Below are 70,022 nucleotides of genomic sequence, written 5' to 3'. Positions count from 1 at the left end.
GCGGATCTGGCTGTGTCCACTACCCACGGGAGATGTGCAGGGAGGGCGCAGTGTGGATCTGGCTGTGTCCACTCACCCACGGGAGATGGGCAGTGAGGGCGCAGTGTGGATCTGGCTGTGTACACTCACCCACAGGAGACGGGCAGAGAGTGTGCTGTGTGGATCTGGCTATGTCCACTGACCCACGGCAGACGGGCAGGCAGGGCGCAGTGCGGATCTGGCTGTGTCCACTCACCCACGGGAGACGGGCAGGCAGGGCGCAATGCGGATCTGGCTGTGTCCACTCACCCACGGCAGACGGGCAGGCTGGGCGAAGTGCAGTTCTGGCTGTGTCCACTACCAATGGGAGACGGGCAGTCAGGGCGCAGTGCAGATCTGGCTGTGTCCACTCACCCACGGCAGACACGCAGGCTGGGCGCAGTGCCGATCTGGCTGTGTCCACTCACCCATGGGAGACGGGAAGGCAAGGCGCAGTGTGGATCTGGCTGTGTCCACTCACCCACGGGAGACGGGCAGAGAGGGTGCTGTGTGGATCTGGCTATGTACACTCACCCACGGCAGACGGGCAGGCAGGGCGCAGTGCGGATCTGGCTGTGTCCACTACCCACGGGAGACGGGCAGGCAGGGCGCAGTGTGGATCTGGCTGTGTCCACTCACCCACGGGAGACGGGCAGTGAGTGTGCTGTGTGGATCTGGCTATGTCCACTGACCCACGGCAGATGGGCAGGAAGGGCGCAGTGCGGATCTGGCAATGTCCACTCACCCACGGCAGACGGGCAGGCAGGGCGCAGTGTGGATCTGTCTGTGTCCACTCACCCACAGGAGACGGTCAGAGAGGGTGCTGTGAATCTGGCTATGTCCACTGACCCACGGAAGACGTGCAGGCAGGGCACAGTGTGGATCTGGCTGTGTCCACACACCCACGGGAGACGGGCAATGAGGGCGCAGTGTGGATCTGTCTATGTCCACTCACCCACGGGAGACGGGCAGTGAGGGCTCAGTGTGGATCTGGCTGTGTCCACTCACTCACAGGAGACGAGCAGTGAGAGCTCAGTGTGGATCTGGCTGTGTCCACTCACCCACGGGAGATGGGCAGAGAGGGCGCTGTGTGGATCTGGCTGTGTCCACTCACGCACGGGAGACGGGCAGTGAGGGTGCTGTGTGGATTCGGCTGTGTCCACACACCCACGGGAGATGGGCAGGCAGGGAGCACTGTGGATCTGGCTGTGTCCACTCAACTCGGGAGATGGGCAGTGAGAGCCCAGTGTGGTTCTGGCTGTGTCCACTCACCCACGGGTGACAGGCAGTGAGGGTGCTCTGTGGATCTAGCTGTGTCCACTCACCCACGGGAGACGGGCCGGCAAGGTCCAGTGTGGATATGGCTGTGTCCACTCACCAACGGGAGGCATGCAGACAGGGCGTAGTGCGGATCTGGCTGTATCCACTCACCCACGGGAGACGAGCAGGCAGGGCGCAGTGTGGATTTGGATGTGTCCACTCACCCACGGGAGACGGGCAGGCAGGGCCTGTGTGGATGTGGCTGTGTCCACTACCCACGGGACACGGGCAGGCAGGGCGCAGTGCGAATCTGGCTTTGTCCACTCACCCACGGCAGACGGGCAGGCAGGGCCTGTGTGGATGTGGCTGTGTCCACTACCCACGGGACACGGGCAGGCAGGGCGCAGTGTGGATCTGGCTGTGTCCACTCACCCACGGGAGACGGGCAGTGAGGGTGCTGTGTGGATCTGGCTATGTCCACTGACCCACGGCAGACGGGCAGGAAGGGAGCAGTGCGGATCTGGCAGTGTCCACTCACCCACAGCAGACGGGCAGGCAGGGTGCAGTGTGGTTCTGGCTGTGTGCACTCACCCACGGGAGACGGGCAGGCAAGGCGCAGTGTGGATCTTGCTGTGTCCACTCACCCACGGGAGACGGGCACAGAGGGTGCTGTGTGGATCTGGCTGTGTCCACTGGCCCGACGGCAGATGGGTAGGCAGGGCGCAGTGCGGATCTGGCTGTGTCCACCCAACCACGGGAGACGGGCAGGCAGGGCACAGTGTGGATCTGGCTGTGTCCACTCACCCACGGGAGACGGGCACAGAGGGTGCTGTGTGGATCTGGCTGTGTCCACTGGCCCGACGGCAGATGGGTAGGCAGGGCGCAGTGCGGATCTGGCTGTGTCCACTCACCAACGGGAGACGGGCAGTGAGGGCGCAGTGTGGATCTGGCTGTTTCCACTCACCCACGGGAGACGGGCAGAGAGGGTGCTGTGTGGATCTGGCTATGTCCACTGACCCACGGCAGACGGGCTGGCAGGGCACAGTGCGGATCTGGCTGTGTCCACTCACCCACGGCAGATGGTCAGGCAGGGCGCAGTGCGGTCCTGGCTGTGTCCACTCACCCACGGCATACGGGCAGGCAGGGCGCAGTGTGGATCTGGCTGTGTCCACTCACTCACGGGAGACGAGAAGTGAGAGCTCAGTGTGGATCTGGCTGTGTCCACTCACTCACGGGAGACGGGCAGTGACGGCTCAGTGTGGATCTGGCTGTGTCCACTCACTCACGGGAGACGGACAGTGAGTGCACAGTGTGGATCTGGCTGTGTCCACTCATCCACGGTTGACGGGCAGGCAGGGCACAGTGTGGAATTGGCTGTGTTCACACTCCCACGGGAGACGGGCAGTGAGTGCGCAGTGTGGATCTGGCTATGTCCACTCACCCAAGGGAGACGGGCAGAGAGGGTGCTGTGTGGATATAGCTGTGTCCACTGAACCATGGCAGACGGATAAGCAGGGCGCAGTGCGGATCTGGCTGTGTCCACTCACCCACGGAGGATGGGCAGGCAGGGCGCAGTGCGGATCTGGCTGTGTCCACTCACACACGGGAGACGGGCAGGCAAGGCGCAGTGTGGATCTGGCTGTGTCCACTCACCCACGGGAGACGGGCAGAGACGGTGCTGTGTGGATCTGGCTATGTCCACTGAGCCACGGCAGACGGGCAGGCAGGGCGCAGTGCGGATCTGGCTGTGTCCACTCACCCACGGCAGAGGGGTAGGAAGGGCGCAGTGCGGATCTGGCTGTGTCCACTCACACACGGGAGACGGGCAGAGAGTGTGCTGTGTGGATCTGGCTATGTCCACTGACCCACGGCACACGGGCAGGCAGGGCGCAGTGCGGATCTGGCTGTGTCCACTCACCCACGGGAGACGGGCAGGCAGGGCGCAATGCGGATCTGGCTGTGTCCACTCACCCACGGCAGACGGGCAGGCTGGGTGAAGTGCAGATCTGGCTGTGTCCACTACCAACGGGAGACGGGCAGGCAGGGCGCAGTGCCGATCTGGCTGTGTCCACTCACCCATGGGAGACGGGAAGGCAAGGCGCAGTGTGGATCTGGCTGTGTCCACTCACCCACGGGAGACGGGCAGAGAGGGTGCTGTGTGGATCTGGCTATGTACACTCACCCATGGCAGACGGGCAGGCAGGGCGCAGTGCGGATCTGACTGTGTCCACTCACCCACGGCAGACGGGCAGGCAGGCCCTGTTCGGATCTGGCTGTGTCCACTACCCACGGGAGACGGGCAGGCAGGGCGCAGTGTGGATCTGGCTGTGTCCACTCACCCACGGGAGATGGGCAGTGAGGGTGCTGTGTGGATCTGGCTATGTCCACTGACCCACGGCAGATGGGCAGGAAGGGCGCAGTGCGGATCTGGCAGTGTCCACTCACCCACGGCAGACGGGCAGGCAGGGCGCAGTGTGGATCTGTCTGTGTCCACTCACCCACAGGAGACGGTCAGAGAGGGTGCTGTGAATCTGGCTATGTCCACTGACCCACGGAAGACGTGCAGGCAGGGCACAGTGTGGATCTGGCTGTGTCCACACACCCACGGGAGACGGGCAATGAGGGCGCAGTGTGGATCTGTCTGTGTCCACTCACCCACGGGAGACGGGCAATGAGGGCTCAGTGTGGATCTGGCTGTGTCCACTCACCCACGGGAGACGGGCAGTGAGGGCTCAGTGTGGATCTGGCTGTGTCCACTCACTCACGGGAGACGAGCAGTGAGAGCTCAGTGTGGATCTGGCTGTGTCCACTCACTCACGGGAGACGGGCAGTGAGGGCTCAGTGTGGATCTGGTTGTGTCCACTCACTCACGGGAGACGGGCAGGCAAGGCACAGTGTGGATCTCGCTGTGTCCACTCACCCACGGAGACGGGCAGAGAGGGTGCTGTTTGGATCTTGCTATGTCCACTGACCCACGGCAGACGGGCAGGCAGGGCGCAGTGTGGATCTGTTTGTGTCCACTCACCCACGGCAGACGTGCAGGCAGGGCGCAGTGCGGAACTGGCTGTGTCCACTCACCAATGGGAGACGGGCAGGCAGGGCGCAGTGTGGATCTGGCTGTGTCCACTCATCCACAGGAGACAGGCAGAGAGTGTGCTGTGTGGATCTGGCTATGTCCACTGACCCACGGCAGACGGGCAGGCAGGGCGCAGTGCGGATCTGGCTGTGTCCACTCACCCACGGCACACGGGCTGGCAGGGCGCAGTGCAGATCTGGCTGTGTCCACTCACCCACGGAAGATGGGCAGGCAAGGCGCAGTGTGGATCTGGCTGTGTCCACTCATCCACGGGAGACGGGCAGGCAAGGCGCAATGTGCGTCTGGCTGTGTCCACTCACCCACGGGATACGAGCAGAGAGGGCGCTGTGTGGATCTGGCTCTGTCCACTGACCCACCGCAGACTGGCAAGCAAGGCACAGTGCGGATCTGGCTTTGTCCACTCACCCACGGCATACGGGTAGGCAGGGCGCATTGTGGATCTGGCTGTGTCCACTCACCGACGGGAGACGGGCAGGCAGGGCGCAGTGTGGATCTGGCTGTGTCCACTAACCCATGGGAGACGGGCAGGCAGGGCGCAGTGCGGAACTGGCTGTGTCCACTCACCAACGGGAGACGGGCAGGCAGGGCGCAGTGTGGATCTGGCTGTGTCCACTCATCCACAGGAGACAGGCAGAGAGTGTGCTGTGTGGATCTGGCTATGTCCACTGACCCACGGCAGACGGGCAGGCAGGGCGCAGTGCGGATCTGGCTGTATCCACTCACCCACGGCAGACGGGCAGGCAGGGCGCAGTGCGGATCTGTCTGTGTCCACTAAACCAAGGAGACGGGTAGTGAGGGCGCAGTGTGGATCTGGTTGTGTCCACTGACTCACGGGAAACGGACATTGAGTGCGCAGTGTGGATCTCGCTGTGTACACTCACGCACGGGAGACGGGCAGAGAGGGTGCTGTTTGGATCTGGCTATGTCCACTGACCCACGGCAGATGGGCAGGCAGGGCGCAGTGCGGATATGGCTGTGTCCACTCACCCACGGGAGATGGGCAGAGAGGGCGCGGTGCGGATCTGGCTGTGTCCACCCAACCACGGGAGACGGGCAGGCAGGGCACAGTGTGGATCTGGCTGTGTCCACTCACCCACGGGAGACGGGCACAGAGGGTGCTGTGTGGATCTGGCTGTGTCCACTGGCCCGACGGCAGATGGGTAGGCAGGGCGCAGTGCGGATCTGGCTGTGTCCACTCACCAACGGGAGACGGGCAGTGAGGGCGCAGTGTGGATCTGGCTGTTTCCACTCACCCACGGGAGACGGGCAGAGAGGGTGCTGTGTGGATCTGGCTATGTCCACTGACCCACGGCAGACGGGCTGGCAGGGCACAGTGCGGATCTGGCTGTGTCCACTCACCCACGGCAGATGGTCAGGCAGGGCGCAGTGCGGTCCTGGCTGTGTCCACTCACCCACGGCATACGGGCAGGCAGGGCGCAGTGTGGATCTGGCTGTGTCCACTCACTCACGGGAGACGAGAAGTGAGAGCTCAGTGTGGATCTGGCTGTGTCCACTCACTCACGGGAGACGGGCAGTGACGGCTCAGTGTGGATCTGGCTGTGTCCACTCACTCACGGGAGACGGACAGTGAGTGCACAGTGTGGATCTGGCTGTGTCCACTCATCCACGGTTGACGGGCAGGCAGGGCACAGTGTGGAATTGGCTGTGTTCACACTCCCACGGGAGACGGGCAGTGAGTGCGCAGTGTGGATCTGGCTATGTCCACTCACCCAAGGGAGACGGGCAGAGAGGGTGCTGTGTGGATATAGCTGTGTCCACTGAACCATGGCAGACGGATAAGCAGGGCGCAGTGCGGATCTGGCTGTGTCCACTCACCCACGGAGGATGGGCAGGCAGGGCGCAGTGCGGATCTGGCTGTGTCCACTCACACACGGGAGACGGGCAGGCAAGGCGCAGTGTGGATCTGGCTGTGTCCACTCACCCACGGGAGACGGGCAGAGACGGTGCTGTGTGGATCTGGCTATGTCCACTGACCCACGGCAGACGGGCAGGCAGGGCGCAGTGCGGATCTGGCTGTGTCCACTCACCCACGGCAGAGGGGTAGGAAGGGCGCAGTGCGGATCTGGCTGTGTCCACTCACACACGGGAGACGGGCAGAGAGGGTGCTGTGTGGATCTGGCTATGTCCACTGACCCACGGCAGACGGGCAGGCAGGGCGCAATGTGGTTCTGGCTGTGTGCACTCACCCACGGGAGACGGGCAGGCAAGGCGCAGTGTGGATCTTGCTGTGTCCACTCACCCACAGGAGACGGGCAGAGAGGGTGCTGTGTGGATCTGGCTATGTCCACTCACCCACGGCAGACAGGAGGCTGGGCGCAGTGCGGATCTGGCTGTGTCCACTACCCACGGGAGATGTGCAGGGAGGGCGCAGTGTGGATCTGGCTGTGTCCACTCACCCACGGGAGATGGGCAGTGAGGGCGCAGTGTGGATCTGGCTGTGTACACTCACCCACAGGAGACGGGCAGAGAGTGTGCTGTGTGGATCTGGCTATGTCCACTGACCCACGGCAGACGGGCAGGCAGGGCGCAGTGCGGATCTGGCTGTGTCCACTCACCCACGGGAGACGGGCAGGCAGGGCGCAATGCGGATCTGGCTGTGTCCACTCACCCACGGCAGACGGGCAGGCTGGGCGAAGTGCAGTTCTGGCTGTGTCCACTACCAATGGGAGACGGGCAGTCAGGGCGCAGTGCAGATCTGGCTGTGTCCACTCACCCACGGCAGACACGCAGGCTGGGCGCAGTGCCGATCTGGCTGTGTCCACTCACCCATGGGAGACGGGAAGGCAAGGCGCAGTGTGGATCTGGCTGTGTCCACTCACCCACGGGAGACGGGCAGAGAGGGTGCTGTGTGGATCTGGCTATGTACACTCACCCACGGCAGACGGGCAGGCAGGGCGCAGTGCAGATCTGGCTGTGTCCACTACCCACGGGAGACGGGCAGGCAGGGCGCAGTGTGGATCTGGCTGTGTCCACTCACCCACGGGAGACGGGCAGTGAGTGTGCTGTGTGGATCTGGCTATGTCCACTGACCCACGGCAGATGGGCAGGAAGGGCGCAGTGCGGATCTGGCAATGTCCACTCACCCACGGCAGACGGGCAGGCAGGGCGCAGTGTGGATCTGTCTGTGTCCACTCACCCACAGGAGACGGTCAGAGAGGGTGCTGTGAATCTGGCTATGTCCACTGACCCACGGAAGACGTGCAGGCAGGGCACAGTGTGGATCTGGCTGTGTCCACACACCCACGGGAGACGGGCAATGAGGGCGCAGTGTGGATCTGTCTATGTCCACTCACCCACGGGAGACGGGCAGTGAGGGCTCAGTGTGGATCTGGCTGTGTCCACTCACTCACGGGAGACGAGCAGTGAGAGCTCAGTGTGGATCTGGCTGTGTCCACTCACCCACGGGAGATGGGCAGAGAGGGCGCTGTGTGGATCTGGCTGTGTCCACTCACGCACGGGAGACGGGCAGTGAGGGTGCTGTGTGGATTCGGCTGTGTCCACACACCCACGGGAGATGGGCAGGCAGGGAGCACTGTGGATCTGGCTGTGTCCACTCAACTCGGGAGATGGGCAGTGAGAGCCCAGTGTGGTTCTGGCTGTGTCCACTCACCCACGGGTGACAGGCAGTGAGGGTGCTCTGTGGATCTAGCTGTGTCCACTCACCCACGGGAGACGGGCCGGCAAGGTCCAGTGTGGATATGGCTGTGTCCACTCACCAACGGGAGGCATGCAGACAGGGCGTAGTGCGGATCTGGCTGTATCCACTCACCCACGGGAGACGAGCAGGCAGGGCGCAGTGTGGATTTGGATGTGTCCACTCACCCACGGGAGACGGGCAGGCAGGGCGCAGTGCGAATCTGGCTTTGTCCACTCACCCACGGGAGACGGGCAGGCAGGGCCTGTGTGGATGTGGCTGTGTCCACTACCCACGGGACACGGGCAGGCAGGGCGCAGTGTGGATCTGGCTGTGTCCACTCACCCACGGGAGACGGGCAGTGAGGGTGCTGTGTGGATCTGGCTATGTCCACTGACCCACGGCAGACGGGCAGGAAGGGAGCAGTGCGGATCTGGCAGTGTCCACTCACCCACAGCAGACGGGCAGGCAGGGCGCAGTGTGGTTCTGGCTGTGTGCACTCACCCACGGGAGACGGGCAGGCAAGGCGCAGTGTGGATCTTGCTGTGTCCACTCACCCACAGGAGACGGGCAGAGAGGGTGCTGTGTGGATCTGGCTATGTCCACTCACCCACGGCAGACAGGAGGCTGGGCGCAGTGCGGACCTGGCTGTGTCCACTACCCACGGGAGACGGGCAGGGAGGGTGCAGTGTGGATCTGGCTGTGTCCACTCACCCACGGGAGATGGGCAGTGAGGGCGCAGTGTGGATCTGGCTGTGTACACTCACCCACGGGAGACGGGCAGAGAGTGTGCTGTGTGGATCTCGCTATGTCCACTGATCCACGGCACACGGGCAGGCAGGGCGCAGTGCGGATCTGGCTGCGTCCACTCACCCATGGCAGACAGGCAGGCTGGGCGCAGTGCGGATCTGGCTGTGTCCACTACCCACGGGAGACGGGCAGTAAGGGCGCAGTGTGGATCTGGCTGTGTCCACTCACCCACGGGAGATGGGCAGTGAGGACCCAGTGTGGATCTGGCTGTGTACACTCACCCACGGGAGACGGGCAGAGAGTGTGCTGTGTGGATCTGGCTATGTCCACTGATCCACGGCACACGGGCAGGCAGGGCGCAGTGCGGATCTGGCTGTGTCCACTCACCTAAGGCAGACGGGCAGGCAGGGCGCAGTGCGGAATTGGCTGTGTCCACTCATCCACGGGAGACGGGCAGGCAAGGCGCAGTGTGGATCTGGCTGTGTCCACTCACCCCCGGGAGACGGGCAGAGAGGGTGCTGTGTGGATCTGGCTATGTCCACTGACACTCGGCAGTCGGGCAGGCTGGGCGCAGTGCGGATCTGGCTGTGTCCACTCACCCACGGCAGACGGGCAGACTGGGCGAAGTGCGGATCTGGCTGTGTCCACTACCCACGGGAGACGGGCAGGCAGGGCGCAGTGCGGATCTGGCTGTGTCCACTCACCTACGGCAGACAGGCAGGCTGGGCGCAGTGCGGATCTGACTGTGTCCACTACCCACAGGATACGGGCAGGGAGGGTGCAGTGTGGATCTGGCTGTGTCCACTCACCCACGGGAGACGGGCAGAGAGAGTGCTGTGTGGATCTGGCTATGTCCACTGACCCACGGCACACGGGCAGGCAGGGCGCAGTGCGGATCTGGCTGTGTCCACTCACCCACGGGAGACGGGCAGGCAGGGCGCAATGCGGATCTGGCTGTGTCCACTCACCCACGGCAGACGGGCAGGCTGGGTGAAGTGCAGATCTGGCTGTGTCCACTACCAACGGGAGACGGGCAGGCAGGGCGCAGTGCCGATCTGGCTGTGTCCACTCACCCATGGGAGACGGGAAGGCAAGGCGCAGTGTGGATCTGGCTGTGTCCACTCACCCACGGGAGACGGGCAGAGAGGGTGCTGTGTGGATCTGGCTATGTACACTCACCCATGGCAGACGGGCAGGCAGGGCGCAGTGCGGATCTGACTGTGTCCACTCACCCACGGCAGACGGGCAGGCAGGCCCTGTTCGGATCTGGCTGTGTCCACTACCCACGGGAGACGGGCAGGCAGGGCGCAGTGTGGATCTGGCTGTGTCCACTCACCCACGGGAGATGGGCAGTGAGGGTGCTGTGTGGATCTGGCTATGTCCACTGACCCACGGCAGATGGGCAGGAAGGGCGCAGTGCGGATCTGGCAGTGTCCACTCACCCACGGCAGACGGGCAGGCAGGGCGCAGTGTGGATCTGTCTGTGTCCACTCACCCACAGGAGACGGTCAGAGAGGGTGCTGTGAATCTGGCTATGTCCACTGACCCACGGAAGACGTGCAGGCAGGGCACAGTGTGGATCTGGCTGTGTCCACACACCCACGGGAGACGGGCAATGAGGGCGCAGTGTGGATCTGTCTGTGTCCACTCACCCACGGGAGACGGGCAATGAGGGCTCAGTGTGGATCTGGCTGTGTCCACTCACCCACGGGAGACGGGCAGTGAGGGCTCAGTGTGGATCTGGCTGTGTCCACTCACTCACGGGAGACGAGCAGTGAGAGCTCAGTGTGGATCTGGCTGTGTCCACTCACTCACGGGAGACGGGCAGTGAGGGCTCAGTGTGGATCTGGTTGTGTCCACTCACTCACGGGAGACGGGCAGGCAAGGCACAGTGTGGATCTCGCTGTGTCCACTCACCCACGGAGACGGGCAGAGAGGGTGCTGTTTGGATCTTGCTATGTCCACTGACCCACGGCAGACGGGCAGGCAGGGCGCAGTGTGGATCTGTTTGTGTCCACTCACCCACGGCAGACGTGCAGGCAGGGCGCAGTGCGGAACTGGCTGTGTCCACTCACCAATGGGAGACGGGCAGGCAGGGCGCAGTGTGGATCTGGCTGTGTCCACTCATCCACAGGAGACAGGCAGAGAGTGTGCTGTGTGGATCTGGCTATGTCCACTGACCCACGGCAGACGGGCAGGCAGGGCGCAGTGCGGATCTGGCTGTGTCCACTCACCCACGGCACACGGGCTGGCAGGGCGCAGTGCAGATCTGGCTGTGTCCACTCACCCACGGAAGATGGGCAGGCAAGGCGCAGTGTGGATCTGGCTGTGTCCACTCATCCACGGGAGACGGGCAGGCAAGGCGCAATGTGCGTCTGGCTGTGTCCACTCACCCACGGGATACGAGCAGAGAGGGCGCTGTGTGGATCTGGCTCTGTCCACTGACCCACCGCAGACTGGCAAGCAAGGCACAGTGCGGATCTGGCTGTGTCCACTCACCCACGGCATACGGGTAGGCAGGGCGCATTGTGGATCTGGCTGTGTCCACTCACCGACGGGAGACGGGCAGGCAGGGCGCAGTGTGGATCTGGCTGTGTCCACTAACCCATGGGAGACGGGCAGGCAGGGCGCAGTGCGGAACTGGCTGTGTCCACTCACCAACGGGAGACGGGCAGGCAGGGCGCAGTGTGGATCTGGCTGTGTCCACTCATCCACAGGAGACAGGCAGAGAGTGTGCTGTGTGGATCTGGCTATGTCCACTGACCCACGGCAGACGGGCAGGCAGGGCGCAGTGCGGATCTGGCTGTATCCACTCACCCACGGCAGACGGGCAGGCAGGGCGCAGTGCGGATCTGTCTGTGTCCACTAAACCAAGGAGACGGGTAGTGAGGGCGCAGTGTGGATCTGGTTGTGTCCACTGACTCACGGGAAACGGACATTGAGTGCGCAGTGTGGATCTCGCTGTGTACACTCACGCACGGGAGACGGGCAGAGAGGGTGCTGTTTGGATCTGGCTATGTCCACTGACCCACGGCAGATGGGCAGGCAGGGCGCAGTGCGGATATGGCTGTGTCCACTCACCCACGGGAGATGGGCAGAGAGGGCGCAGTGCGGATCTGGCTGTGTCCACCCAACCACGGGAGACGGGCAGGCAGGGCACAGTGTGGATCTGGCTGTGTCCACTCACCCACGGGAGACGGGCACAAAGGGTGCTGTGTGGATCTGGCTGTGTCCACTGGCCCGACGGCAGATGGGTAGGCAGGGCGCAGTGCGGATCTGGCTGTGTCCACTCACCAACGGGAGACGGGCAGTGAGGGCGCAGTGTGGATCTGGCTGTTTCCACTCACCCACGGGAGACGGGCAGAGAGGGTGCTGTGTGGATCTGGCTATGTCCACTGACCCACGGCAGACGGGCTGGCAGGGCACAGTGCGGATCTGGCTGTGTCCACTCACCCACGGCAGATGGTCAGGCAGGGCGCAGTGCGGTCCTGGCTGTGTCCACTCACCCACGGCATACGGGCAGGCAGGGCGCAGTGTGGATCTGGCTGTGTCCACTCACTCACGGGAGACGAGAAGTGAGAGCTCAGTGTGGATCTGGCTGTGTCCACTCACTCACGGGAGACGGGCAGTGACGGCTCAGTGTGGATCTGGCTGTGTCCACTCACTCACGGGAGACGGACAGTGAGTGCACAGTGTGGATCTGGCTGTGTCCACTCATCCACGGTTGACGGGCAGGCAGGGCACAGTGTGGAATTGGCTGTGTTCACACTCCCACGGGAGACGGGCAGTGAGTGCGCAGTGTGGATCTGGCTATGTCCACTCACCCAAGGGAGACGGGCAGAGAGGGTGCTGTGTGGATATAGCTGTGTCCACTGAACCATGGCAGACGGATAAGCAGGGCGCAGTGCGGATCTGGCTGTGTCCACTCACCCACGGAGGATGGGCAGGCAGGGCGCAGTGCGGATCTGGCTGTGTCCACTCACACACGGGAGACGGGCAGGCAAGGCGCAGTGTGGATCTGGCTGTGTCCACTCACCCACGGGAGACGGGCAGAGACGGTGCTGTGTGGATCTGGCTATGTCCACTGACCCACGGCAGACGGGCAGGCAGGGCGCAGTGCGGATCTGGCTGTGTCCACTCACCCACGGCAGACGGGCAGGCAGGGCGCAGTGTGGATCTGGCTGTGTCCACTCATCCACGGGAGACGGGCAGAGAGGGTGCTATGTGGATCTGGCTATGTCCACTGACCCACGGCAGACGGGCAGGCAGGGCGCAGTGCAGATCTGGTTGTATCCACTCACCCACCGGAGACGGGCAGTGAGGGCGCAGTGTGGATCTGGTTGTGTCCACTGACTCACGGGAAACGGACATTGAGTGCGCAATGTGGATCTCGCTGTGTACACTCACACACGGGAGACGGGCAGAGAGGGTGCTGTTTGGATCTGGCTATGTCCACTGACCCACGGCAGATGGGCAGGCAGGGCGCAGTGCGGATATGGCTGTGTCCACTCACCCACGGGAGATGGGCAGAGAGGGCGCAGTGCGGTCCTGGCTGTGTCCACTCACCCACGGCATATGGGCAGGCAGGGCGCAGTGTGGATCTGGCTGTGTCCACTCACTCACGGGAGACGAGAAGTGAGAGCTCAGTGTGGATCTGGCTGTGTCCACTCACTCACGGGAGACGGGCAGTGACGGCTCAGTGTGGATCTGGCTGTGTCCACTCACTCACGGGAGACGGACAGTGAGTGCACAGTGTGGATCTGGCTGTGTCCACTCATCCACGGTTGACGGGCAGGCAGGGCACAGTGTGGAATTGGCTGTGTTCACACTCCCACGGGAGACGGGCAGTGAGTGCGCAGTGTGGATCTGGCTATGTCCACTCACCCAAGGGAGACGGGCAGAGAGGGTGCTGTGTGGATATAGCTGTGTCCACTGAACCATGGCAGACGGATAAGCAGGGCGCAGTGCGGATCTGGCTGTGTCCACTCACCCACGGAAGATGGGCAGGCAGGGCGCAGTGTGGATCTGGCTGTGTCCACTCACACACGGGAGACGGGCAGGCAAGGCGCAGTGTAGATCTGGCTGTGTCCATTCACCCACGGGAGACGGGCAGAGACGGTGCTGTGTGGATCTGGCTATGTCCACTGACCCACGGCAGACGGGCAGGCAGGGCGCAGTGCGGATCTGGCTGTGTCCACTCACCCACGGCAGACGGGCAGGCAGGGCGCAGTGCAGATCTGGCTGTGTCCACTCACACACGGGAGACGGGCAGGCAAGGCGCAGTGCGGATCTGGCTGTGTCCACTCACCCACGGCAGACGGGCAGGCAGGGCGCAGTGCAGATCTGGCTGTGTCCACTCACACACGGGAGACGGGCAGGCAAGGCGCAGTGTGGATCTGGCTGTGTCCACTCACCCACGGGAGATGGGCAGAGAGGGCGCTGTGTGGATCTGGCTGTGTCCACTCACGCACGGGAGACGGGCAGTGAGGGTGCTGTGTGGATCCGGCTGTGTCCACACACCCACGGGAGATGGGCAGGCAGGGAGCACTGTGGATCTGGCTGTGTCCACTCAACTCGGGAGATGGGCAGTGAGAGCCCAGTGTGGTTCTGGCTGTGTCCACTCACCCACGGGTGACGGGCAGTGAGGGTGCTCTGTGTATTTAGCTGTGTCCACTCACCCACGGGAGACGGGCCGGCAAGGTCCAGTGTGGATATGGCTGTGTCCACTCACCAACGGGAGGCATGCAGGCAGGGCGCAGTGCGGATCTGGCTGTATCCACTCACCCACGGGAGACGAGCAGGCAGGGCGCAGTGTGGATTTGGATGTGTCCACTCACCCACGGGAGACGGGCAGGCAGGGCGTAGTGCGAATCTGGCTTTGTCCACTCACCCACGGCAGATGGGCAGGCAGGGCCTGTGTGGATCTGGCTGTGTCCACTACCCACGGGACACGGGCAGGCAGGGCGCAGTGTGGATCTGGCTGTGTCCACACTCCCACGGGAGACGGGCAGTGAGGGCGCAGTGTGGATCTGGCTGTGTCCACTCACCCACGGCAGACGGGCAGTCAGGGCGCTGAGGGGATCTGGCTGTGTCCACTCACCCACGAGAGACGGGCAGGCAAGGCGCAGTGTGGATTTGGCTGTGTCCATTCACCCACGGGAGATGGGCAGGCAGGGCATAGTGTGGATCTGGCTGTGTCCACTCACACACTGGAGACGGGCAGGCAAGGCGCAGTGTGGATCTGGCTGTGTCCACTCACCCTCGGGAGATGGGCAGAGAGGGTGCTGTGTGGATCCGGCTGTGTCCACACACCCACGGGAGATGGGCAGGCAGGGAACACTGTGGATGTGGCTGTGTCCACTCACCTCGGGAGATGGCAGTGAGAACCCAGTGGGGATCTGGCTGTGTCCACTCACCCACGGGTGACGGGCAGTGAGGGTGCTGTGTTTATATGGCTTTGTCCACTCACCTACGGGAGACGGGCCGGCAAGGTCCAGTGTGGATCTGGCTGTGTCCACTCACCCACGAGAGACGAGCAGGCAAGGAGCAGTGTGGATCTGGCTGTGTCCACTCACCCACGGGAGACGGGCAGGCAGGGCGCAGTGCGGATCTGGCTGTGTCCACTCACCCATGGAAGATGGGCAGGCAAGGCGCAGTGTGGATCTGGCTGTGTCCACTCACCCACGGGATACGAGCAGAGAGGGCGCTGTGTGGATCTGGCTATGTCCACTGACCCACGACAGACGGGGAGGCAGGGCGCAGTGCGGATGTGGCTGTGTCCACTCACCCACGGCACACGGGCAGGCAGGGCGCAGTGCGGATCTGGCTGTGTCCACTCACCCACGGAAGATGGGCAGGCAAGGCGCAGTGTGGATCTGGCTGTGTCCACTCATCCAAGGGAGACGGGCAGGCAAGGCGCAATGTGGGTCTGGCTGTGTCCACACACCCACGGGATACGAGCAGAGAGGGCGCTGTGTGGATCTGGCTCTGTCCACTGACCCACCGCAGACTGGCAAGCAAGGCACAGTGCGGATCTGGCTGTGTCCACTCACCCACGGCAGACGGGCAAGCAGGGCGCATTGTGGATCTGGCTGTGTCCACTCACCGACGGGAGACGGGCAGTGAGGGCGCAATGCGGATGTGGCTGTGTCCACTCACCCACGGGAGACGGGCAGGCAGGGCGCAGTGCGGAACTGGCTGTGTCCACTGACCCGCGGCAGACGGGCAGGCAGGGCGCAGTGCGGATCTGGCTTTGTCCACTCACCCACGGGAGACGGGCAGTGAGGGCGCAGTGGGGATCTGGCTGTGTCCACTCACCCAAGGGAGACGGGCAGTGAGGGCGCATTGTGGATCTGGCTGTGTCCACTCACCCACGGGATACGGGCAGAGAGGGCGCTGTGTGGATCTGGCTGTGTCCACTGACCCACCGCAGACGGGCAAGCCGGGCGCAGTGCGGATCTGGCTGTGTCCACTCACCCACGGCAGACGGGCAGGCAGGGCGCAGTGCGGATCTGGCTGTGTCCACTCACCCACGGCAGACGGGCAGGCAGGGCGCAGTGCGGATCTGGCTGTGTCCACTCACCAACGGGAGACCCGCAGGGAAGGCGCAGTTTGGATCTGGCTGTGTCCACTCACCCACGGGAGACGGGCAGAGAGGGTGCTGTGAGGATCTGGCTATGTCCACTCACCCACGGGAGACAGGCAGGCAGGGCACATGGTGGATCTGGCTGTGTCCACACTCCCACGGGAGACGGGCAGTGAGGGCGCAGTGTGGATCTGGCTGTGTCCACTCACCCACGGCAGACGGGCAATCAGGGCGCTGAGGGGATCTGGCTGTGTTTACTCACCCACGGGAGACGGGCAGGCAAGGCGCAGTGTGGATCTGGCTGTGTCCATTCTCCCACGGGAGATGGGCAGGCAGGGCATAGTGTGGATCTGGCTGTGTCCACTCACCCACGGGAGACGGGCAGGCAGGGCACAGTTTGGATCTGGCTGTGTCCACTCACCCACGGGAGTCGGGCAGGCAAGGCGCAGTGTGGATCTGGCTATGTCCACTGACCCACCGCAGACGGGCAGGCAGGGCCCACTGCGGATCTGGCTGTGTCCACTCACCCATGGCAGACGGGCAGGCAGGGCGCAGTGCGGATCTGGCTGTGTCCACTCACCCACGGGAGACGGGGAGGCAGGGCGCAGTGTGGATGTGGCTGTGTCCACTCACCCATGGGAGACGGGCAGAGAGGGTGCTGTGTGGATCTGGCTATGTCCACTGACCCACGGCAGACGGGCAGGCAGGACGCTGTGCGGATCTGGCTGTGTCCACTCACCCATGGCAGACGGGCAGGCAGGGCCTGTGTGCATCTGGCTGTGTCCACTCACACACGGGCGACGGGCAAGCAAGGCGCAGTGTGGATCTGTCTGTGTCCACTCACCCACGGGAGACGGGCAGAGAGGGTGCTGTGTGGATCTGGCTATATCCACTGACCCACGGCAGATGGGCAGGCAGAGTGCAGTGTGGTTCTGGCTGTGTCCACTCACTCACAGGACACGGGCAGGCACGGCGCAGTGCGGATCTGGCTATGTCCACTCACCCACGGCAGACGGGCAGGCAGGGAGCATTGCGGATCTGGCTGTGTCTACTAACCCACGGGAGACGGGCAGGCAAGGCGCAGTGTGGATCTGGCTATGTCCACTCACCCACGAAAGACGGGCAGGCAGGTCAGAGTACAGATCTGGCTGTGTCCACTCACCCACGGAAGACGGACAGGCAGGGCGCAGTGCGGATCTGGCTGTGTCCACTCAACCACCGGAGACGGGCAGGCAAGGCGCAGTCTGGATATGGCTGTGTCCACTCACCCACGGGAGACGGGCAGAGAGGGTGCTCTCTGGATCTGGCTATGTCCACTGACCCACGGCAGACGGGCAGGCAGGGCGCTGTGCGGATCTGGCTGTGTCCAATAACTCACGGCAGACGGGCAGGCAGGGCCTGAGCAGATCTGGCTGTGTCCACTAGCCACGGGAGACGGGCAGGCAGGGCGCAGTGTGGATCTGGCTGTGTCCACTCACCAATGGGAGACGGGCAGTGAGGGCGCAGTGTGGATCTGGCTGTGTCCACTCACCCACGGGAGGCGGGCAGAGAGGGCGCTGTGTGCATCTGGCTGTGTCCACTGACCCACCGCAGACGGGCAAGCAGGGCGCAGTGCGGATCTGGCTGTGTCCACTCACCAACGGGAGACGGGCAGTGAGGGCGCAGTGCGGATGTGGCTGTGTCCACTCACCCACGGGAGACAGGCAGGCAGGGTGCAGTGCGGAACTGTCTGTGTCCAGTCACCCCCGGCAGACAGGCAGGCAGGGCGCAGTGCAGATCTGGCTGTGTCCACTCACCCACGGGAGACGGGCAGAGAGGGTGCTGTGTGGATCTGGCTATGTCCACTGACCCACGGCAGACGGGCAGGCAGGACGCAGTGCGGATCTGGCTGTGTCCACTCACCCATGGCAGACGGGCAGGCTGGGCCTGTATCATCTGGCTGTGTCCACTCACACACGGGAGTCGGGCAGGCAAGGCGCACTGTGGATCTGGCTGTGTCCACTCACCCACGGGAGACGGGCAGAGAGGGTGCTGTGTGAATCTGGCTATATCCACTGACCCAGGTCAGATGGGCAGGCAGGGTGCAGTGTGGTTCTGGCTGTGTCCACTCACTCACGGGAGACAGGCAGGCACGGCGCAGTGCGGATCTGGCTATGTCCACTCACCCACAGCAGATGGGCAGACAGGGAGCATTGCGGATCTGGCTGTGTCTACTCACCCACGGGAGACGGGCAGGCAAGGCGCAGTGTGGATCTGGCTGTGTCCACTGACCCACGAAAGACGGGCAGGCAGGGCGCAGTGCGGATCCGGCTGTGTCCACTCACCCACGGGAGACGGGCAGGCAAGGCGCAGTCTGGATATGGCTGTGTCCACTCACCCACGGGAGACGAGCAGAGAAAGTGCTGTGTGGATCTGGCTATGTCCACTGACCCACGGCAGACGGGCAGGCAGGACGCTGTGTGGATCTGGCTGTGTCCACTCACCCACGGCAGACGGGCAGGCAGGCCTGTGCAGATCTGGCGGTGTCCACTAGCCACGGGAGACAAGCAGACAGGGCCCAGTGTGGATCTGGGTGTGTCGACTCACCCATGGGAGACGGACAGAGAGGGTGCTGTGTGGATCTGGCTATGTCCACTGAGCCACGGCAGACGGGCAGGCAGGGCGCAGTGCGGATCTGGCTGTGTCCACTCACCCACGGCAGAGGGGTAGGAAGGGCGCAGTGCGGATCTGGCTGTGTCCACTCACACACGGGAGACGGGCAGAGAGGGTGCTGTGTGGATCTGGCTATGTCCACTGACCCACGGCAGACGGGCAGGCAGGGCGCAGTGTGGTTCTGGCTGTGTGCACTCACCCACGGGAGACGGGCAGGCAAGGCGCAGTGTGGATCTTGCTGTGTCCACTCACCCACAGGAGACGGGCAGAGAGGGTGCTGTGTGGATCTGGCTATGTCCACTCACCCACGGCAGACAGGAGGCTGGGCGCAGTGCGGATCTGGCTGTGTCCACTACCCACGGGAGATGTGCAGGGAGGGCGCAGTGTGGATCTGGCTGTGTCCACTCACCCACGGGAGATGGGCAGTGAGGGCGCAGTGTGGATCTGGCTGTGTACACTCACCCACAGGAGACGGGCAGAGAGTGTGCTGTGTGGATCTGGCTATGTCCACTGACCCACGGCAGACGGGCAGGCAGGGCGCAGTGCGGATCTGGCTGTGTCCACTCACCCACGGGAGACGGGCAGGCAGGGCGCAATGCGGATCTGGCTGTGTCCACTCACCCACGGCAGACGGGCAGGCTGGGCGAAGTGCAGTTCTGGCTGTGTCCACTACCAATGGGAGACGGGCAGTCAGGGCGCAGTGCAGATCTGGCTGTGTCCACTCACCCACGGCAGACACGCAGGCTGGGCGCAGTGCCGATCTGGCTGTGTCCACTCACCCATGGGAGACGGGAAGGCAAGGCGCAGTGTGGATCTGGCTGTGTCCACTCACCCACGGGAGACGGGCAGAGAGGGTGCTGTGTGGATCTGGCTATGTACACTCACCCACGGCAGACGGGCAGGCAGGGCGCAGTGCGGATCTGGCTGTGTCCACTACCCACGGGAGACGGGCAGGCAGGGCGCAGTGTGGATCTGGCTGTGTCCACTCACCCACGGGAGACGGGCAGTGAGTGTGCTGTGTGGATCTGGCTATGTCCACTGACCCACGGCAGATGGGCAGGAAGGGCGCAGTGCGGATCTGGCAATGTCCACTCACCCACGGCAGACGGGCAGGCAGGGCGCAGTGTGGATCTGTCTGTGTCCACTCACCCACAGGAGACGGTCAGAGAGGGTGCTGTGAATCTGGCTATGTCCACTGACCCACGGAAGACGTGCAGGCAGGGCACAGTGTGGATCTGGCTGTGTCCACACACCCACGGGAGACGGGCAATGAGGGCGCAGTGTGGATCTGTCTATGTCCACTCACCCACGGGAGACGGGCAGTGAGGGCTCAGTGTGGATCTGGCTGTGTCCACTCACTCACAGGAGACGAGCAGTGAGAGCTCAGTGTGGATCTGGCTGTGTCCACTCACCCACGGGAGATGGGCAGAGAGGGCGCTGTGTGGATCTGGCTGTGTCCACTCACGCACGGGAGACGGGCAGTGAGGGTGCTGTGTGGATTCGGCTGTGTCCACACACCCACGGGAGATGGGCAGGCAGGGAGCACTGTGGATCTGGCTGTGTCCACTCAACTCGGGAGATGGGCAGTGAGAGCCCAGTGTGGTTCTGGCTGTGTCCACTCACCCACGGGTGACAGGCAGTGAGGGTGCTCTGTGGATCTAGCTGTGTCCACTCACCCACGGGAGACGGGCCGGCAAGGTCCAGTGTGGATATGGCTGTGTCCACTCACCAACGGGAGGCATGCAGACAGGGCGTAGTGCGGATCTGGCTGTATCCACTCACCCACGGGAGACGAGCAGGCAGGGCGCAGTGTGGATTTGGATGTGTCCACTCACCCACGGGAGACGGGCAGGCAGGGCCTGTGTGGATGTGGCTGTGTCCACTACCCACGGGACACGGGCAGGCAGGGCGCAGTGCGAATCTGGCTTTGTCCACTCACCCACGGCAGACGGGCAGGCAGGGCCTGTGTGGATGTGGCTGTGTCCACTACCCACGGGACACGGGCAGGCAGGGCGCAGTGTGGATCTGGCTGTGTCCACTCACCCACGGGAGACGGGCAGTGAGGGTGCTGTGTGGATCTGGCTATGTCCACTGACCCACGGCAGACGGGCAGGAAGGGAGCAGTGCGGATCTGGCAGTGTCCACTCACCCACAGCAGACGGGCAGGCAGGGCGCAGTGTGGTTCTGGCTGTGTGCACTCACCCACGGGAGACGGGCAGGCAAGGCGCAGTGTGGATCTTGCTGTGTCCACTCACCCACAGGAGACGGGCAGAGAGGGTGCTGTGTGGATCTGGCTATGTCCACTCACCCACGGCAGACAGGAGGCTGGGCGCAGTGCGGACCTGGCTGTGTCCACTACCCACGGGAGACGGGCAGGGAGGGTGCAGTGTGGATCTGGCTGTGTCCACTCACCCACGGGAGATGGGCAGTGAGGGCGCAGTGTGGATCTGGCTGTGTACACTCACCCACGGGAGACGGGCAGAGAGTGTGCTGTGTGGATCTCGCTATGTCCACTGATCCACGGCACACGGGCAGGCAGGGCGCAGTGCGGATCTGGCTGCGTCCACTCACCCATGGCAGACAGGCAGGCTGGGCGCAGTGCGGATCTGGCTGTGTCCACTACCCACGGGAGACGGGCAGTAAGGGCGCAGTGTGGATCTGGCTGTGTCCACTCACCCACGGGAGATGGGCAGTGAGGACCCAGTGTGGATCTGGCTGTGTACACTCACCCACGGGAGACGGGCAGAGAGTGTGCTGTGTGGATCTGGCTATGTCCACTGATCCACGGCACACGGGCAGGCAGGGCGCAGTGCGGATCTGGCTGTGTCCACTCACCTAAGGCAGACGGGCAGGCAGGGCGCAGTGCGGAATTGGCTGTGTCCACTCATCCACGGGAGACGGGCAGGCAAGGCGCAGTGTGGATCTGGCTGTGTCCACTCACCCCCGGGAGACGGGCAGAGAGGGTGCTGTGTGGATCTGGCTATGTCCACTGACACTCGGCAGTCGGGCAGGCTGGGCGCAGTGCGGATCTGGCTGTGTCCACTCACCCACGGCAGACGGGCAGACTGGGCGAAGTGCGGATCTGGCTGTGTCCACTACCCACGGGAGACGGGCAGGCAGGGCGCAGTGCGGATCTGGCTGTGTCCACTCACCTACGGCAGACAGGCAGGCTGGGCGCAGTGCGGATCTGACTGTGTCCACTACCCACAGGATACGGGCAGGGAGGGTGCAGTGTGGATCTGGCTGTGTCCACTCACCCACGGGAGACGGGCAGAGAGAGTGCTGTGTGGATCTGGCTATGTCCACTGACCCACGGCACACGGGCAGGCAGGGCGCAGTGCGGATCTGGCTGTGTCCACTCACCCACGGGAGACGGGCAGGCAGGGCGCAATGCGGATCTGGCTGTGTCCACTCACCCACGGCAGACGGGCAGGCTGGGTGAAGTGCAGATCTGGCTGTGTCCACTACCAACGGGAGACGGGCAGGCAGGGCGCAGTGCCGATCTGGCTGTGTCCACTCACCCATGGGAGACGGGAAGGCAAGGCGCAGTGTGGATCTGGCTGTGTCCACTCACCCACGGGAGACGGGCAGAGAGGGTGCTGTGTGGATCTGGCTATGTACACTCACCCATGGCAGACGGGCAGGCAGGGCGCAGTGCGGATCTGACTGTGTCCACTCACCCACGGCAGACGGGCAGGCAGGCCCTGTTCGGATCTGGCTGTGTCCACTACCCACGGGAGACGGGCAGGCAGGGCGCAGTGTGGATCTGGCTGTGTCCACTCACCCACGGGAGATGGGCAGTGAGGGTGCTGTGTGGATCTGGCTATGTCCACTGACCCACGGCAGATGGGCAGGAAGGGCGCAGTGCGGATCTGGCAGTGTCCACTCACCCACGGCAGACGGGCAGGCAGGGCGCAGTGTGGATCTGTCTGTGTCCACTCACCCACAGGAGACGGTCAGAGAGGGTGCTGTGAATCTGGCTATGTCCACTGACCCACGGAAGACGTGCAGGCAGGGCACAGTGTGGATCTGGCTGTGTCCACACACCCACGGGAGACGGGCAATGAGGGCGCAGTGTGGATCTGTCTGTGTCCACTCACCCACGGGAGACGGGCAATGAGGGCTCAGTGTGGATCTGGCTGTGTCCACTCACCCACGGGAGACGGGCAGTGAGGGCTCAGTGTGGATCTGGCTGTGTCCACTCACTCACGGGAGACGAGCAGTGAGAGCTCAGTGTGGATCTGGCTGTGTCCACTCACTCACGGGAGACGGGCAGTGAGGGCTCAGTGTGGATCTGGTTGTGTCCACTCACTCACGGGAGACGGGCAGGCAAGGCACAGTGTGGATCTCGCTGTGTCCACTCACCCACGGAGACGGGCAGAGAGGGTGCTGTTTGGATCTTGCTATGTCCACTGACCCACGGCAGACGGGCAGGCAGGGCGCAGTGTGGATCTGTTTGTGTCCACTCACCCACGGCAGACGTGCAGGCAGGGCGCAGTGCGGAACTGGCTGTGTCCACTCACCAATGGGAGACGGGCAGGCAGGGCGCAGTGTGGATCTGGCTGTGTCCACTCATCCACAGGAGACAGGCAGAGAGTGTGCTGTGTGGATCTGGCTATGTCCACTGACCCACGGCAGACGGGCAGGCAGGGCGCAGTGCGGATCTGGCTGTGTCCACTCACCCACGGCACACGGGCTGACAGGGCGCAGTGCAGATCTGGCTGTGTCCACTCACCCACGGAAGATGGGCAGGCAAGGCGCAGTGTGGATCTGGCTGTGTCCACTCATCCACGGGAGACGGGCAGGCAAGGCGCAATGTGCGTCTGGCTGTGTCCACTCACCCACGGGATACGAGCAGAGAGGGCGCTGTGTGGATCTGGCTCTGTCCACTGACCCACCGCAGACTGGCAAGCAAGGCACAGTGCGGATCTGGCTGTGTCCACTCACCCACGGCATACGGGTAGGCAGGGCGCATTGTGGATCTGGCTGTGTCCACTCACCGACGGGAGACGGGCAGGCAGGGCGCAGTGTGGATCTGGCTGTGTCCACTAACCCATGGGAGACGGGCAGGCAGGGCGCAGTGCGGAACTGGCTGTGTCCACTCACCAACGGGAGACGGGCAGGCAGGGCGCAGTGTGGATCTGGCTGTGTCCACTCATCCACAGGAGACAGGCAGAGAGTGTGCTGTGTGGATCTGGCTATGTCCACTGACCCACGGCAGACGGGCAGGCAGGGCGCAGTGCGGATCTGGCTGTATCCACTCACCCACGGCAGACGGGCAGGCAGGGCGCAGTGCGGATCTGTCTGTGTCCACTAAACCAAGGAGACGGGTAGTGAGGGCGCAGTGTGGATCTGGTTGTGTCCACTGACTCACGGGAAACGGACATTGAGTGCGCAGTGTGGATCTCGCTGTGTACACTCACGCACGGGAGACGGGCAGAGAGGGTGCTGTTTGGATCTGGCTTTGTCCACTGACCCACGGCAGATGGGCAGGCAGGGCGCAGTGCGGATATGGCTGTGTCCACTCACCCACGGGAGATGGGCAGAGAGGGCGCAGTGCGGATCTGGCTGTGTCCACCCAACCACGGGAGACGGGCAGGCAGGGCACAGTGTGGATCTGGCTGTGTCCACTCACCCACGGGAGACGGGCACAGAGGGTGCTGTGTGGATCTGGCTGTGTCCACTGGCCCGACGGCAGATGGGTAGGCAGGGCGCAGTGCGGATCTGGCTGTGTCCACTCACCAACGGGAGACGGGCAGTGAGGGCGCAGTGTGGATCTGGCTGTTTCCACTCACCCACGGGAGACGGGCAGAGAGGGTGCTGTGTGGATCTGGCTATGTCCACTGACCCACGGCAGACGGGCTGGCAGGGCACAGTGCGGATCTGGCTGTGTCCACTCACCCACGGCAGATGGTCAGGCAGGGCGCAGTGCGGTCCTGGCTGTGTCCACTCACCCACGGCATACGGGCAGGCAGGGCGCAGTGTGGATCTGGCTGTGTCCACTCACTCACGGGAGACGAGAAGTGAGAGCTCAGTGTGGATCTGGCTGTGTCCACTCACTCACGGGAGACGGGCAGTGACGGCTCAGTGTGGATCTGGCTGTGTCCACTCACTCACGGGAGACGGACAGTGAGTGCACAGTGTGGATCTGGCTGTGTCCACTCATCCACGGTTGACGGGCAGGCAGGGCACAGTGGGGAATTGGCTGTGTTCACACTCCCACGGGAGACGGGCAGTGAGTGCGCAGTGTGGATCTGGCTATGTCCACTCACCCAAGGGAGACGGGCAGAGAGGGTGCTGTGTGGATATAGCTGTGTCCACTGAACCATGGCAGACGGATAAGCAGGGCGCAGTGCGGATCTGGCTGTGTCCACTCACCCACGGAGGATGGGCAGGCAGGGCGCAGTGCGGATCTGGCTGTGTCCACTCACACACGGGAGACGGGCAGGCAAGGCGCAGTGTGGATCTGGCTGTGTCCACTCACCCACGGGAGACGGGCAGAGACGGTGCTGTGTGGATCTGGCTATGTCCACTGAGCCACGGCAGACGGGCAGGCAGGGCGCAGTGCGGATCTGGCTGTGTCCACTCACCCACGGCAGAGGGGTAGGAAGGGCGCAGTGCGGATCTGGCTGTGTCCACTCACACACGGGAGACGGGCAGAGAGGGTGCTGTGTGGATCTGGCTATGTCCACTGACCCACGGCAGACGGGCAGGCAGGGCGCAGTGTGGTTCTGGCTGTGTGCACTCACCCACGGGAGACGGGCAGGCAAGGCGCAGTGTGGATCTTGCTGTGTCCACTCACCCACAGGAGACGGGCAGAGAGGGTGCTGTGTGGATCTGGCTATGTCCACTCACCCACGGCAGACAGGAGGCTGGGCGCAGTGCGGATCTGGCTGTGTCCACTACCCACGGGAGATGTGCAGGGAGGGCGCAGTGTGGATCTGGCTGTGTCCACTCACCCACGGGAGATGGGCAGTGAGGGCGCAGTGTGGATCTGGCTGTGTACACTCACCCACAGGAGACGGGCAGAGAGTGTGCTGTGTGGATCTGGCTATGTCCACTGACCCACGGCAGACGGGCAGGCAGGGCGCAGTGCGGATCTGGCTGTGTCCACTCACCCACGGGAGACGGGCAGGCAGGGCGCAATGCGGATCTGGCTGTGTCCACTCACCCACGGCAGACGGGCAGGCTGGGCGAAGTGCAGTTCTGGCTGTGTCCACTACCAATGGGAGACGGGCAGTCAGGGCGCAGTGCAGATCTGGCTGTGTCCACTCACCCACGGCAGACACGCAGGCTGGGCGCAGTGCCGATCTGGCTGTGTCCACTCACCCATGGGAGACGGGAAGGCAAGGCGCAGTGTGGATCTGGCTGTGTCCACTCACCCACGGGAGACGGGCAGAGAGGGTGCTGTGTGGATCTGGCTATGTACACTCACCCACGGCAGACGGGCAGGCAGGGCGCAGTGCGGATCTGGCTGTGTCCACTACCCACGGGAGACGGGCAGGCAGGGCGCAGTGTGGATCTGGCTGTGTCCACTCACCCACGGGAGACGGGCAGTGAGTGTGCTGTGTGGATCTGGCTATGTCCACTGACCCACGGCAGATGGGCAGGAAGGGCGCAGTGCGGATCTGGCAATGTCCACTCACCCACGGCAGACGGGCAGGCAGGGCGCAGTGTGGATCTGTCTGTGTCCACTCACCCACAGGAGACGGTCAGAGAGGGTGCTGTGAATCTGGCTATGTCCACTGACCCACGGAAGACGTGCAGGCAGGGCACAGTGTGGATCTGGCTGTGTCCACACACCCACGGGAGACGGGCAATGAGGGCGCAGTGTGGATCTGTCTATGTCCACTCACCCACGGGAGACGGGCAGTGAGGGCTCAGTGTGGATCTGGCTGTGTCCACTCACTCACGGGAGACGAGCAGTGAGAGCTCAGTGTGGATCTGGCTGTGTCCACTCACCCACGGGAGATGGGCAGAGAGGGCGCTGTGTGGATCTGGCTGTGTCCACTCACGCACGGGAGACGGGCAGTGAGGGTGCTGTGTGGATTCGGCTGTGTCCACACACCCACGGGAGATGGGCAGGCAGGGAGCACTGTGGATCTGGCTGTGTCCACTCAACTCGGGAGATGGGCAGTGAGAGCCCAGTGTGGTTCTGGCTGTGTCCACTCACCCACGGGTGACAGGCAGTGAGGGTGCTCTGTGGATCTAGCTGTGTCCACTCACCCACGGGAGACGGGCCGGCAAGGTCCAGTGTGGATATGGCTGTGTCCACTCACCAACGGGAGGCATGCAGACAGGGCGTAGTGCGGATCTGGCTGTATCCACTCACCCACGGGAGACGAGCAGGCAGGGCGCAGTGTGGATTTGGATGTGTCCACTCACCCACGGGAGACGGGCAGGCAGGGCGCAGTGCGAATCTGGCTTTGTCCACTCACCCACGGGAGACGGGCAGGCAGGGCCTGTGTGGATGTGGCTGTGTCCACTACCCACGGGACACGGGCAGGCAGGGCGCAGTGTGGATCTGGCTGTGTCCACTCACCCACGGGAGACGGGCAGTGAGGGTGCTGTGTGGATCTGGCTATGTCCACTGACCCACGGCAGACGGGCAGGAAGGGAGCAGTGCGGATCTGGCAGTGTCCACTCACCCACAGCAGACGGGCAGGCAGGGCGCAGTGTGGTTCTGGCTGTGTGCACTCACCCACGGGAGACGGGCAGGCAAGGCGCAGTGTGGATCTTGCTGTGTCCACTCACCCACAGGAGACGGGCAGAGAGGGTGCTGTGTGGATCTGGCTATGTCCACTCACCCACGGCAGACAGGAGGCTGGGCGCAGTGCGGACCTGGCTGTGTCCACTACCCACGGGAGACGGGCAGGGAGGGTGCAGTGTGGATCTGGCTGTGTCCACTCACCCACGGGAGATGGGCAGTGAGGGCGCAGTGTGGATCTGGCTGTGTACACTCACCCACGGGAGACGGGCAGAGAGTGTGCTGTGTGGATCTCGCTATGTCCACTGATCCACGGCACACGGGCAGGCAGGGCGCAGTGCGGATCTGGCTGCGTCCACTCACCCATGGCAGACAGGCAGGCTGGGCGCAGTGCGGATCTGGCTGTGTCCACTACCCACGGGAGACGGGCAGTAAGGGCGCAGTGTGGATCTGGCTGTGTCCACTCACCCACGGGAGATGGGCAGTGAGGACCCAGTGTGGATCTGGCTGTGTACACTCACCCACGGGAGACGGGCAGAGAGTGTGCTGTGTGGATCTGGCTATGTCCACTGATCCACGGCACACGGGCAGGCAGGGCGCAGTGCGGATCTGGCTGTGTCCACTCACCTAAGGCAGACGGGCAGGCAGGGCGCAGTGCGGAATTGGCTGTGTCCACTCATCCACGGGAGACGGGCAGGCAAGGCGCAGTGTGGATCTGGCTGTGTCCACTCACCCCCGGGAGACGGGCAGAGAGGGTGCTGTGTGGATCTGGCTATGTCCACTGACACTCGGCAGTCGGGCAGGCTGGGCGCAGTGCGGATCTGGCTGTGTCCACTCACCCACGGCAGACGGGCAGACTGGGCGAAGTGCGGATCTGGCTGTGTCCACTACCCACGGGAGACGGGCAGGCAGGGCGCAGTGCGGATCTGGCTGTGTCCACTCACCTACGGCAGACAGGCAGGCTGGGCGCAGTGCGGATCTGACTGTGTCCACTACCCACAGGATACGGGCAGGGAGGGTGCAGTGTGGATCTGGCTGTGTCCACTCACCCACGGGAGACGGGCAGAGAGAGTGCTGTGTGGATCTGGCTATGTCCACTGACCCACGGCACACGGGCAGGCAGGGCGCAGTGCGGATCTGGCTGTGTCCACTCACCCACGGGAGACGGGCAGGCAGGGCGCAATGCGGATCTGGCTGTGTCCACTCACCCACGGCAGACGGGCAGGCTGGGTGAAGTGCAGATCTGGCTGTGTCCACTACCAACGGGAGACGGGCAGGCAGGGCGCAGTGCCGATCTGGCTGTGTCCACTCACCCATGGGAGACGGGAAGGCAAGGCGCAGTGTGGATCTGGCTGTGTCCACTCACCCACGGGAGACGGGCAGAGAGGGTGCTGTGTGGATCTGGCTATGTACACTCACCCATGGCAGACGGGCAGGCAGGGCGCAGTGCGGATCTGACTGTGTCCACTCACCCACGGCAGACGGGCAGGCAGGCCCTGTTCGGATCTGGCTGTGTCCACTACCCACGGGAGACGGGCAGGCAGGGCGCAGTGTGGATCTGGCTGTGTCCACTCACCCACGGGAGATGGGCAGTGAGGGTGCTGTGTGGATCTGGCTATGTCCACTGACCCACGGCAGATGGGCAGGAAGGGCGCAGTGCGGATCTGGCAGTGTCCACTCACCCACGGCAGACGGGCAGGCAGGGCGCAGTGTGGATCTGTCTGTGTCCACTCACCCACAGGAGACGGTCAGAGAGGGTGCTGTGAATCTGGCTATGTCCACTGACCCACGGAAGACGTGCAGGCAGGGCACAGTGTGGATCTGGCTGTGTCCACACACCCACGGGAGACGGGCAATGAGGGCGCAGTGTGGATCTGTCTGTGTCCACTCACCCACGGGAGACGGGCAATGAGGGCTCAGTGTGGATCTGGCTGTGTCCACTCACCCACGGGAGACGGGCAGTGAGGGCTCAGTGTGGATCTGGCTGTGTCCACTCACTCACGGGAGACGAGCAGTGAGAGCTCAGTGTGGATCTGGCTGTGTCCACTCACTCACGGGAGACGGGCAGTGAGGGCTCAGTGTGGATCTGGTTGTGTCCACTCACTCACGGGAGACGGGCAGGCAAGGCACAGTGTGGATCTCGCTGTGTCCACTCACCCACGGAGACGGGCAGAGAGGGTGCTGTTTGGATCTTGCTATGTCCACTGACCCACGGCAGACGGGCAGGCAGGGCGCAGTGTGGATCTGTTTGTGTCCACTCACCCACGGCAGACGTGCAGGCAGGGCGCAGTGCGGAACTGGCTGTGTCCACTCACCAATGGGAGACGGGCAGGCAGGGCGCAGTGTGGATCTGGCTGTGTCCACTCATCCACAGGAGACAGGCAGAGAGTGTGCTGTGTGGATCTGGCTATGTCCACTGACCCACGGCAGACGGGCAGGCAGGGCGCAGTGCGGATCTGGCTGTGTCCACTCACCCACGGCACACGGGCTGGCAGGGCGCAGTGCAGATCTGGCTGTGTCCACTCACCCACGGAAGATGGGCAGGCAAGGCGCAGTGTGGATCTGGCTGTGTCCACTCATCCACGGGAGACGGGCAGGCAAGGCGCAATGTGCGTCTGGCTGTGTCCACTCACCCACGGGATACGAGCAGAGAGGGCGCTGTGTGGATCTGGCTCTGTCCACTGACCCACCGCAGACTGGCAAGCAAGGCACAGTGCGGATCTGGCTGTGTCCACTCACCCACGGCATACGGGTAGGCAGGGCGCATTGTGGATCTGGCTGTGTCCACTCACCGACGGGAGACGGGCAGGCAGGGCGCAGTGTGGATCTGGCTGTGTCCACTAACCCATGGGAGACGGGCAGGCAGGGCGCAGTGCGGAACTGGCTGTGTCCACTCACCAACGGGAGACGGGCAGGCAGGGCGCAGTGTGGATCTGGCTGTGTCCACTCATCCACAGGAGACAGGCAGAGAGTGTGCTGTGTGGATCTGGCTATGTCCACTGACCCACGGCAGACGGGCAGGCAGGGCGCAGTGCGGATCTGGCTGTATCCACTCACCCACGGCAGACGGGCAGGCAGGGCGCAGTGCGGATCTGTCTGTGTCCACTAAACCAAGGAGACGGGTAGTGAGGGCGCAGTGTGGATCTGGTTGTGTCCACTGACTCACGGGAAACGGACATTGAGTGCGCAGTGTGGATCTCGCTGTGTACACTCACGCACGGGAGACGGGCAGAGAGGGTGCTGTTTGGATCTGGCTATGTCCACTGACCCACGGCAGATGGGCAGGCAGGGCGCAGTGCGGATATGGCTGTGTCCACTCACCCACGGGAGATGGGCAGAGAGGGCGCAGTGCGGATCTGGCTGTGTCCACCCAACCACGGGAGACGGGCAGGCAGGGCACAGTGTGGATCTGGCTGTGTCCACTCACCCACGGGAGACGGGCACAGAGGGTGCTGTGTGGATCTGGCTGTGTCCACTGGCCCGACGGCAGATGGGTAGGCAGGGCGCAGTGCGGATCTGGCTGTGTCCACTCACCAACGGGAGACGGGCAGTGAGGGCGCAGTGTGGATCTGGCTGTTTCCACTCACCCACGGGAGACGGGCAGAGAGGGTGCTGTGTGGATCTGGCTATGTCCACTGACCCACGGCAGACGGGCTGGCAGGGCACAGTGCGGATCTGGCTGTGTCCACTCACCCACGGCAGATGGTCAGGCAGGGCGCAGTGCGGTCCTGGCTGTGTCCACTCACCCACGGCATACGGGCAGGCAGGGCGCAGTGTGGATCTGGCTGTGTCCACTCACTCACGGGAGACGAGAAGTGAGAGCTCAGTGTGGATCTGGCTGTGTCCACTCACTCACGGGAGACGGGCAGTGACGGCTCAGTGTGGATCTGGCTGTGTCCACTCACTCACGGGAGACGGACAGTGAGTGCACAGTGTGGATCTGGCTGTGTCCACTCATCCACGGTTGACGGGCAGGCAGGGCACAGTGGGGAATTGGCTGTGTTCACACTCCCACGGGAGACGGGCAGTGAGTGCGCAGTGTGGATCTGGCTATGTCCACTCACCCAAGGGAGACGGGCAGAGAGGGTGCTGTGTGGATATAGCTGTGTCCACTGAACCATGGCAGACGGATAAGCAGGGCGCAGTGCGGATCTGGCTGTGTCCACTCACCCACGGAGGATGGGCAGGCAGGGCGCAGTGCGGATCTGGCTGTGTCCACTCACACACGGGAGACGGGCAGGCAAGGCGCAGTGTGGATCTGGCTGTGTCCACTCACCCACGGGAGACGGGCAGAGACGGTGCTGTGTGGATCTGGCTATGTCCACTGACCCACGGCAGACGGGCAGGCAGGGCGCAGTGCGGATCTGGCTGTGTCCACTCACCCACGGCAGACGGGCAGGCAGGGCGCAGTGTGGATCTGGCTGTGTCCACTCATCCACGGGAGACGGGCAGAGAGGGTGCTATGTGGATCTGGCTATGTCCACTGACCCACGGCAGACGGGCAGGCAGGGCGCAGTGCAGATCTGGTTGTATCCACTCACCCACCGGAGACGGGCAGTGAGGGCGCAGTGTGGATCTGGTTGTGTCCACTGACTCACGGGAAACGGACATTGAGTGCGCAATGTGGATCTCGCTGTGTACACTCACACACGGGAGACGGGCAGAGAGGGTGCTGTTTGGATCTGGCTATGTCCACTGACCCACGGCAGATGGGCAGGCAGGGCGCAGTGCGGATATGGCTGTGTCCACTCACCCACGGGAGATGGGCAGAGAGGGCGCAGTGCGGTCCTGGCTGTGTCCACTCACCCACGGCATATGGGCAGGCAGGGCGCAGTGTGGATCTGGCTGTGTCCACTCACTCACGGGAGACGAGAAGTGAGAGCTCAGTGTGGATCTGGCTGTGTCCACTCACTCACGGGAGACGGGCAGTGACGGCTCAGTGTGGATCTGGCTGTGTCCACTCACTCACGGGAGACGGACAGTGAGTGCACAGTGTGGATCTGGCTGTGTCCACTCATCCACGGTTGACGGGCAGGCAGGGCACAGTGTGGAATTGGCTGTGTTCACACTCCCACGGGAGACGGGCAGTGAGTGCGCAGTGTGGATCTGGCTATGTCCACTCACCCAAGGGAGACGGGCAGAGAGGGTGCTGTGTGGATATAGCTGTGTCCACTGAACCATGGCAGACGGATAAGCAGGGCGCAGTGCGGATCTGGCTGTGTCCACTCACCCACGGAAGATGGGCAGGCAGGGCGCAGTGTGGATCTGGCTGTGTCCACTCACACACGGGAGACGGGCAGGCAAGGCGCAGTGTAGATCTGGCTGTGTCCATTCACCCACGGGAGACGGGCAGAGACGGTGCTGTGTGGATCTGGCTATGTCCACTGACCCACGGCAGACGGGCAGGCAGGGCGCAGTGCGGATCTGGCTGTGTCCACTCACCCACGGCAGACGGGCAGGCAGGGCGCAGTGCAGATCTGGCTGTGTCCACTCACACACGGGAGACGGGCAGGCAAGGCGCAGTGTGGATCTGGCTGTGTCCACTCACCCACGGGAGATGGGCAGAGAGGGCGCTGTGTGGATCTGGCTGTGTCCACTCACGCACGGGAGACGGGCAGTGAGGGTGCTGTGTGGATCCGGCTGTGTCCACACACCCACGGGAGATGGGCAGGCAGGGAGCACTGTGGATCTGGCTGTGTCCACTCAACTCGGGAGATGGGCAGTGAGAGCCCAGTGTGGTTCTGGCTGTGTCCACTCACCCACGGGTGACGGGCAGTGAGGGTGCTCTGTGGATTTAGCTGTGTCCACTCACCCACGGGAGACGGGCCGGCAAGGTCCAGTGTGGATATGGCTGTGTCCACTCACCAACGGGAGGCATGCAGGCAGGGCGCAGTGCGGATCTGGCTGTATCCACTCACCCACGGGAGACGAGCAGGCAGGGCGCAGTGTGGATTTGGATGTGTCCACTCACCCACGGGAGACGGGCAGGCAGGGCGTAGTGCGAATCTGGCTTTGTCCACTCACCCACGGCAGATGGGCAGGCAGGGCCTGTGTGGATCTGGCTGTGTCCACTACCCACGGGACACGGGCAGGCAGGGCGCAGTGTGGATCTGGCTGTGTCCACTCACCCACGGGAGACGGGCAGTGAGGGTGCTGTGTGGATCTGGCTATGTCCACTGACCCACGGCAGACGGGCAGGAAGGGCGCAGTGCGGATCTGGCAGTGTCCACTCACCCACAGCAGACGGGCAGGCAGGGCGCAGTGTGGTTCTGGCTGTGTGCACTCACCCACGGGAGACGGGCAGGCAAGGCGCAGTGTGGATCTTGCTGTGTCCACTCACCCACAGGAGACGGGCAGAGAGGGTGCTGTGTGGATCTGGCTATGTCCACTCCCCCACAGCAGACAGGAGGCTGGGCGCAGTGCGGATCTGGCTGTGTCCACTACCCACGGGAGACGGGCAGGGAGGGCGCAGTGTGGATCTGGCTGTGTCCACTCACCCACGGGAGATGGGCAGTGAGGGCGCAGTGTGGATCTGGCTGTGTACACTCACCCACAGGAGACGGGCAGAGAGTGTACTGTGTGGATCTGGCTATGTCCACTGACCCACGGCACACGGGCAGGCAGGGCGCAGTGCGGATCTGGCTGTGTCCACTCACCCACGGGAGACGGGCAGGCAGGGCGCAATGCGGATCTGGCTGTGTCCACTCACCCACGGCAGACGGGCAGGCTGGGCGAAGTGCAGTTCTGGCTGTGTCCACTACCAACGGGAGACGGGCAGGCAGGGCGCAGTGCAGATCTGGCTGTGTCCACTCACCCACGGCAGACACGCAGGCTGGGCGCAGTGCCGATCTGGCTGTGTCCACTCACCCATGGGAGACGGGAAGGCAAGGCGCAGTGTGGATCTGGCTGTGTCCACTCACCCACGGGAGACGGGCAGAGAGGGTGCTGTGTGGATCTGGCTATGTACACTCACCCACGGCAGACGGGCAGGCAGGGCGCAGTGCGGATCTGGCTGTGTCCACTACCCACGGGAGACGGGCAGGCAGGGCGCAGTGTGGATCTGGCTGTGTCCACTCACCCACGGGAGACGGGCAGTGAGGGTGCTGTGTGGATCTGGCTATGTCCACTGACCCACGGCAGATGGGCAGGAAGGGCGCAGTGCGGATCTGGCAATGTCCACTCACCCACGGCAGACGGGCAGGCAGGGCGCAGTGTGGATCTGTCTGTGTCCACTCACCCACAGGAGACGGTCAGAGAGGGTGCTGTGAATCTGGCTATGTCCACTGACCCACGGAAGACGTGCAGGCAGGGCACAGTGTGGATCTGGCTGTGTCCACACACCCACGGGAGACGGGCAATGAGGGCGCAGTGTGGATCTGTCTATGTCCACTCACCCACGGGAGACGGGCAGTGAGGGCTCAGTGTGGATCTGGCTGTGTCCACTCACTCACGGGAGACGAGCAGTGAGAGCTCAGTGTGGATCTGGCTGTGTCCACTCACTCACGGGAGACGGGCAGTGAGGACTCAGTGTGGATCTGGTTGTGTCCACTCACTCACGGGAGACGGGCAGTGAGTGCACCGTGTGGATCTGGCTATGTCCACTCATCCACGGGAGACGGGCAGAGAGGGTGCTGTGTGGATCTGGCTATGTCCACTGACCCACGGCAGACGGGCAGGCAGGGCGCAGTGTGGATCTGTTTGTATCCACTCACCCACGGCAGACGTGCAGGCAGGGCGCAGTGCGGAACTGGCTGTGTCCACTCACCAACGGGAGACGGGCAGGCAGGGCGCAGTGTGGATCTGGCTGTGTCCACTCATCCACAGGAGACAGGCAGAGAGTGTGCTGTGTGGATCTGGCTATGTCCACTGACCCACGGCAGACGGGCAGGCAGGGCGCAGTGCGGATCTGGCTGTATCCACTCACCCACGGCAGACGGGCAGGCAGGGCGCAGTGCGGATCTGGCTGTGTCCACTAACCCATGGGAGACGGGCAGGCAGGGCGCAGTGTGGATCTGGCTGTGTCCACTCACCCACGGGAGACGGGCAGGCAGGGCGCAGTGTGGATCTGGCTGTGTCCACTCATCCACGGGAGACGGGCAGAGAGGGTGCTATGTGGATCTGGCTATGTCCACTGACCCACGGCAGACGGGCAGGCAGGGCGCAGTGCGGATCTGGCTGTATCCACTCACCCACGGGAGACGGGCAGGCAAGGCGCAGTGTGGATCTGGCTGTGTCTACTCACCCACGGGAGACGGACAGGCAGGGCGCAGAGTGGATCTTGCTGTGTCCACACACCCATGGGAGACGGGCAGGCACGGCGCAGTGTGGATGTGGCTGTGTCCAATCACACATCTGTGACTGGCAGGCAGGGCGCAGTTTGGAACTGGCAGTGTCCACAACCACCACCAGAGACGGGCAGGCAGGACTCTGTGTGGATGTGCCTGTCTTTACTCAGCCACGGAAGATTGGCAGGCAGGGCGCAGTGTGGAAATGGTAGTGTCTACTCACCTACGGGAGATGGGCAGGCAGGGCGCTGAGTGGATCTGGCTGTTTCCACACACCCATGGGATACGGTCAGGCAGGGCGCAGTGTGGAACTGGCTGTGTCCACACACGCACCGGAGACGGGCAGGCAGGGCTCTGTGTGCAACTGGCTGTGACCACACACCCACAGTAGATGGGCAGGCAGGGCGCAGTGTAGATCTGGCTGTGTCCACTCACTCACTGAAGACGGGCAGGCTGGGTGCCGTGTGCATCTGACTGTGTCCACACACCCATGGGAGACGGGCAGGCTGGGCGTCGTGTGGATCCGGCTGTGTGCACACACCCATGGGAGACTGCCAGGCAGGGTTCTGTGTGGAACTCGCTGTGTCCACACACCCACGGGAGACGGGCATGCAGAGTGCAGTGTGGTTCTGGCCGTGTCCACACACCCATGGGAGACGGGCAGGCAGGGCACTGTGTGTATCTGGCTGTGTCCACTAACCCATGGGAGACGGGCAGGCAGGGTGCAGTGCGGATCCGGCTGTGTCCACTCACCCACGGCAGACGGGCAGGCAAGGCGCAGTGAGGATCTGGCTGTGTCCATTCACCCACTGGAGACGGGCAGAGAGGGTGCTGTGTGTATCTGGCTATGTCCACTGACCCACGGCAGACGGGCAGGCAGGGCGCAGTGCGGATCTGGCTGTGTCCACTCACCCATGAGAGACGGGTAAAGAGGGTGCTGTGTGTATCTGGCTATGTCCACTGACCCACGGCAGACGGGCAGGCAGGGGGCTGTGTGGATCTGGCTGTGTCCACTCACCCACGGCAGACGGGCAGGCAGGGCGCAGTGCGGATCTGGCTGTGTCCACTCACCCACGGCAGATGGGCAGGCAGGGCGCAATGCGGATCTGGCTGTGTCCACTCACCCACGGGAGACGGGCAGGCAAGGCGCAGTGTGGATCTGGCTGTGTCTACTCACCCACGGGAGACGGACAGGCAGGGCGCAGAGTGGATCTTGCTGTGTCCACACACCCATGGGAGACGGGCAGGCACGGCGCAGTGTGAATGTGGCTGTGTCCACTCACCCACGGGAGACGGGCAGGCAGGGCGCTGTGTGGATCTGGCCGTGTCCACACACCCACGGGAGTCGGGCAGGCAGGGCGCAGTGTGGATGTGGCTGTGTCCACTCACCCACGGGAGACGGGCAGGTAGGGCACAGTGTGTAACAGGCTGTGTCCACTCACCCACGGGAGACAGGCAGGCAGGGCGCAGTGTGGATCTTGCCGTGTTCGCACACCCAAGTCAGACGGGCAAGCAGGTCGCAGTGTGGAACTGTCTGTGTCCTCTCATCCACGGGAGACGTACAGGAATGTCGCATGTGGATGTGGCTGTGTCCACTCACCTACAGGAGACGGGCAGGCAGGGCAGAGTGTAGAAGTGGCTGTGTCCACTCACCCAAGGGAGACGGGCAGGAAGGGCTCTGTGTGGAACTAGCTGTGTCCACTCACCCACGGGAGACTGGCAGGCAGGGCGCAGTGTGAATGTGGCTGTGTCCACTCACCCACGGGAGACGGGCAGGCAGGGTGCAGTGTGGAACTTGCTGTGTCCACACAACCACCTGAGACGTCAGGTAGGGCGCTGTGTGGAACTGGCTGTGTCCACTCACCCACGAGACAGACAGGCAGGGCGCAGTGTGGAACTGGCTATGTCCACTCACCCATGGGTGACGGGCAGGCAGGGTGGAGTATAGATGTGGCTGTGCCCACTCACACACGGGAGACGGGCAGGAAGGGCGCAGTGTGGATCTTGCCGTATCCACACACCCACGGGAGACTGGCAGGCAGGGCGCAGTGTGGATGTGGCTGTGTCCAATCACACATCTGTGACTGGCAGGCAGGGCGCAGTTTGGAACTGGCAGTGTCCACAACCACCACCAGAGACGGGCAGGCAGGACTCTGTGTGGATGTGCCTGTCTCCACTCAGCCACGGAAGATTGGCAGGCAGGGCACAGTGTGGAAATGGTAGTGTCTACTCACCTACGGGAGATGGGCAGGCAGGGCGCTGAGTGGATCTGGCTGTTTCCACACACCCATGGGATACGGTCAGGCAGGGCGCAGTGTGGAACTGGCTGTGTCCACACACGCACCGGAGACGGGCAGGCAGGGCTCTGTGTGCAACTGGCTGTGACCACACACCCACAGTAGATGGGCAGGCAGGGCGCAGTGTAGATCTGGCTGTGTCCACTCACTCACTGAAGACGGGCAGGCTGGGTGCCGTGTGCATCTGACTGTGTCCACACACCCATGGGAGACGGGCAGGCTGGGCGTCGTGTGGATCCGGCTGTGTGCACACACCCATGGGAGACTGCCAGGCAGGGTTCTGTGTGGAACTCGCTGTGTCCACACACCCACGGGAGACGGGCATGCAGAGTGCAATGTGGTTCTGGCCGTGTCCACATACCCATGGGAGACGGGCAGGCAGGGCACTGTGTGTATCTGGCTGTGTCCACTAACCCATGGGAGACGGGCAGGCAGGGTGCAGTGTGGATCTGGCTGTGTCCACTCACCCACGGGAGACGGGCAGGCAGGGCGCTGTGTGTATCTGGCTGTGTCCACACACCCATGGGAGACGTGCAGGCTGGGCGCCGTGTGGATCTGGTTGTGTCGACACACTCATGAGAGACGGGCAGGCAGGGCACTGTGTGGATCTGGCTATGTCCACTAACATACGGGAGACGGGCAGGCAGGTCGCAGCACTGTGTGGATCTGGCTGTGTCTACTCACCCACGGTAGACGGGCAGGCAGGGGGCTGTGTGGATGTGGCTGTGTCCACTCACGCACGGGAGACGGGCAGGCTGGGCGCCGTGTGGAACATGCTGTGTCCACACATCCATGGGAGATGGTCAGAAAGGGTGCTGTGTGGATGTGGCTGTGTCCACTCACCCACGGGAGCCGGGCAGGCAGGGCGCTGTGTGGAACTGGCTGTGTCCACACACCCATGTGAGACGGTCAGCCAGGGTGCTGTGCGGATGTGGCTGTGTCCACTCACCCACGGGATTCGGGCAGGCTGGGCGCCGTGTGGATCTGGTTGTGTCGACACACTCATGGGAGATGGGCAGGCAGGGCGCTGTGTGGATCTGGCTGTGTCCACACACCCACCAGAGACGGGCAGGCAGGGCGCTGTGTGGATCTGGCTGTGTCCAATCACCCATGGGAGACGGGCATTAGGGCGCTGTGTGGATCTGGCTGTGTCCACACACCCACCGGAGACGGGCATGCAGGGCACTGTGTGGATCTGTCTGTGTCCATTCACCCATGGGAGACGGGCAGGCAGGGCGCTGTGTGGATATGGCTGTGTCCACACACCCACCGGAGACGGGCACGCAGGGTGCTGTGTGGATCTGGCTGTGTCCACTCACACATGGTTGACGGGCAAGCAGGGCGCAGTGTCGAAATGGCTGTGTACACACACCCACAAGAGACGTGCAGGCAGGGCGCTGTGTGGATGTGGCTATCTCCACTCACCCACAGGAGACTGGCAGGCAGGGTGCAGTGTGGGACTGGCTGTGTCCACTCAACCACGGGAGAAGGACAGGCAGGGTGCAGTGTGGATCTGGCTTGTCCAATCTCCAATGGGTGACGGGCAGGCAGGGCGCAGTGTGGAACTGGCTGTGTCCACTCACCCACGGAAGACGGGCAGGCAGGGTGCAGTGTGGATCTGGCTGTGATCACTCACCCATGGGTGACGGGCAAGCAGGACGCAGTGTGGAAATGGCTGTGTCCACACACCCACCAGAGACGGGCAGGCAGGGCATGTGTGGATGTGGCTGTCTCCACTCACCCACGGGAGACGGGCAGGCAGGGCGCAGTGTGGAACTGGCTGTGTCTACTCACCCACGGGAGACGGTCAAGCAGGGTGCTGTGTGGATGTGGCTGTGTCAACACACCCACGGGAGACGGGCAGGCTGGGAGCCGTGTGGATCTGGCTGTGTCCACACACAAACGGGAGAGGGGCATGCAGGGCGCAGTGTGCATCTGGCTGTGTCCACTCACGCATGGGTGACGAGAAGGCAGAGCGCAGTGTGGAACTGGCTATGTCCACACACCTACGGGAGACGCTCAGGCAGTGCTCTGTGTGGAACTGACTGTGTCCACACAAGCACGGGAGAGGAGCAGGCCGGGCGCAGTGTGGAACTGACTGTGTCCACACAAGCACAGTAGACGGCAGGCCGGGCGCAGTGTGGATCTAGCTGTGTCCACTCACCCATGGGTGACGGGCATGCAGGGCGCAGTACGGATGTGGAGGTGTCCACTCACCAAAGGGAGATGGGCAGGCAGGGCTCTGTGTGGAACTGGCTGTGTCCACTTACTCACGGGAGACGGGCAGGCAGGGCGTCGTGTGGATGTGGCTGTGTCCAAAAACCCAAGGGAGACGGTCAGTCAGGCGCAGTTTGGATGTGGCTGTGTCCACTGAACCATGGGAGACGGGCAGGCTGTTCGCCGTGTGGATCTGGCTGTGTCCACTCACCCACGGGAGAAGGGCAGGCAGGGCACAGTGTGGATCTGGCTGTATCCACTCACCCATGGGTGACATGCAGGCTGGGCTATGTGTGGAACTGTCATTGTCCACACATCCACGGGACATGGGCAGACAGGGAGCAGTGTGGAACTTGCTGTGTCCACACATCAAACAGACGGGTAGGCAGGACGCTGTGTGGACGTGGCTGTGTCTACTCACCCATGGGAGACATGTTGGCTGGGTGCCGTGTGGATTTATTGTGTCCCCTCACCCACGGGAGACGGGTGGCAGTGCGCTGTGTGGAACTTCTTGTGTCCACACACCCAGCAGAGACAGGCAGACAGGGAGCAGTGTGGAACTTGCTGTGTCCACACATCAAACAGACGGGTAGGCAGGACGCTGTGTGGACGTGGCTGTGTCTACTCACCCATGGGAGACATGTTGGCTGGGTGCCGTGTGGATTTATTGTGTCCCCTCACCCACGGGAGACGGGTGGCAGTGCGCTGTGTGGAACTTCTTGTGTCCACACACCCAGCAGAGACAGGCGGACAGGGCGCAGTGTGGATGTGACTGTGTAAACTCACCCACGGGAGACGGGCAGTCAGGGCGCAGTGTGGAACTGGCTGTGTCCACACACCAAAGGGACACAGGCAGGCAGGGCGCAGTGTGGATCAGGCTGTGTCCAATCACCCATGGGTGACAGGAAGGCAGGGCTCTGTGTGGATCTAGCTGTTTCCACACACCCATGGGAGATGGGCAGGCCGTGCGCTGTGTCGATCTGCGTGTGTCCACACACCCATGGGGGACGGTCAGACAGGGTGCCAGACCTTTGGTCTGAGACCTGACAGTCCAGAAGCCACGCATGCTGCCGCGTGACGGCGGTATCGCGGCTTGGGACAAGAGGAGGCCCCACGGTGCGGGCTGGGGCGCCAGGCACCGCGGCGGGCGCTGAGGGTGGGGGTGACCCCCGCCCCAGGCCGCCGCCTCGCTCCCAGAGAGGGGACAGAACAAGAGGCAAAACAAAAAAAAAAAAAAAAAAGAAGCCTACAGCACCCGGTATTCCCAGGCGGTCTCCCATCCAAGTACTAACCAGGCCCGACCCTGCTTAGCTTCCGAGACCAGACGAGATCGGGCGCGTTCAGGGTGGTGTGGCCCTAGACGGCGGAGGGCGCCCCTGCCCCGCTCAAGAAGCCCAGCCTCTCTGCACTTCCCCGCCGCCTCCTCCCGCCCCAGGCCCCGCGCCGGCGCTGACCCGCACCGGGCGGGCCTGTTGAGTTCACCGGCCGGGTCCGGCGGGCTCCGAGGGACCGGGGTGACAGGCGGGGCGGGACGGGGCGGGCAGGGAGCGGCGAGCCGGGGTGGGGGGCTGTCTCTCTATACACACACACACACACACACACAAACACACTCACACTCACACAAGATGCGCCTCCACGGCTGGACTCGCCAAGGTGGAGACCTTCCAGCCCCCTTCCTCTCCTCGCCTGGCCCACCCCCAGCTCGTGGCCGCCCCCGCCGCCACCGCCGCCGATTGCGCACGCGCGGGTCGCCCGCCCTTTGACCCCAGGCAGGGGCCGCCCTCCCCGACAACCCCTTTCAGCTGCGCCCCCCACCCTGTGGGTGGGCTGCCGCCTATTCCCCCGGGCCCGGGCTGGGGCACAGCGCATGGGGGAGGGGAGCGAGTGTATGGGGCGTCTCTCTCTCTCTCTAGGGATGTGTCCCATGGGTGGGGTGGCGTGGTTAGTGGGGCGCTGAAGAAATCAGTCCCCTCCATCTCCTACCTCTGGAAAACGCCCAAGCCCTTGGAGAACTGCCGGCAACGCGACCGTGGGGGCCGGGACCCTCCTCTGTGTCCTCCTGTGGCCCAGTCCAAGGGGCCTGGGCCTGGCCGGGGCTGCATTGGACCCCGACCACCCTGGCGTGTGGACTCGCTAAAAATCGGCCATTAGATATTGGATTCCAGCTTCATTGAGGTCATTTCACTAATGAGTGCACCGGAAAGAGTTTCCTAATCCATCTGTGAGGGTGGCAACTGAAAGAGAATTTTAAAGCTGACAGAATAGGCGAGGAAAGGCATAGGAGATTTCCACACCCAGTAAGGAAGCCTTTCCCGAAATGGAAGAAAGAAACGAGCAAACAGAAACACCGGTAGCCCGCCAGGATCAGAGTCTGCCCCCGAGAGAAAGTACCCTGACCAGGTTCACCCGTGGGTGGGTGGCGAGCTAGCGGCATTCAGAAGAGCGAGGCCCGCAGTCTGTGCAGAAGACACCTGCACTCGGGTGTGTGTGGCGGCACGATTCACAAGCAGCTCCAGATGTTAAGCCAAGGAGAAGCCAGGGAGTTCCCAACGCCCCAGGTGTCCTCAGCCCACGACTGGCTGCTGGGGGAATGCGAAGCCCGGCTCCTTGTCTCAGAGCGGGACAACCAGGAGGTGTGACGTACACCCCGGGGTTCCCAGGAGGATCAGGCTGAAGCTGGGACTTGGCCTGAAAGTGTCCCCTCGCATGGCCACCCCCTTCCCCTTCCTGCTCCTCTACTCCTGGTGCCCCTCCATCCAGGGGCCAGACCTTAAAGAGTCACCCGCAAGAGAATCCTGGTCCCAAAGGAGCCTTCTGGGGGACCCGTGCTGAGAGAGGTTGTGGGCATGGCCCGCTGGGGCTCTGCCCGACCCAGGGCTGAGAGATGCAACCTCCCAGCTCTGGGTCCCTGCAGGGGAAGCGTTGGCAAGCACAGGGCCAGTCCTCCAAAGGCCCAGGTGCAGGGAGCCCAGGCCAAGCAGCCTGTGGAAGAAGCCACCCCGGGAAGACGACTGCAGGCCACGGCCCTTCCCACCTCCTCCTCCTCCTCCTCCTGCTCCTCCACCCCCCCGACCTCCCACCCCCCACCCCCGACATGGCGCAGGGCTCAGAGACACCTCAGACACTTGCTACCCAAAGTGCAAAGGGCATCAGTTGCTCCTCCAAACACCCCCCCCTGCCCAGCAGACCGCGTTGTCCAGCCAGCCCCCGGGCCTCCCTGGGGTGCCCAGCACAAAAGTGCAGACAACCACCGGACCCTCAATCTCAGTTTTCGGATGTTTTTGCCACTCTAAGGACCCGCAGGCCAGCTGGGCCTTCTGGCAGGACAGAGAGCCCCGGAATCCGACGTGGAGAGCTGGGTGTACGTCCCCACGAGGAGGCGGTCCCCACCTCCGCGGCTCTCCCCTTGCGGGGGGGGGGGGAAAGCAGCCACGGGGCCTCGGAGAAGACACCAGGCTGGGCGCCCGCCCCACAGTGGGGGCACGTCCCCCGCAGGCCACTTAGCGACGGCCGCCGGCCGGCGGACGGTTGGGTGGCGCGAGACGCTGCGGCCGCCCTGCTACCGGGTTCCTGGGAGGGCGTCCTGGAACCAGCGTCCACACCAAGCCCTTGGAAGGCCCAGGCGACGGAGGAGCCCCGTCAGGCAGGGGCCGAGGACGGTGACGGCCCGGGCGGGGAGGAGCGTGTCAGGCAGGGGCAGAGGACGGTGACAGGTGACAGGCCGGGCGGGAAGGAGTCAGTCAGGCAGGGGCCGAGGAGGAGACGGGCTGGGTAAGGGTTAGGGTTAGAGTCAGGGCACAAGTCACAATCGCAAAGACCTGGAAGCGACCCGAGTGCCCATCGACCCACGAGTGCGTAAATGAAATGTGGCGCGTGGACACCACGGAGTGCTATTCAGCTAGGAGGAGCAGCGGTGAGAGGGCACCTCTCGTGGTTCTCCTGGCCAGAGCTGGAACCCGTTCCAGTAAGCCAGGTAGCCCAAGAATGGACACACGAGCACCACGTGCTCGCGCTCACCAGCAAATGGGTACGAACCGATGGACACCTAAGTGGACACAGAGGAATCACCTTCATCGGGTGGGTGTCGGGCGGGTGGGGGGAGGGGATGGGCATACACCTCCATTAGGAATGGGGTGGGTGCGCACCGACTGGGGGATGGGCGCACTTGAGGCTCTGACCCGAGGGGGGAGGCTGGGAGAGGGCAACGTACCCGACCTTAACATTGGTACCCCCACAATACGCTGGAACGACATCAGAGGTAAATGAATAAGAACACAGGGGGGAGGGGGGCACGGGCAACACATGTCACCTTAATACTTGGACTCCCATCATCTGCTTGAAAAGAGAGAGAAAAGAAAATGCAATCATAGAGATAAGAGACACTTTTTAAAAATAATGAATCCGAAGAGAAAAGTAAAAGGAGGCCTGTGGAGCAGGTCTGGGTGTGACTCCGGATCCCCCAACATCAGGTGCCACCACCAAAGATTCCTACGTGTAGCCCATAGAACCCCAAAAGCAACGGGACGAGTTCTGGTCACATACTCCCTCAAAATGACATCCTGGCCTTCTTCTGGAACTCCCTCCCCTCTCAGACTCTCAAGGTTTCCTCCAGCGTGTCGGTTCCCACAGAGCAGACCTTTGGTCTGAGACCTGACAGTCCAGAAGCCACGCATGCTGCCGCGTGACGGCGGTGTCGCGGCTTGGGACAAGAGGAGGCCCCACGGTGCGGGCTGGGGCGCCAGGCACCGCGGCGGGCGCTGAGGGTGGGGGTGACCCCCGCCCCGGGCCGCCGCCTCGCTCCCAGAGAGGGGACAGAACAAGAGGCAAAAAAAAAAAAAAAAAAAAAGAAGAAGCCTACGGCACCCGGTATTCCCAGGCGGTCTCCCATCCAAGTACTAACCAGGCCCGACCCTGCTTAGCTTCCGAGACCAGACGAGGTCGGGCGCGTTCAGGGTGGTGTGGCCCTAGACGGCGGAGGGCGCCCCTGCCCCGCTCAAGAAGCCGAGCCTCTCTGCGCTTCCCCGCCGCCTCCTCCCGCCCCAGGCCCCGCACCGGCGCTGACCCGCGCCGGGCCGGGCCTGTTGAGTTCACCGGCCGGGTCCGGCGGGCTCCGAGGGACGGGGGTGACAGGCGGGGCGGGGCGGGGCGGGCAGGGAGCGGTGGGCCGGGGTGGGGGGCTGTCTCTCTATACACACACACACACACACACACACTCACACTCACACAAGATGCGCCTCCACGGCTGGACTCGCCAAGGTGGAGACCTTCCAGCCCCCTTCCTCTCCTCGCCTGGCCTCCTTCACCTACCCGCCCCCCACCCCCAGCTCGTGGCCGCCGCCGCCGCCGCCGCCACCGCCGCCTCCGCCGCCGATTGCGCACGCGCGGATCGCCCGCCCTTTGACCCCAGGCAGGGGCCGCCCTCCCCGACAACCCCTTTCAGCTGTGCCCCCCACCCTGTGGGTGGGCTGCCGCCTATTCCCCCGGGCCCGGGCTGGGGCACAGCGCATGGGGGAGGGGAGCGAGTGTATGGGGCGTCTCTCTCTCTCTCTAGGGATGTGTCCCATGGGTGGGGTGGCGTGGTTAGTGGGGCGCTGAAGAAATCAGTCCCCTCCATCTCCTACCTCTGGAAAACGCCCAAGCCCTTGGAGAACTGCCGGCAACGCGACCGTGGGGGCCGGGACCCTCCTCTGTGTCCTCCTGTGGCCCAGTCCAAGGGGCCTGGGCCTGGCCGGGGCTGCATTGGACCCCGACCACCCTGGCGTGTGGACTCGCTAAAAATCGGCCATTAGATATTGGATTCCAGCTTCATTGAGGTCATTTCACTAATGAGTGCACCGGAAAGAGTTTCCTAATCCATCTGTGAGGGTGGCAACTGAAAGAGAATTTTAAAGCTGACAGAATAGGCGAGGAAAGGCATAGGAGATTTCCACACCCAGTAAGGAAGCCTTTCCCGAAATGGAAGAAAGAAACGAGCAAACAGAAACACCGGTAGCCCGCCAGGATCAGAGTCTGCCCCCGAGAGAAAGTACCCTGACCAGGTTCACCCGTGGGTGGGTGGCGAGCTAGCGGCATTCAGAAGAGCGAGGCCCGCAGTCTGTGCAGAAGACACCTGCACTCGGGTGTGTGTGGCGGCACGATTCACAAGCAGCTCCAGATGTTAAGCCAAGGAGAAGCCAGGGAGTTCCCAACGCCCCAGGTGTCCTCAGCCCACGACTGGCTGCTGGGGGAATGCGAAGCCCGGCTCCTTGTCTCAGAGCGGGACAACCAGGAGGTGTGACGTACACCCCGGGGTTCCCAGGAGGATCAGGCTGAAGCTGGGACTTGGCCTGAAAGTGTCCCCTCGCATGGCCACCCCCTTCCCCTTCCTGCTCCTCTACTCCTGGTGCCCCTCCATCCAGGGGCCAGACCTTAAAGAGTCACCCGCAAGAGAATCCTGGTCCCAAAGGAGCCTTCTGGGGGACCCGTGCTGAGAGAGGTTGTGGGCATGGCCCGCTGGGGCTCTGCCCGACCCAGGGCTGAGAGATGCAACCTCCCAGCTCTGGGTCCCTGCAGGGGAAGCGTTGGCAAGCACAGGGCCAGTCCTCCAAAGGCCCAGGTGCAGGGAGCCCAGGCCAAGCAGCCTGTGGAAGAAGCCACCCCGGGAAGACGACTGCAGGCCACGGCCCTTCCCACCTCCTCCTCCTCCTCCTCCTGCTCCTCCACCCCCCCGACCTCCCACCCCCCACCCCCGACATGGCGCAGGGCTCAGAGACACCTCAGACACTTGCTACCCAAAGTGCAAAGGGCATCAGTTGCTCCTCCAAACCCCCCCCCTGCCCAGCAGACCGCGTTGTCCAGCCAGCCCCCGGGCCTCCCTGGGGTGCCCAGCACAAAAGTGCAGACAACCACCGGACCCTCAATCTCAGTTTTCGGATGTTTTTGCCACTCTAAGGACCCGCAGGCCAGCTGGGCCTTCTGGCAGGACAGAGAGCCCCGGAATCCGACGTGGAGAGCTGGGTGTACGTCCCCACGAGGAGGCGGTCCCCACCTCCGCGGCTCTCCCCTTGCGGGGGGGGGGGGGGAAGCAGCCACGGGGCCTCGGAGAAGACACCAGGCTGGGCGCCCGCCCCACAGTGGGGGCACGTCCCCCGCAGGCCACTTAGCGACGGCCGCCGGCCGGCGGACGGTTGGGTGGCGCGAGACGCTGCGGCCGCCCTGCTACCGGGTTCCTGGGAGGGCGTCCTGGAACCAGCGTCCACACCAAGCCCTTGGAAGGCCCAGGCGACGGAGGAGCCCCGTCAGGCAGGGGCCGAGGACGGTGACGGCCCGGGCGGGGAGGAGCGTGTCAGGCAGGGGCAGAGGACGGTGACAGGTGACAGGCCGGGCGGGAAGGAGTCAGTCAGGCAGGGGCCGAGGAGGAGACGGGCTGGGTAAGGGTTAGGGTTAGAGTCAGGGCACAAGTCACAATCGCAAAGACCTGGAAGCGACCCGAGTGCCCATCGACCCACGAGTGCGTAAATGAAATGTGGCGCGTGGACACCACGGAGTGCTATTCAGCTAGGAGGAGCAGCGGTGAGAGGGCACCTCTCGTGGTTCTCCTGGCCAGAGCTGGAACCCGTTCCAGTAAGCCAGGTAGCCCAAGAATGGACACACGAGCACCACGTGCTCGCGCTCACCAGCAAATGGGTACGAACCGATGGACACCTAAGTGGACACAGAGGAATCACCTTCATCGGGTGGGTGTCGGGCGGGTGGGGGGAGGGGATGGGCATACACCTCCATTAGGAATGGGGTGGGTGCGCACCGACTGGGGGATGGGCGCACTTGAGGCTCTGACCCGAGGGGGGAGGCTGGGAGAGGGCAACGTACCCGACCTTAACATTGGTACCCCCACAATACGCTGGAACGACATCAGAGGTAAATGAATAAGAACACAGGGGGGAGGGGGGCACGGGCAACACATGTCACCTTAATACTTGGACTCCCATCATCTGCTTGAAAAGAGAGAGAAAAGAAAATGCAATCATAGAGATAAGAGACACTTTTTAAAAATAATGAATCCGAAGAGAAAAGTAAAAGGAGGCCTGTGGAGCAGGTCTGGGTGTGACTCCGGATCCCCCAACATCAGGTGCCACCACCAAAGATTCCTACGTGTAGCCCATAGAACCCCAAAAGCAACGGGACGAGTTCTGGTCACATACTCCCTCAAAATGACATCCTGGCCTTCTTCTGGAACTCCCTCCCCTCTCAGACTCTCAAGGTTTCCTCCAGCGTGTCGGTTCCCACAGAGCAGACCTTTGGTCTGAGACCTGACAGTCCAGAAGCCACGCATGCTGCCGCGTGACGGCGGTGTCGCGGCTTGGGACAAGAGGAGGCCCCACGGTGCGGGCTGGGGCGCCAGGCACCGCGGCGGGCGCTGAGGGTGGGGGTGACCCCCGCCCCGGGCCGCCGCCTCGCTCCCAGAGAGGGGACAGAACAAGAGGCAAAAAAAAAAAAAAAAAAAAGAAGAAGCCTACGGCACCCGGTATTCCCAGGCGGTCTCCCATCCAAGTACTAACCAGGCCCGACCCTGCTTAGCTTCCGAGACCAGACGAGGTCGGGCGCGTTCAGGGTGGTGTGGCCCTAGACGGCGGAGGGCGCCCCTGCCCCGCTCAAGAAGCCGAGCCTCTCTGCGCTTCCCCGCCGCCTCCTCCCGCCCCAGGCCCCGCACCGGCGCTGACCCGCGCCGGGCCGGGCCTGTTGAGTTCACCGGCCGGGTCCGGCGGGCTCCGAGGGACGGGGGTGACAGGCGGGGCGGGGCGGGGCGGGCAGGGAGCGGTGGGCCGGGGTGGGGGGCTGTCTCTCTATACACACACACACACACACACACTCACACTCACACAAGATGCGCCTCCACGGCTGGACTCGCCAAGGTGGAGACCTTCCAGCCCCCTTCCTCTCCTCGCCTGGCCTCCTTCACCTACCCGCCCCCCACCCCCAGCTCGTGGCCGCCGCCGCCGCCGCCGCCGCCGCCGCCGCCTCCGCCGCCGATTGCGCACGCGCGGATCGCCCGCCCTTTGACCCCAGGCAGGGGCCGCCCTCCCCGACAACCCCTTTCAGCTGTGCCCCCCACCCTGTGGGTGGGCTGCCGCCTATTCCCCCGGGCCCGGGCTGGGGCACAGCGCATGGGGGAGGGGAGCGAGTGTATGGGGCGTCTCTCTCTCTCTCTAGGGATGTGTCCCATGGGTGGGGTGGCGTGGTTTGTGGGGCGCTGAAGAAATCAGTCCCCTCCATCTCCTACCTCTGGAAAACGCCCAAGCCCTTGGAGAACTGCCGGCAACGCGACCGGGGGCGGCCGGGACCCTCCTCTGTGTCCTCCTGTGGCCCAGTCCAAGGGGCCGGGGCCTGGGCCTGGCCGGGGCTGCATTGGACCCCGACCACCCTGGCGTGTGGACTCGCTAAAAATCGGCCATTAGATATTGGATTCCAGCTTCATTGAGGTCATTTCACTAATGAGTGCACCGGAAAGAGTTTCCTAATCCATCTGTGAGGGTGGCAACTGAAAGAGAATTTTAAAGCTGACAGAATAGGCGAGGAAAGGCATAGGAGATTTCCACACCCAGTAAGGAAGCCTTTCCCGAAATGGAAGAAAGAAACGAGCAAACAGAAACACCGGTAGCCCGCCAGGATCAGAGTCTGCCCCCGAGAGAAAGTACCCTGACCAGGTTCACCCGTGGGTGGGTGGCGAGCTAGCGGCATTCAGAAGAGCGAGGCCCGCAGTCTGTGCAGAAGACACCTGCACTCGGGTGTGTGTGGCGGCACGATTCACAAGCAGCTCCAGATGTTAAGCCAAGGAGAAGCCAGGGAGTTCCCAACGCCCCAGGTGTCCTCAGCCCACGACTGGCTGCTGGGGGAATGCGAAGCCCGGCTCCTTGTCTCAGAGCGGGACAACCAGGAGGTGTGACGTACACCCCGGGGTTCCCAGGAGGATCAGGCTGAAGCTGGGACTTGGCCTGAAAGTGTCCCCTCGCATGGCCACCCCCTTCCCCTTCCTGCTCCTCTACTCCTGGTGCCCCTCCATCCAGGGGCCAGACCTTAAAGAGTCACCCGCAAGAGAATCCTGGTCCCAAAGGAGCCTTCTGGGGGACCCGTGCTGAGAGAGGTTGTGGGCATGGCCCGCTGGGGCTCTGCCCGACCCAGGGCTGAGAGATGCAACCTCCCAGCTCTGGGTCCCTGCAGGGGAAGCGTTGGCAAGCACAGGGCCAGTCCTCCAAAGGCCCAGGTGCAGGGAGCCCAGGCCAAGCAGCCTGTGGAAGAAGCCACCCCGGGAAGACGACTGCAGGCCACGGCCCTTCCCACCTCCTCCTCCTCCTCCTCCTGCTCCTCCACCCCCCCGACCTCCCACCCCCCACCCCCGACATGGCGCAGGGCTCAGAGACACCTCAGACACTTGCTACCCAAAGTGCAAAGGGCATCAGTTGCTCCTCCAAACCCCCCCCCTGCCCAGCAGACCGCGTTGTCCAGCCAGCCCCCGGGCCTCCCTGGGGTGCCCAGCACAAAAGTGCAGACAACCACCGGACCCTCAATCTCAGTTTTCGGATGTTTTTGCCACTCTAAGGACCCGCAGGCCAGCTGGGCCTTCTGGCAGGACAGAGAGCCCCGGAATCCGACGTGGAGAGCTGGGTGTACGTCCCCACGAGGAGGCGGTCCCCACCTCCGCGGCTCTCCCCTTGCGGGGGGGGGGGAAAGCAGCCACGGGGCCTCGGAGAAGACACCAGGCTGGGCGCCCGCCCCACAGTGGGGGCACGTCCCCCGCAGGCCACTTAGCGACGGCCGCCGGCCGGCGGACGGTTGGGTGGCGCGAGACGCTGCGGCCGCCCTGCTACCGGGTTCCTGGGAGGGCGTCCTGGAACCAGCGTCCACACCAAGCCCTTGGAAGGCCCAGGCGACGGAGGAGCCCCGTCAGGCAGGGGCCGAGGACGGTGACGGCCCGGGCGGGGAGGAGCGTGTCAGGCAGGGGCAGAGGACGGTGACAGGTGACAGGCCGGGCGGGAAGGAGTCAGTCAGGCAGGGGCCGAGGAGGAGACGGGCTGGGTAAGGGTTAGGGTTAGAGTCAGGGCACAAGTCACAATCGCAAAGACCTGGAAGCGACCCGAGTGCCCATCGACCCACGAGTGCGTAAATGAAATGTGGCGCGTGGACACCACGGAGTGCTATTCAGCTAGGAGGAGCAGCGGTGAGAGGGCACCTCTCGTGGTTCTCCTGGCCAGAGCTGGAACCCGTTCCAGTAAGCCAGGTAGCCCAAGAATGGACACACGAGCACCACGTGCTCGCGCTCACCAGCAAATGGGTACGAACCGATGGACACCTAAGTGGACACAGAGGAATCACCTTCATCGGGTGGGTGTCGGGCGGGTGGGGGGAGGGGATGGGCATACACCTCCATTAGGAATGGGGTGGGTGCGCACCGACTGGGGGATGGGCGCACTTGAGGCTCTGACCCGAGGGGGGAGGCTGGGAGAGGGCAACGTACCCGACCTTAACATTGGTACCCCCACAATACGCTGGAACGACATCAGAGGTAAATGAATAAGAACACAGGGGGGAGGGGGGCACGGGCAACACATGTCACCTTAATACTTGGACTCCCATCATCTGCTTGAAAAGAGAGAGAAAAGAAAATGCAATCATAGAGATAAGAGACACTTTTTAAAAATAATGAATCCGAAGAGAAAAGTAAAAGGAGGCCTGTGGAGCAGGTCTGGGTGTGACTCCGGATCCCCCAACATCAGGTGCCACCACCAAAGATTCCTACGTGTAGCCCATAGAACCCCAAAAGCAACGGGACGAGTTCTGGTCACATACTCCCTCAAAATGACATCCTGGCCTTCTTCTGGAACTCCCTCCCCTCTCAGACTCTCAAGGTTTCCTCCAGCGTGTCGGTTCCCACAGAGCAGACCTTTGGTCTGAGACCTGACAGTCCAGAAGCCACGCATGCTGCCGCGTGACGGCGGTGTCGCGGCTTGGGACAAGAGGAGGCCCCACGGTGCGGGCTGGGGCGCCAGGCACCGCGGCGGGCGCTGAGGGTGGGGGTGACCCCCGCCCCGGGCCGCCGCCTCGCTCCCAGAGAGGGGACAGAACAAGAGGCAAAAAAAAAAAAAAAAAAAAAAGAAGAAGCCTACGGCACCCGGTATTCCCAGGCGGTCTCCCATCCAAGTACTAACCAGGCCCGACCCTGCTTAGCTTCCGAGACCAGACGAGGTCGGGCGCGTTCAGGGTGGTGTGGCCCTAGACGGCGGAGGGCGCCCCTGCCCCGCTCAAGAAGCCGAGCCTCTCTGCGCTTCCCCGCCGCCTCCTCCCGCCCCAGGCCCCGCACCGGCGCTGACCCGCGCCGGGCCGGGCCTGTTGAGTTCACCGGCCGGGTCCGGCGGGCTCCGAGGGACGGGGGTGACAGGCGGGGCAGGGCGGGGCGGGCAGGGAGCGGTGGGCCGGGGTGGGGGGCTGTCTCTCTATACACACACACACACACACACACTCACACTCACACAAGATGCGCCTCCACGGCTGGACTCGCCAAGGTGGAGACCTTCCAGCCCCCTTCCTCTCCTCGCCTGGCCTCCTTCACCTACCCGCCCCCCACCCCCAGCTCGTGGCCGCCGCCGCCGCCGCCGCCGCCGCCGCCGCCTCCGCCGCCGATTGCGCACGCGCGGATCGCCCGCCCTTTGACCCCAGGCAGGGGCCGCCCTCCCCGACAACCCCTTTCAGCTGTGCCCCCCACCCTGTGGGTGGGCTGCCGCCTATTCCCCCGGGCCCGGGCTGGGGCACAGCGCATGGGGGAGGGGAGCGAGTGTATGGGGCGTCTCTCTCTCTCTCTAGGGATGTGTCCCATGGGTGGGGTGGCGTGGTTTGTGGGGCGCTGAAGAAATCAGTCCCCTCCATCTCCTACCTCTGGAAAACGCCCAAGCCCTTGGAGAACTGCCGGCAACGCGACCGGGGGCGGCCGGGACCCTCCTCTGTGTCCTCCTGTGGCCCAGTCCAAGGGGCCGGGGCCTGGGCCTGGCCGGGGCTGCATTGGACCCCGACCACCCTGGCGTGTGGACTCGCTAAAAATCGGCCATTAGATATTGGATTCCAGCTTCATTGAGGTCATTTCACTAATGAGTGCACCGGAAAGAGTTTCCTAATCCATCTGTGAGGGTGGCAACTGAAAGAGAATTTTAAAGCTGACAGAATAGGCGAGGAAAGGCATAGGAGATTTCCACACCCAGTAAGGAAGCCTTTCCCGAAATGGAAGAAAGAAACGAGCAAACAGAAACACCGGTAGCCCGCCAGGATCAGAGTCTGCCCCCGAGAGAAAGTACCCTGACCAGGTTCACCCGTGGGTGGGTGGCGAGCTAGCGGCATTCAGAAGAGCGAGGCCCGCAGTCTGTGCAGAAGACACCTGCACTCGGGTGTGTGTGGCGGCACGATTCACAAGCAGCTCCAGATGTTAAGCCAAGGAGAAGCCAGGGAGTTCCCAACGCCCCAGGTGTCCTCAGCCCACGACTGGCTGCTGGGGGAATGCGAAGCCCGGCTCCTTGTCTCAGAGCGGGACAACCAGGAGGTGTGACGTACACCCCGGGGTTCCCAGGAGGATCAGGCTGAAGCTGGGACTTGGCCTGAAAGTGTCCCCTCGCATGGCCACCCCCTTCCCCTTCCTGCTCCTCTACTCCTGGTGCCCCTCCATCCAGGGGCCAGACCTTAAAGAGTCACCCGCAAGAGAATCCTGGTCCCAAAGGAGCCTTCTGGGGGACCCGTGCTGAGAGAGGTTGTGGGCATGGCCCGCTGGGGCTCTGCCCGACCCAGGGCTGAGAGATGCAACCTCCCAGCTCTGGGTCCCTGCAGGGGAAGCGTTGGCAAGCACAGGGCCAGTCCTCCAAAGGCCCAGGTGCAGGGAGCCCAGGCCAAGCAGCCTGTGGAAGAAGCCACCCCGGGAAGACGACTGCAGGCCACGGCCCTTCCCACCTCCTCCTCCTCCTCCTCCTGCTCCTCCACCCCCCCGACCTCCCACCCCCCACCCCCGACATGGCGCAGGGCTCAGAGACACCTCAGACACTTGCTACCCAAAGTGCAAAGGGCATCAGTTGCTCCTCCAAACACCCCCCCCTGCCCAGCAGACCGCGTTGTCCAGCCAGCCCCCGGGCCTCCCTGGGGTGCCCAGCACAAAAGTGCAGACAACCACCGGACCCTCAATCTCAGTTTTCGGATGTTTTTGCCACTCTAAGGACCCGCAGGCCAGCTGGGCCTTCTGGCAGGACAGAGAGCCCCGGAATCCGACGTGGAGAGCTGGGTGTACGTCCCCACGAGGAGGCGGTCCCCACCTCCGCGGCTCTCCCCTTGCGGGGGGGGGGGGGAAAGCAGCCACGGGGCCTCGGAGAAGACACCAGGCTGGGCGCCCGCCCCACAGTGGGGGCACGTCCCCCGCAGGCCACTTAGCGACGGCCGCCGGCCGGCGGACGGTTGGGTGGCGCGAGACGCTGCGGCCGCCCTGCTACCGGGTTCCTGGGAGGGCGTCCTGGAACCAGCGTCCACACCAAGCCCTTGGAAGGCCCAGGCGACGGAGGAGCCCCGTCAGGCAGGGGCCGAGGACGGTGACGGCCCGGGCGGGGAGGAGCGTGTCAGGCAGGGGCAGAGGACGGTGACAGGTGACAGGCCGGGCGGGAAGGAGTCAGTCAGGCAGGGGCCGAGGAGGAGACGGGCTGGGTAAGGGTTAGGGTTAGAGTCAGGGCACAAGTCACAATCGCAAAGACCTGGAAGCGACCCGAGTGCCCATCGACCCACGAGTGCGTAAATGAAATGTGGCGCGTGGACACCACGGAGTGCTATTCAGCTAGGAGGAGCAGCGGTGAGAGGGCACCTCTCGTGGTTCTCCTGGCCAGAGCTGGAACCCGTTCCAGTAAGCCAGGTAGCCCAAGAATGGACACACGAGCACCACGTGCTCGCGCTCACCAGCAAATGGGTACGAACCGATGGACACCTAAGTGGACACAGAGGAATCACCTTCATCGGGTGGGTGTCGGGCGGGTGGGGGGAGGGGATGGGCATACACCTCCATTAGGAATGGGGTGGGTGCGCACCGACTGGGGGATGGGCGCACTTGAGGCTCTGACCCGAGGGGGGAGGCTGGGAGAGGGCAACGTACCCGACCTTAACATTGGTACCCCCACAATACGCTGGAACGACATCAGAGGTAAATGAATAAGAACACAGGGGGGAGGGGGGCACGGGCAACACATGTCACCTTAATACTTGGACTCCCATCATCTGCTTGAAAAGAGAGAGAAAAGAAAATGCAATCATAGAGATAAGAGACACTTTTTAAAAATAATGAATCCGAAGAGAAAAGTAAAAGGAGGCCTGTGGAGCAGGTCTGGGTGTGACTCCGGATCCCCCAACATCAGGTGCCACCACCAAAGATTCCTACGTGTAGCCCATAGAACCCCAAAAGCAACGGGACGAGTTCTGGTCACATACTCCCTCAAAATGACATCCTGGCCTTCTTCTGGAACTCCCTCCCCTCTCAGACTCTCAAGGTTTCCTCCAGCGTGTCGGTTCCCACAGAGCAGACCTTTGGTCTGAGACCTGACAGTCCAGAAGCCACGCATGCTGCCGCGTGACGGCGGTGTCGCGGCTTGGGACAAGAGGAGGCCCCACGGTGCGGGCTGGGGCGCCAGGCACCGCGGCGGGCGCTGAGGGTGGGGGTGACCCCCGCCCCGGGCCGCCGCCTCGCTCCCAGAGAGGGGACAGAACAAGAGGCAAAAAAAAAAAAAAAAAAAAAGAAGAAGCCTACGGCACCCGGTATTCCCAGGCGGTCTCCCATCCAAGTACTAACCAGGCCCGACCCTGCTTAGCTTCCGAGACCAGACGAGGTCGGGCGCGTTCAGGGTGGTGTGGCCCTAGACGGCGGAGGGCGCCCCTGCCCCGCTCAAGAAGCCGAGCCTCTCTGCGCTTCCCCGCCGCCTCCTCCCGCCCCAGGCCCCGCACCGGCGCTGACCCGCGCCGGGCCGGGCCTGTTGAGTTCACCGGCCGGGTCCGGCGGGCTCCGAGGGACGGGGGTGACAGGCGGGGCGGGGCGGGGCGGGCAGGGAGCGGTGGGCCGGGGTGGGGGGCTGTCTCTCTATACACACACACACACACACACACTCACACTCACACAAGATGCGCCTCCACGGCTGGACTCGCCAAGGTGGAGACCTTCCAGCCCCCTTCCTCTCCTCGCCTGGCCTCCTTCACCTACCCGCCCCCCACCCCCAGCTCGTGGCCGCCGCCGCCGCCGCCGCCGCCGCCGCCTCCGCCGCCGATTGCGCACGCGCGGATCGCCCGCCCTTTGACCCCAGGCAGGGGCCGCCCTCCCCGACAACCCCTTTCAGCTGTGCCCCCCACCCTGTGGGTGGGCTGCCGCCTATTCCCCCGGGCCCGGGCTGGGGCACAGCGCATGGGGGAGGGGAGCGAGTGTATGGGGCGTCTCTCTCTCTCTCTAGGGATGTGTCCCATGGGTGGGGTGGCGTGGTTTGTGGGGCGCTGAAGAAATCAGTCCCCTCCATCTCCTACCTCTGGAAAACGCCCAAGCCCTTGGAGAACTGCCGGCAACGCGACCGGGGGCGGCCGGGACCCTCCTCTGTGTCCTCCTGTGGCCCAGTCCAAGGGGCCGGGGCCTGGGCCTGGCCGGGGCTGCATTGGACCCCGACCACCCTGGCGTGTGGACTCGCTAAAAATCGGCCATTAGATATTGGATTCCAGCTTCATTGAGGTCATTTCACTAATGAGTGCACCGGAAAGAGTTTCCTAATCCATCTGTGAGGGTGGCAACTGAAAGAGAATTTTAAAGCTGACAGAATAGGCGAGGAAAGGCATAGGAGATTTCCACACCCAGTAAGGAAGCCTTTCCCGAAATGGAAGAAAGAAACGAGCAAACAGAAACACCGGTAGCCCGCCAGGATCAGAGTCTGCCCCCGAGAGAAAGTACCCTGACCAGGTTCACCCGTGGGTGGGTGGCGAGCTAGCGGCATTCAGAAGAGCGAGGCCCGCAGTCTGTGCAGAAGACACCTGCACTCGGGTGTGTGTGGCGGCACGATTCACAAGCAGCTCCAGATGTTAAGCCAAGGAGAAGCCAGGGAGTTCCCAACGCCCCAGGTGTCCTCAGCCCACGACTGGCTGCTGGGGGAATGCGAAGCCCGGCTCCTTGTCTCAGAGCGGGACAACCAGGAGGTGTGACGTACACCCCGGGGTTCCCAGGAGGATCAGGCTGAAGCTGGGACTTGGCCTGAAAGTGTCCCCTCGCATGGCCACCCCCTTCCCCTTCCTGCTCCTCTACTCCTGGTGCCCCTCCATCCAGGGGCCAGACCTTAAAGAGTCACCCGCAAGAGAATCCTGGTCCCAAAGGAGCCTTCTGGGGGACCCGTGCTGAGAGAGGTTGTGGGCATGGCCCGCTGGGGCTCTGCCCGACCCAGGGCTGAGAGATGCAACCTCCCAGCTCTGGGTCCCTGCAGGGGAAGCGTTGGCAAGCACAGGGCCAGTCCTCCAAAGGCCCAGGTGCAGGGAGCCCAGGCCAAGCAGCCTGTGGAAGAAGCCACCCCGGGAAGACGACTGCAGGCCACGGCCCTTCCCACCTCCTCCTCCTCCTCCTCCTGCTCCTCCACCCCCCCGACCTCCCACCCCCCACCCCCGACATGGCGCAGGGCTCAGAGACACCTCAGACACTTGCTACCCAAAGTGCAAAGGGCATCAGTTGCTCCTCCAAACCCCCCCCCCTGCCCAGCAGACCGCGTTGTCCAGCCAGCCCCCGGGCCTCCCTGGGGTGCCCAGCACAAAAGTGCAGACAACCACCGGACCCTCAATCTCAGTTTTCGGATGTTTTTGCCACTCTAAGGACCCGCAGGCCAGCTGGGCCTTCTGGCAGGACAGAGAGCCCCGGAATCCGACGTGGAGAGCTGGGTGTACGTCCCCACGAGGAGGCGGTCCCCACCTCCGCGGCTCTCCCCTTGCGGGGGGGGGGGGAAAGCAGCCACGGGGCCTCGGAGAAGACACCAGGCTGGGCGCCCGCCCCACAGTGGGGGCACGTCCCCCGCAGGCCACTTAGCGACGGCCGCCGGCCGGCGGACGGTTGGGTGGCGCGAGACGCTGCGGCCGCCCTGCTACCGGGTTCCTGGGAGGGCGTCCTGGAACCAGCGTCCACACCAAGCCCTTGGAAGGCCCAGGCGACGGAGGAGCCCCGTCAGGCAGGGGCCGAGGACGGTGACGGCCCGGGCGGGGAGGAGCGTGTCAGGCAGGGGCAGAGGACGGTGACAGGTGACAGGCCGGGCGGGAAGGAGTCAGTCAGGCAGGGGCCGAGGAGGAGACGGGCTGGGTAAGGGTTAGGGTTAGAGTCAGGGCACAAGTCACAATCGCAAAGACCTGGAAGCGACCCGAGTGCCCATCGACCCACGAGTGCGTAAATGAAATGTGGCGCGTGGACACCACGGAGTGCTATTCAGCTAGGAGGAGCAGCGGTGAGAGGGCACCTCTCGTGGTTCTCCTGGCCAGAGCTGGAACCCGTTCCAGTAAGCCAGGTAGCCCAAGAATGGACACACGAGCACCACGTGCTCGCGCTCACCAGCAAATGGGTACGAACCGATGGACACCTAAGTGGACACAGAGGAATCACCTTCATCGGGTGGGTGTCGGGCGGGTGGGGGGAGGGGATGGGCATACACCTCCATTAGGAATGGGGTGGGTGCGCACCGACTGGGGGATGGGCGCACTTGAGGCTCTGACCCGAGGGGGGAGGCTGGGAGAGGGCAACGTACCCGACCTTAACATTGGTACCCCCACAATACGCTGGAACGACATCAGAGGTAAATGAATAAGAACACAGGGGGGAGGGGGGCACGGGCAACACATGTCACCTTAATACTTGGACTCCCATCATCTGCTTGAAAAGAGAGAGAAAAGAAAATGCAATCATAGAGATAAGAGACACTTTTTAAAAATAATGAATCCGAAGAGAAAAGTAAAAGGAGGCCTGTGGAGCAGGTCTGGGTGTGACTCCGGATCCCCCAACATCAGGTGCCACCACCAAAGATTCCTACGTGTAGCCCATAGAACCCCAAAAGCAACGGGACGAGTTCTGGTCACATACTCCCTCAAAATGACATCCTGGCCTTCTTCTGGAACTCCCTCCCCTCTCAGACTCTCAAGGTTTCCTCCAGCGTGTCGGTTCCCACAGAGCAGACCTTTGGTCTGAGACCTGACAGTCCAGAAGCCACGCATGCTGCCGCGTGACGGCGGTGTCGCGGCTTGGGACAAGAGGAGGCCCCACGGTGCGGGCTGGGGCGCCAGGCACCGCGGCGGGCGCTGAGGGTGGGGGTGACCCCCGCCCCGGGCCGCCGCCTCGCTCCCAGAGAGGGGACAGAACAAGAGGCAAAAAAAAAAAAAAAAAAAAAGAAGAAGCCTACGGCACCCGGTATTCCCAGGCGGTCTCCCATCCAAGTACTAACCAGGCCCGACCCTGCTTAGCTTCCGAGACCAGACGAGGTCGGGCGCGTTCAGGGTGGTGTGGCCCTAGACGGCGGAGGGCGCCCCTGCCCCGCTCAAGAAGCCGAGCCTCTCTGCGCTTCCCCGCCGCCTCCTCCCGCCCCAGGCCCCGCACCGGCGCTGACCCGCGCCGGGCCGGGCCTGTTGAGTTCACCGGCCGGGTCCGGCGGGCTCCGAGGGACGGGGGTGACAGGCGGGGCGGGGCGGGGCGGGCAGGGAGCGGTGGGCCGGGGTGGGGGGCTGTCTCTCTATACACACACACACACACACACACACTCACACTCACACAAGATGCGCCTCCACGGCTGGACTCGCCAAGGTGGAGACCTTCCAGCCCCCTTCCTCTCCTCGCCTGGCCTCCTTCACCTACCCGCCCCCCACCCCCAGCTCGTGGCCGCCGCCGCCGCCGCCGCCGCCGCCGCCGCCGCCTCCGCCGCCGATTGCGCACGCGCGGATCGCCCGCCCTTTGACCCCAGGCAGGGGCCGCCCTCCCCGACAACCCCTTTCAGCTGGGCCCCCCACCCTGTGGGTGGGCTGCCGCCTATTCCCCCGGGCCCGGGCTGGGGCACAGCGCATGGGGGAGGGGAGCGAGTGTATGGGGCGTCTCTCTCTCTCTCTAGGGATGTGTCCCATGGGTGGGGTGGCGTGGTTTGTGGGGCGCTGAAGAAATCAGTCCCCTCCATCTCCTACCTCTGGAAAACGCCCAAGCCCTTGGAGAACTGCCGGCAACGCGACCGGGGGCGGCCGGGACCCTCCTCTGTGTCCTCCTGTGGCCCAGTCCAAGGGGCCGGGGCCTGGGCCTGGCCGGGGCTGCATTGGACCCCGACCACCCTGGCGTGTGGACTCGCTAAAAATCGGCCATTAGATATTGGATTCCAGCTTCATTGAGGTCATTTCACTAATGAGTGCACCGGAAAGAGTTTCCTAATCCATCTGTGAGGGTGGCAACTGAAAGAGAATTTTAAAGCTGACAGAATAGGCGAGGAAAGGCATAGGAGATTTCCACACCCAGTAAGGAAGCCTTTCCCGAAATGGAAGAAAGAAACGAGCAAACAGAAACACCGGTAGCCCGCCAGGATCAGAGTCTGCCCCCGAGAGAAAGTACCCTGACCAGGTTCACCCGTGGGTGGGTGGCGAGCTAGCGGCATTCAGAAGAGCGAGGCCCGCAGTCTGTGCAGAAGACACCTGCACTCGGGTGTGTGTGGCGGCACGATTCACAAGCAGCTCCAGATGTTAAGCCAAGGAGAAGCCAGGGAGTTCCCAACGCCCCAGGTGTCCTCAGCCCACGACTGGCTGCTGGGGGAATGCGAAGCCCGGCTCCTTGTCTCAGAGCGGGACAACCAGGAGGTGTGACGTACACCCCGGGGTTCCCAGGAGGATCAGGCTGAAGCTGGGACTTGGCCTGAAAGTGTCCCCTCGCATGGCCACCCCCTTCCCCTTCCTGCTCCTCTACTCCTGGTGCCCCTCCATCCAGGGGCCAGACCTTAAAGAGTCACCCGCAAGAGAATCCTGGTCCCAAAGGAGCCTTCTGGGGGACCCGTGCTGAGAGAGGTTGTGGGCATGGCCCGCTGGGGCTCTGCCCGACCCAGGGCTGAGAGATGCAACCTCCCAGCTCTGGGTCCCTGCAGGGGAAGCGTTGGCAAGCACAGGGCCAGTCCTCCAAAGGCCCAGGTGCAGGGAGCCCAGGCCAAGCAGCCTGTGGAAGAAGCCACCCCGGGAAGACGACTGCAGGCCACGGCCCTTCCCACCTCCTCCTCCTCCTCCTCCTGCTCCTCCACCCCCCCGACCTCCCACCCCCCACCCCCGACATGGCGCAGGGCTCAGAGACACCTCAGACACTTGCTACCCAAAGTGCAAAGGGCATCAGTTGCTCCTCCAAACCCCCCCCCCTGCCCAGCAGACCGCGTTGTCCAGCCAGCCCCCGGGCCTCCCTGGGGTGCCCAGCACAAAAGTGCAGACAACCACCGGACCCTCAATCTCAGTTTTCGGATGTTTTTGCCACTCTAAGGACCCGCAGGCCAGCTGGGCCTTCTGGCAGGACAGAGAGCCCCGGAATCCGACGTGGAGAGCTGGGTGTACGTCCCCACGAGGAGGCGGTCCCCACCTCCGCGGCTCTCCCCTTGCGGGGGGGGGGGGGAAAGCAGCCACGGGGCCTCGGAGAAGACACCAGGCTGGGCGCCCGCCCCACAGTGGGGGCACGTCCCCCGCAGGCCACTTAGCGACGGCCGCCGGCCGGCGGACGGTTGGGTGGCGCGAGACGCTGCGGCCGCCCTGCTACCGGGTTCCTGGGAGGGCGTCCTGGAACCAGCGTCCACACCAAGCCCTTGGAAGGCCCAGGCGACGGAGGAGCCCCGTCAGGCAGGGGCCGAGGACGGTGACGGCCCGGGCGGGGAGGAGCGTGTCAGGCAGGGGCAGAGGACGGTGACAGGTGACAGGCCGGGCGGGAAGGAGTCAGTCAGGCAGGGGCCGAGGAGGAGACGGGCTGGGTAAGGGTTAGGGTTAGAGTCAGGGCACAAGTCACAATCGCAAAGACCTGGAAGCGACCCGAGTGCCCATCGACCCACGAGTGCGTAAATGAAATGTGGCGCGTGGACACCACGGAGTGCTATTCAGCTAGGAGGAGCAGCGGTGAGAGGGCACCTCTCGTGGTTCTCCTGGCCAGAGCTGGAACCCGTTCCAGTAAGCCAGGTAGCCCAAGAATGGACACACGAGCACCACGTGCTCGCGCTCACCAGCAAATGGGTACGAACCGATGGACACCTAAGTGGACACAGAGGAATCACCTTCATCGGGTGGGTGTCGGGCGGGTGGGGGGAGGGGATGGGCATACACCTCCATTAGGAATGGGGTGGGTGCGCACCGACTGGGGGATGGGCGCACTTGAGGCTCTGACCCGAGGGGGGAGGCTGGGAGAGGGCAACGTACCCGACCTTAACATTGGTACCCCCACAATACGCTGGAACGACATCAGAGGTAAATGAATAAGAACACAGGGGGGAGGGGGGCACGGGCAACACATGTCACCTTAATACTTGGACTCCCATCATCTGCTTGAAAAGAGAGAGAAAAGAAAATGCAATCATAGAGATAAGAGACACTTTTTAAAAATAATGAATCCGAAGAGAAAAGTAAAAGGAGGCCTGTGGAGCAGGTCTGGGTGTGACTCCGGATCCCCCAACATCAGGTGCCACCACCAAAGATTCCTACGTGTAGCCCATAGAACCCCAAAAGCAACGGGACGAGTTCTGGTCACATACTCCCTCAAAATGACATCCTGGCCTTCTTCTGGAACTCCCTCCCCTCTCAGACTCTCAAGGTTTCCTCCAGCGTGTCGGTTCCCACAGAGCAGACCTTTGGTCTGAGACCTGACAGTCCAGAAGCCACGCATGCTGCCGCGTGACGGCGGTGTCGCGGCTTGGGACAAGAGGAGGCCCCACGGTGCGGGCTGGGGCGCCAGGCACCGCGGCGGGCGCTGAGGGTGGGGGTGACCCCCGCCCCGGGCCGCCGCCTCGCTCCCAGAGAGGGGACAGAACAAGAGGCAAAAAAAAAAAAAAAAAAAAAGAAGAAGCCTACGGCACCCGGTATTCCCAGGCGGTCTCCCATCCAAGTACTAACCAGGCCCGACCCTGCTTAGCTTCCGAGACCAGACGAGGTCGGGCGCGTTCAGGGTGGTGTGGCCCTAGACGGCGGAGGGCGCCCCTGCCCCGCTCAAGAAGCCGAGCCTCTCTGCGCTTCCCCGCCGCCTCCTCCCGCCCCAGGCCCCGCACCGGCGCTGACCCGCGCCGGGCCGGGCCTGTTGAGTTCACCGGCCGGGTCCGGCGGGCTCCGAGGGACGGGGGTGACAGGCGGGGCGGGGCGGGGCGGGCAGGGAGCGGTGGGCCGGGGTGGGGGGCTGTCTCTCTATACACACACACACACACACACACTCACACTCACACAAGATGCGCCTCCACGGCTGGACTCGCCAAGGTGGAGACCTTCCAGCCCCCTTCCTCTCCTCGCCTGGCCTCCTTCACCTACCCGCCCCCCACCCCCAGCTCGTGGCCGCCGCCGCCGCCGCCGCCGCCGCCGCCGCCTCCGCCGCCGATTGCGCACGCGCGGATCGCCCGCCCTTTGACCCCAGGCAGGGGCCGCCCTCCCCGACAACCCCTTTCAGCTGTGCCCCCCACCCTGTGGGTGGGCTGCCGCCTATTCCCCCGGGCCCGGGCTGGGGCACAGCGCATGGGGGAGGGGAGCGAGTGTATGGGGCGTCTCTCTCTCTCTCTAGGGATGTGTCCCATGGGTGGGGTGGCGTGGTTTGTGGGGCGCTGAAGAAATCAGTCCCCTCCATCTCCTACCTCTGGAAAACGCCCAAGCCCTTGGAGAACTGCCGGCAACGCGACCGGGGGCGGCCGGGACCCTCCTCTGTGTCCTCCTGTGGCCCAGTCCAAGGGGCCGGGGCCTGGGCCTGGCCGGGGCTGCATTGGACCCCGACCACCCTGGCGTGTGGACTCGCTAAAAATCGGCCATTAGATATTGGATTCCAGCTTCATTGAGGTCATTTCACTAATGAGTGCACCGGAAAGAGTTTCCTAATCCATCTGTGAGGGTGGCAACTGAAAGAGAATTTTAAAGCTGACAGAATAGGCGAGGAAAGGCATAGGAGATTTCCACACCCAGTAAGGAAGCCTTTCCCGAAATGGAAGAAAGAAACGAGCAAACAGAAACACCGGTAGCCCGCCAGGATCAGAGTCTGCCCCCGAGAGAAAGTACCCTGACCAGGTTCACCCGTGGGTGGGTGGCGAGCTAGCGGCATTCAGAAGAGCGAGGCCCGCAGTCTGTGCAGAAGACACCTGCACTCGGGTGTGTGTGGCGGCACGATTCACAAGCAGCTCCAGATGTTAAGCCAAGGAGAAGCCAGGGAGTTCCCAACGCCCCAGGTGTCCTCAGCCCACGACTGGCTGCTGGGGGAATGCGAAGCCCGGCTCCTTGTCTCAGAGCGGGACAACCAGGAGGTGTGACGTACACCCCGGGGTTCCCAGGAGGATCAGGCTGAAGCTGGGACTTGGCCTGAAAGTGTCCCCTCGCATGGCCACCCCCTTCCCCTTCCTGCTCCTCTACTCCTGGTGCCCCTCCATCCAGGGGCCAGACCTTAAAGAGTCACCCGCAAGAGAATCCTGGTCCCAAAGGAGCCTTCTGGGGGACCCGTGCTGAGAGAGGTTGTGGGCATGGCCCGCTGGGGCTCTGCCCGACCCAGGGCTGAGAGATGCAACCTCCCAGCTCTGGGTCCCTGCAGGGGAAGCGTTGGCAAGCACAGGGCCAGTCCTCCAAAGGCCCAGGTGCAGGGAGCCCAGGCCAAGCAGCCTGTGGAAGAAGCCACCCCGGGAAGACGACTGCAGGCCACGGCCCTTCCCACCTCCTCCTCCTCCTCCTCCTGCTCCTCCACCCCCCCGACCTCCCACCCCCCACCCCCGACATGGCGCAGGGCTCAGAGACACCTCAGACACTTGCTACCCAAAGTGCAAAGGGCATCAGTTGCTCCTCCAAACCCCCCCCCCTGCCCAGCAGACCGCGTTGTCCAGCCAGCCCCCGGGCCTCCCTGGGGTGCCCAGCACAAAAGTGCAGACAACCACCGGACCCTCAATCTCAGTTTTCGGATGTTTTTGCCACTCTAAGGACCCGCAGGCCAGCTGGGCCTTCTGGCAGGACAGAGAGCCCCGGAATCCGACGTGGAGAGCTGGGTGTACGTCCCCACGAGGAGGCGGTCCCCACCTCCGCGGCTCTCCCCTTGCGGGGGGGGGGGGAAAGCAGCCACGGGGCCTCGGAGAAGACACCAGGCTGGGCGCCCGCCCCACAGTGGGGGCACGTCCCCCGCAGGCCACTTAGCGACGGCCGCCGGCCGGCGGACGGTTGGGTGGCGCGAGACGCTGCGGCCGCCCTGCTACCGGGTTCCTGGGAGGGCGTCCTGGAACCAGCGTCCACACCAAGCCCTTGGAAGGCCCAGGCGACGGAGGAGCCCCGTCAGGCAGGGGCCGAGGACGGTGACGGCCCGGGCGGGGAGGAGCGTGTCAGGCAGGGGCAGAGGACGGTGACAGGTGACAGGCCGGGCGGGAAGGAGTCAGTCAGGCAGGGGCCGAGGAGGAGACGGGCTGGGTAAGGGTTAGGGTTAGAGTCAGGGCACAAGTCACAATCGCAAAGACCTGGAAGCGACCCGAGTGCCCATCGACCCACGAGTGCGTAAATGAAATGTGGCGCGTGGACACCACGGAGTGCTATTCAGCTAGGAGGAGCAGCGGTGAGAGGGCACCTCTCGTGGTTCTCCTGGCCAGAGCTGGAACCCGTTCCAGTAAGCCAGGTAGCCCAAGAATGGACACACGAGCACCACGTGCTCGCGCTCACCAGCAAATGGGTACGAACCGATGGACACCTAAGTGGACACAGAGGAATCACCTTCATCGGGTGGGTGTCGGGCGGGTGGGGGGAGGGGATGGGCATACACCTCCATTAGGAATGGGGTGGGTGCGCACCGACTGGGGGATGGGCGCACTTGAGGCTCTGACCCGAGGGGGGAGGCTGGGAGAGGGCAACGTACCCGACCTTAACATTGGTACCCCCACAATACGCTGGAACGACATCAGAGGTAAATGAATAAGAACACAGGGGGGAGGGGGGCACGGGCAACACATGTCACCTTAATACTTGGACTCCCATCATCTGCTTGAAAAGAGAGAGAAAAGAAAATGCAATCATAGAGATAAGAGACACTTTTTAAAAATAATGAATCCGAAGAGAAAAGTAAAAGGAGGCCTGTGGAGCAGGTCTGGGTGTGACTCCGGATCCCCCAACATCAGGTGCCACCACCAAAGATTCCTACGTGTAGCCCATAGAACCCCAAAAGCAACGGGACGAGTTCTGGTCACATACTCCCTCAAAATGACATCCTGGCCTTCTTCTGGAACTCCCTCCCCTCTCAGACTCTCAAGGTTTCCTCCAGCGTGTCGGTTCCCACAGAGCAGACCTTTGGTCTGAGACCTGACAGTCCAGAAGCCACGCATGCTGCCGCGTGACGGCGGTGTCGCGGCTTGGGACAAGAGGAGGCCCCACGGTGCGGGCTGGGGCGCCAGGCACCGCGGCGGGCGCTGAGGGTGGGGGTGACCCCCGCCCCGGGCCGCCGCCTCGCTCCCAGAGAGGGGACAGAACAAGAGGCAAAAAAAAAAAAAAAAAAAAAGAAGAAGCCTACGGCACCCGGTATTCCCAGGCGGTCTCCCATCCAAGTACTAACCAGGCCCGACCCTGCTTAGCTTCCGAGACCAGACGAGGTCGGGCGCGTTCAGGGTGGTGTGGCCCTAGACGGCGGAGGGCGCCCCTGCCCCGCTCAAGAAGCCGAGCCTCTCTGCGCTTCCCCGCCGCCTCCTCCCGCCCCAGGCCCCGCACCGGCGCTGACCCGCGCCGGGCCGGGCCTGTTGAGTTCACCGGCCGGGTCCGGCGGGCTCCGAGGGACGGGGGTGACAGGCGGGGCGGGGCGGGGCGGGCAGGGAGCGGTGGGCCGGGGTGGGGGGCTGTCTCTCTATACACACACACACACACACACACACTCACACTCACACAAGATGCGCCTCCACGGCTGGACTCGCCAAGGTGGAGACCTTCCAGCCCCCTTCCTCTCCTCGCCTGGCCTCCTTCACCTACCCGCCCCCCACCCCCAGCTCGTGGCCGCCGCCGCCGCCGCCGCCGCCGCCGCCGCCGCCTCCGCCGCCGATTGCGCACGCGCGGATCGCCCGCCCTTTGACCCCAGGCAGGGGCCGCCCTCCCCGACAACCCCTTTCAGCTGGGCCCCCCACCCTGTGGGTGGGCTGCCGCCTATTCCCCCGGGCCCGGGCTGGGGCACAGCGCATGGGGGAGGGGAGCGAGTGTATGGGGCGTCTCTCTCTCTCTCTAGGGATGTGTCCCATGGGTGGGGTGGCGTGGTTTGTGGGGCGCTGAAGAAATCAGTCCCCTCCATCTCCTACCTCTGGAAAACGCCCAAGCCCTTGGAGAACTGCCGGCAACGCGACCGGGGGCGGCCGGGACCCTCCTCTGTGTCCTCCTGTGGCCCAGTCCAAGGGGCCGGGGCCTGGGCCTGGCCGGGGCTGCATTGGACCCCGACCACCCTGGCGTGTGGACTCGCTAAAAATCGGCCATTAGATATTGGATTCCAGCTTCATTGAGGTCATTTCACTAATGAGTGCACCGGAAAGAGTTTCCTAATCCATCTGTGAGGGTGGCAACTGAAAGAGAATTTTAAAGCTGACAGAATAGGCGAGGAAAGGCATAGGAGATTTCCACACCCAGTAAGGAAGCCTTTCCCGAAATGGAAGAAAGAAACGAGCAAACAGAAACACCGGTAGCCCGCCAGGATCAGAGTCTGCCCCCGAGAGAAAGTACCCTGACCAGGTTCACCCGTGGGTGGGTGGCGAGCTAGCGGCATTCAGAAGAGCGAGGCCCGCAGTCTGTGCAGAAGACACCTGCACTCGGGTGTGTGTGGCGGCACGATTCACAAGCAGCTCCAGATGTTAAGCCAAGGAGAAGCCAGGGAGTTCCCAACGCCCCAGGTGTCCTCAGCCCACGACTGGCTGCTGGGGGAATGCGAAGCCCGGCTCCTTGTCTCAGAGCGGGACAACCAGGAGGTGTGACGTACACCCCGGGGTTCCCAGGAGGATCAGGCTGAAGCTGGGACTTGGCCTGAAAGTGTCCCCTCGCATGGCCACCCCCTTCCCCTTCCTGCTCCTCTACTCCTGGTGCCCCTCCATCCAGGGGCCAGACCTTAAAGAGTCACCCGCAAGAGAATCCTGGTCCCAAAGGAGCCTTCTGGGGGACCCGTGCTGAGAGAGGTTGTGGGCATGGCCCGCTGGGGCTCTGCCCGACCCAGGGCTGAGAGATGCAACCTCCCAGCTCTGGGTCCCTGCAGGGGAAGCGTTGGCAAGCACAGGGCCAGTCCTCCAAAGGCCCAGGTGCAGGGAGCCCAGGCCAAGCAGCCTGTGGAAGAAGCCACCCCGGGAAGACGACTGCAGGCCACGGCCCTTCCCACCTCCTCCTCCTCCTCCTCCTGCTCCTCCACCCCCCCGACCTCCCACCCCCCACCCCCGACATGGCGCAGGGCTCAGAGACACCTCAGACACTTGCTACCCAAAGTGCAAAGGGCATCAGTTGCTCCTCCAAACCCCCCCCCCTGCCCAGCAGACCGCGTTGTCCAGCCAGCCCCCGGGCCTCCCTGGGGTGCCCAGCACAAAAGTGCAGACAACCACCGGACCCTCAATCTCAGTTTTCGGATGTTTTTGCCACTCTAAGGACCCGCAGGCCAGCTGGGCCTTCTGGCAGGACAGAGAGCCCCGGAATCCGACGTGGAGAGCTGGGTGTACGTCCCCACGAGGAGGCGGTCCCCACCTCCGCGGCTCTCCCCTTGCGGGGGGGGGGGAAAGCAGCCACGGGGCCTCGGAGAAGACACCAGGCTGGGCGCCCGCCCCACAGTGGGGGCACGTCCCCCGCAGGCCACTTAGCGACGGCCGCCGGCCGGCGGACGGTTGGGTGGCGCGAGACGCTGCGGCCGCCCTGCTACCGGGTTCCTGGGAGGGCGTCCTGGAACCAGCGTCCACACCAAGCCCTTGGAAGGCCCAGGCGACGGAGGAGCCCCGTCAGGCAGGGGCCGAGGACGGTGACGGCCCGGGCGGGGAGGAGCGTGTCAGGCAGGGGCAGAGGACGGTGACAGGTGACAGGCCGGGCGGGAAGGAGTCAGTCAGGCAGGGGCCGAGGAGGAGACGGGCTGGGTAAGGGTTAGGGTTAGAGTCAGGGCACAAGTCACAATCGCAAAGACCTGGAAGCGACCCGAGTGCCCATCGACCCACGAGTGCGTAAATGAAATGTGGCGCGTGGACACCACGGAGTGCTATTCAGCTAGGAGGAGCAGCGGTGAGAGGGCACCTCTCGTGGTTCTCCTGGCCAGAGCTGGAACCCGTTCCAGTAAGCCAGGTAGCC

At 63.7% G+C, this 70,022-nt stretch overlaps 8 non-coding genes across 8 annotated transcripts; all 8 read right to left on the bottom strand.

The window, feature by feature from the left end:
- Positions 1–41,766: 41,766 nt before the first annotated feature.
- LOC142870659 (5S ribosomal RNA) lies at positions 41,767–41,885 on the bottom strand. Its single transcript, XR_012919032.1, has one exon. It is a non-coding gene; the product is annotated as a 5S ribosomal RNA (ribosomal RNA).
- Positions 41,886–45,374: 3,489 nt separating this feature from the next.
- Positions 45,375–45,493, bottom strand: LOC142870657 (5S ribosomal RNA). The gene has a single exon (XR_012919030.1). It is a non-coding gene; the product is annotated as a 5S ribosomal RNA (ribosomal RNA).
- Positions 45,494–49,011: 3,518 nt separating this feature from the next.
- LOC142870656 (5S ribosomal RNA) lies at positions 49,012–49,130 on the bottom strand. The gene has a single exon (XR_012919029.1). It is a non-coding gene; the product is annotated as a 5S ribosomal RNA (ribosomal RNA).
- A 3,526-nt stretch (positions 49,131–52,656) lies between these two features.
- Positions 52,657–52,775, bottom strand: LOC142870655 (5S ribosomal RNA). Its single transcript, XR_012919028.1, has one exon. It is a non-coding gene; the product is annotated as a 5S ribosomal RNA (ribosomal RNA).
- A 3,528-nt stretch (positions 52,776–56,303) lies between these two features.
- Positions 56,304–56,422, bottom strand: LOC142870654 (5S ribosomal RNA). The gene has a single exon (XR_012919027.1). It is a non-coding gene; the product is annotated as a 5S ribosomal RNA (ribosomal RNA).
- Positions 56,423–59,946: 3,524 nt separating this feature from the next.
- LOC142870840 (5S ribosomal RNA) lies at positions 59,947–60,065 on the bottom strand. Its single transcript, XR_012919167.1, has one exon. It is a non-coding gene; the product is annotated as a 5S ribosomal RNA (ribosomal RNA).
- Positions 60,066–63,598: 3,533 nt separating this feature from the next.
- On the bottom strand, positions 63,599–63,717 carry LOC142870737 (5S ribosomal RNA). Its single transcript, XR_012919082.1, has one exon. It is a non-coding gene; the product is annotated as a 5S ribosomal RNA (ribosomal RNA).
- A 3,527-nt stretch (positions 63,718–67,244) lies between these two features.
- LOC142870672 (5S ribosomal RNA) lies at positions 67,245–67,363 on the bottom strand. Its single transcript, XR_012919035.1, has one exon. It is a non-coding gene; the product is annotated as a 5S ribosomal RNA (ribosomal RNA).
- Between the last annotated feature and the right edge of the window lie 2,659 nt (positions 67,364–70,022).

The sequence above is a fragment of the Microcebus murinus genome, chromosome 4 (assembly GCF_040939455.1).
Source record: "Microcebus murinus isolate Inina chromosome 4, M.murinus_Inina_mat1.0, whole genome shotgun sequence".
Lineage (NCBI taxonomy): Eukaryota > Metazoa > Chordata > Mammalia > Primates > Cheirogaleidae > Microcebus > Microcebus murinus.
Note: the sequence above shows the minus strand (reverse complement) of the source record. Positions and strands in the feature narration are given on the sequence as shown.